At 38.3% G+C, this 66,210-nt stretch overlaps 5 protein-coding genes across 6 annotated transcripts in view; 4 read left to right on the top strand and 1 right to left on the bottom strand.

Annotated features, from left to right (window-relative positions):
• Positions 1-1,364: 1,364 nt before the first annotated feature.
• LOC310715884 (adhesion G protein-coupled receptor E3-like) lies at positions 1,365-16,708 on the top strand. Its single transcript, XM_083522583.1, has 17 exons — positions 1,365-1,826; positions 4,518-4,660; positions 4,756-4,806; positions 5,149-5,442; positions 5,695-5,823; positions 5,957-5,982; positions 6,725-6,802; positions 6,894-7,080; positions 7,166-7,279; positions 8,273-8,451; positions 9,222-9,380; positions 10,730-10,957; positions 11,311-11,540; positions 11,656-11,716; positions 12,545-12,636; positions 12,829-12,991; positions 15,937-16,708. Exons 1-17 carry the CDS (start codon positions 1,795-1,797, stop codon positions 16,039-16,041), a joined length of 2,271 nt encoding a protein of 756 aa, XP_083378709.1. The 5' UTR covers positions 1,365-1,794; the 3' UTR covers positions 16,042-16,708.
• Positions 16,709-17,679: 971 nt separating this feature from the next.
• Positions 17,680-28,008, top strand: LOC310715596 (uncharacterized protein; the record flags this gene model as incomplete). Its single annotated transcript, XM_083522110.1, has 11 exons — positions 17,680-17,808; positions 18,416-18,475; positions 19,279-19,310; positions 19,491-19,773; positions 19,916-20,029; positions 21,328-21,503; positions 21,601-21,753; positions 22,758-22,841; positions 22,938-23,103; positions 23,214-23,333; positions 27,776-28,008. Exons 1-11 carry the CDS (start codon positions 17,790-17,792, stop codon positions 28,006-28,008), a joined length of 1,440 nt encoding a protein of 479 aa, XP_083378236.1. The 5' UTR covers positions 17,680-17,789.
• On the top strand, positions 23,606-34,031 carry LOC310715899 (adhesion G protein-coupled receptor E3-like). Its single transcript, XM_083522612.1, has 17 exons — positions 23,606-23,765; positions 23,862-24,020; positions 25,165-25,242; positions 25,345-25,513; positions 26,502-26,603; positions 26,798-26,958; positions 27,059-27,217; positions 28,800-28,877; positions 29,009-29,185; positions 29,328-29,453; positions 30,258-30,421; positions 30,515-30,673; positions 32,310-32,537; positions 32,625-32,857; positions 32,970-33,030; positions 33,190-33,462; positions 33,666-34,031. Exons 10-17 carry the CDS (start codon positions 29,414-29,416, stop codon positions 33,762-33,764), a joined length of 1,257 nt encoding a protein of 418 aa, XP_083378738.1. The 5' UTR covers positions 23,606-23,765; positions 23,862-24,020; positions 25,165-25,242; positions 25,345-25,513; positions 26,502-26,603; positions 26,798-26,958; positions 27,059-27,217; positions 28,800-28,877; positions 29,009-29,185; positions 29,328-29,413; the 3' UTR covers positions 33,765-34,031.
• An 11,016-nt stretch (positions 34,032-45,047) lies between these two features.
• On the top strand, positions 45,048-62,031 carry LOC310715627 (adhesion G protein-coupled receptor E3-like). Its single transcript, XM_083522147.1, has 17 exons — positions 45,048-45,328; positions 45,402-45,479; positions 45,608-45,776; positions 45,887-46,000; positions 46,256-46,437; positions 48,525-48,683; positions 49,772-49,849; positions 49,940-50,123; positions 50,271-50,387; positions 50,605-50,786; positions 50,867-51,022; positions 51,360-51,560; positions 57,360-57,414; positions 57,541-57,760; positions 59,471-59,537; positions 59,653-59,925; positions 61,163-62,031. The coding sequence occupies exons 1-17, from the start codon at positions 45,206-45,208 to the stop codon at positions 61,259-61,261; spliced, it is 2,457 nt and encodes an 818-aa protein (XP_083378273.1). The 5' UTR covers positions 45,048-45,205; the 3' UTR covers positions 61,262-62,031.
• Positions 62,032-66,086: 4,055 nt separating this feature from the next.
• metrnlb (meteorin like, glial cell differentiation regulator b) overlaps positions 66,087-66,210 on the bottom strand; it is a 12,179-nt gene continuing 12,055 nt past the window's right edge. Inside the window, exon 5 of one of the 2 annotated variants that reach the window (XM_083522623.1) lies at positions 66,087-66,210. This exon is cut by the window's right edge and continues 556 nt beyond it. The gene's annotated coding sequence lies outside the window, so the exon portion shown is untranslated. The other variant, XM_083522624.1, reaches the window with a different exon arrangement.

The following is a 66,210-nucleotide window of genomic DNA, read 5'->3' on the forward strand; positions in this document are numbered from 1 at the left end:
AGAAGAGCCTGGAGAGGTGGAGATATGCGCTGGAGAGAAGGGGAATGAAATTCAGTAGGAGTAAGACAGAGTACATGTGTGTGAATGAGAGGGAGGGCAGTGGAGGGGTGCGGTTGCAGGGAGAAGAGGTGGAGGAGTTCAGGTACCTGGGGTCAACAGTGCAAAGTAATGGAGAGTGTGTTAGGGAAGTAAACAAAAGAGTGCAGGCAGGGTGGAGTGGGTGGAGAAGAGTGACAGGAGTGATTTGTGATAGAAGAGTATCTGCAAGAATGAAAGGGAAAGTTTATAGGACTGTGGTGAGACCTGCGATGTTGTATGGATTAGAGACAGTGGCATTGAGTAAAAGACAGGAGGTGGAGCTGGAGGTAGCAGAGCTGAAGATGTTGAGGTTTTCGTTGGGAGTTACGACGATGGACAAGATTAGAAATGAGTTTATTAGAGGGACAGCACATGTAGGATGTTTTGGTGACAAGGTGAGGAAGGCGAGATTGAGATGGTTTGGACATGTGCAGAGAAGGGACATGAATTATATTGGTAGAAAAATGCTGAAGATGGAGCCACCAGGTAGGAGGAAAAGAGGAAGGCCAAGGAGGAGGTTCATGGATGTGGTGAGGGAAGACATGCAGGTAGTTGGTGTAAAAGAGGCAGATATAGAGGACAGGGTGGTATGGAGACGGATGATCCGCTGTGGCGACCCCTAATGGGAGCAGCCGAAAGAAGAAGAAGAAGAAGTTAAAGACCCCTGTTTATTTGGAATTACGAAGTATTAAGAATAAATGCTCTGACTGCTTTGTTTTAATGAAAGTATTCTTTTGTAAGTCCAATATCTCTTCCATTAAAACCTTCTGGTTAAGTGTTGCTAAAACCCAGCGAAAGAAGGAGCACTTTTCATTCTCACTGACCAACAGTGAAGCCCTCTAGTGGCAAGATGCGGGGCTGCAGCTTCATCACAGAAGGTTTTTTTTTCTGGTATTGTTTTTCTTTTCACAGTACTCTCTGCCCACCAACAGATATATTTTTTAAATAAAAGTGAAAGTGCCCTATTCAGAAGAAACTTTAAGGGTGTTAATGAGGCTGTCTCCCTTTCCCAGGAGGGCCTGAAGTTTGGCTGGTATTGGCTGATAAGGTGAAGCTAACAATAATTTGTTAATATAAACCTTGAAATGCCTTTCCCTTCTTTTTTCACAGGTTGCACTGCTGGCAGTCACTATTGTGCCGAAGATACAAGATAAGACAAGGAAAGCACTTCATAGTGTTCAGAACTTCTCTTTTTTCTTTTTTCACCTTTAAGTGTGACATGTTAAATACACCATCTCCATTAATGCTGTCATGCATGTCCTCAGAAATGCAAAGAGAAAGAGTGATGTACTCATTTAGGAAGGAGGTATAGCAATGCCCTCTGTGGGAATGGAAACAGAGCAGTGTGCTCATGGAAGAGGAGTTGTATTATTGTTGTCCAGCGTTTCCACAACAAACTCCATCCAAGAATTGCATGGCATTTAGATGCTAATTTCAGAAACCTCAGATAATAATCCTACCTCCATGCCCTGTTTATTCCACATGTCATGCTTCCTCTCCAATAGTGCTTTTTGTAAGGCAAAAAAAAAATCACTGCATAGATATTTTTAGGTCTCTCATACTCGCACAATTTCGAAGCAGGAAGTAGATACAAGTGCTGATAAATTATTTACAAAATGTTCATGTAAATAACAACCACAAAAACTTTGATTATTAAACACATTAAACTAAACACAAAATAACCAAGAACGTGAACTTGATGAACAAGACCTGATCATGGACTATAAAGACAATGTGGAGAAAGAATGGTGAGTGTAAATACAATTGCTAATTAGCAGTGAAATTTTCTTTAAAGTGAAAGTTTATTTTCTTTACTCGAACAGAATTTTGTCTTCATATCTTTAAATATAAATTAAATAAGTTTAGTATATATATATATATATATATATATATATATATATATATATATATATATAAAGAATGTAAATGATTTTTTTTTAAATGTTTTTTGTAGTTAAAAGACGTCTGTTTTTGTACCAGACAAATGTTGGTTGAGTCAGACTGCAGTTGGTTTTACAGGTCAGAACAGCAGATTCTCTCACTTCTGTAAAAAAAAAAAAAAAAAAAAAAAAAAAAAAGGATGACCAGTTGCTTAATATCACAATAAATGTTAAATAACTTATTTTAAAAGACTGATTGTATGGCTATATTTACACTGTATCCTTGGGAAATTCAAGCACAACAAATATACAAATTTAATTTGTTATTATATTTGAGTTATAGCTTCATATTGATCAATCAGAAAACTTAAACAAAATTAGGAAATTGAACCAAAAAAGCAACAACTGCATTGGAAAAAAAAAAAACATTGAGCCCTATAAATCTAATTGATATTGTCTGAAAGGAAATATGTGTAACAGAAAATGTGTCTGTGGTTGGGACGTGTGTTTGGTGTTGTTCTGTGCACTGTTTTTTCACATTTTGCACTGAATTAGTTGCAAATGATTCAAAAAAAGGAAATAAAATTTGTACACATGATTTTGCAATATCACACGATTTCCAGTTGAACTTGCTTTTGGAATATGTCCTTATTCAGAGATTTGAACACATTTTGGGACCCTTGAACCAGGGCCTCAACAGTCTGTGCTTCAGGGGCACTGGATCATGGCTCCCACAATATTTATGCATAATTACTGAAATAATTGTTCAATTACAGGCTCCATAGATAGATAGATTTATAAATACTGTAGACTTATGAAATAATTTGTCTCATGTAGATTATCTTGCATTGGTAAACTAATTTGACTATCAAGCTAAACAGAAACTGGGGAGGAGCATTAGTAGCATGGTGTGAAGTCATTGATGCTATTTATTGCCTATTGTCAAACAGACAAACACACTAGAGACCAGAATGAACTTCTGAAAGTATTCAAACTGGACCCTGGAAAGGTCACAGTTTTGTTGAATACATGCTAGTAATGTTTTGTGGAGCTGGGATGTAGCTAGAAGAGGTAGTCCTTGGGTGCCACAGAGAACCAACTGGTAAACAAGAGCAAGAAGTCAGTAGTAGTTCCATCCACAATAATGTTAATGTGTGAGGTATTTTCTTTTAATCAAGGTTGTTGAATCAAACACTTCAGCAAATTGAATAGTTTCAGGAGGTGATCGGTTAAATGTTTAAAGTTAAATCACTTTATTTACATTTACATTATTAAAGCTATGAGTTATATGGAAGATACTGGGACCATGTTCAAGGAGCAAGTATAATACATTCCACGTAATAGTTTATTTTTCTTTCATTCTTGCATTACATTTTCTTCCATTTGCATGGTGGGAGACTTTGGGATATTCCTCAGATATACCCAAGCTAATTTGATCACTTGCTAATTCCCAATAACCTGACAAAAATTACCTAGGTGACCCACTCTGAGAAAAGTGCTATCAAACATTTTACACATCTGTGTGCTTTGACTACCAAAGAGCGAAGTCACATTTTTCTCTCTTTCCTCCCTGTAGCTACAGATTCACCAGAATTTGAACTTGTAATCTCCCTGTGATCATTCTTTTGATGAGTTGAGTGATGAGTTGCACCAATCTGAAGCCCTGTCATGAGTTTTTGCAGAGTTTTTTTGATGAATAGTGGAGTCATGTAGTACTGAGGGTGGTGGTTAAGGTGGTAGCTTAGTGGCTAAAGCACTGGATTAAGGCATTTGGCTTTGAATCCAAAGGTCATGAGTTCAAATCCCTGCCACACCAAGCTGCTACTTAGGGAGCAAGACCCTAAACCCCATAGATGCTCAGTTGTAAGAATGAGATACATGCGTCTCACTCTAGAAATGTAAGTTAGCTCAAGACGACAACAGTTCAGATTAAATAGAAAACAAAATATACTGTTAACGTCAACCTTTTTAAGCACCGCTTTTGTCAGGCTTTTTAAACTGCTCTATTTACTTACGAATACAATGTGTATAAAACAGTAAATGTATATTTTGAATAAAAAGACAATGACTACTTCATAGAGGTAGAGTTGTTAAACTGAAAACACACAGAAAGAGGGAAATAGACTTCAGATCACAACCACAATATTTGACTATGGTCTGACTTTCCTGGCATATTGCTGTTATTCCTGGCTGAAGAGAAGAGCTTTTTGTTTTTCGTTTGTTTGTTTGTTTCCTCAAATGGAAATTTATGGATACAGCATTGCCATAGAAAGCTCATAAATAATTTGGTTACACGTCGTTCTGTCCCCAGGCTCCCAAGGCAAGCTCAGATTCAATTTGATTGTAAAATAGTGAAAATATTTCAAAACTTATTTTCTATTTTGAATGAATACATGATTATAACCTAATTACACAAAGTGATTCGAGATCTTGAACACTGATGAGTTTTTTTTTTCAATTTATAAGTTAATATATTTTTATAATTAATAAATAGTTCTTAAAATTGTCTGTCTGTGATACTAACTATGAGACACTAAGATAGGAGACACCCACACTCAGCTCCTGCTGCTGTCTTATTGGCCCTGGTGCTGATGATGTCATCACTTGTATACAGTTGAACTCACCTGACTTTGTGTACCAGCACAGTCTCACCAAGCTTCAGTACCGAGCAGGAATCAGAAAGATGAGCTCGTTGTGGCTAGGTACGTGTCCACTGCTTATTCTTTCTCTGACTTTAAATCTGTGCATTTTTTCTTTCAGTAATAAACTAAGAATGTTTTTGGTGCTACTTTTACAGGTTTTGCCCTCATTCACCTGATGGTATTTACCAACGTAGAGGCTCAGTACTGTAAGTTTAATAAGACTTTATCCTTCTTTTAATTTGTACTCATTTTTTTCCCCAATTGAATCCACTTAACATTATTTATTTTTCCTCCATTTGCATAAATCGTGAACTAATTTGCTAAACTGACATTTCTTTATTTATCGAATTGTTTTGAATTTATTATTCGTGAAATATTTGTTCCATTCATATCCCTCAGTTGCATGTGTGACTGGTTATGAGTGATCAGTTATGAAGCAAGGAATAAAACTCATTGATTGAATGGATCATTTTTACATGACTGATCTTAATTTGAATCTTAACCAAAGAGAAAAGATCAATAAACAAATGTGTGTATGCCTTTCTCAGCTTCTTGTCCAAGTTATAATACCCTATCTGATCCCTGGAGGAATGTTGGATTTTGCACCATGTCCAATACCAGTAGTGACATTAGCCTGAAAGAGGGCTGGTACCGTTTCACCGGTGTGGGCGGAGACAAGGTCGTCACTTCCTGTGGAAGCACCATAAACACGACTAGTCACAATCTCACTGTTTACAACTTATTCACGTGCAACTCATCCATCAACTACATGGATTATATAAACTGCAGCCAAGGACTCACTGTCTACTACCTTCGGCCCACCAAACAAACTTACGCCACACGTGAGGAAAAAACTCCTTTTGATTATGCTAGCAGTGATTTTTCTTATGTCTAGTTTATTCTCATCGGTTCGTTCTCTGAATTTCTGATCATTCAATGTTACTTATTATTAGGATGCTATACATACCGTTGGTACAACATTGTTCCCAGGCAGTGTACATCTAAACACACTAGTCCAGAAATGATCAGTGTGAAAGTCAGAGAGATCAGTTTGGTTATTTGTTGGGGTTTAACAGTAACCCTCATGTCCACAGGTCATTCAGTGTGCAGCAACTCTTCATGTGGACCAAATGCTCAGTGTGGAACAGTTTTTGGGAGCTGTGTGTGTAATCCTGGATTTGTGTCTAACCCATTAATGATTAATGACTCTTACGGATGCTCAGGTACGAGTTCTGCTATTAAAAACACATCATAAAAGCCATGCCGGGTGACGCGGTACTGTACTGTGGTAGTGTGTAAGACTCAAGACATGACTCATGGGAAAAAACATTTCTAACCTCATTCTTTGTTTTCCAGTTCTCACAGTGCCTTCGGGTTGCCAGGTAAGATGGAATAAAACAGCCCTGGCTTTGTAAAATGACGAAGTGAATTATTAGTATTTCACTTCGCCTCCTTTGGTGGTGGTGAAATCTTAATGTGAATGGATTTAAAAACGTGTTCAATTTGCTATGATGCCCCCAAACAGTCAAGTTCTTATTACCCCATTAGTACACATTTAGCAGCATTTTGATGCATTTATTTAAATTCAAATGTCAATTAGAAAATGTTCACTCACTCGAAAGTGGCTATGCATTTGTACACGTCACTCAACACTGAATGAAGTTATCTGGGTGAAATTCTGGAGTGAAATCATATTACCCTTCGGATACAGCGGCTATTGGTCAACTGCGGCGAAGCTTTTTTCAAATTCAAGTGTTACTCTGCTGAGACTAAATAAAAATGTAGTTATAAAGATAGTACTACATTTGGTTGTTAAGTTCTGAGAAAAAATCAATAGCTAGCTCTTAATTTTGATGTGTGATGGTGGCACTTGCTAAGTAGCTTGTTCCTAAGAGCTAAATGAATAACTAAAGTAAAACGTAGCAAGTCAGTTAAGCTAGAAATAATCAATAATAAATTAGATACATATTAAATGTCATTTCCTCACTTTCTCCAATGTCCCAGATTGAGTGTTATTTATTTCTTTTATTATGTTTTTGAATAAATGATATGATATGCACTTTTTAAATTCACGTGAAACGTGATTGGTTGTTGTTGTTGTTGTTGTTGATGATGATTTTCTAGACAGCTGATTGTGCACAGAGCTTTGTGAGCAATCTCAGCCAACTTTTAGACAACTTGAATCAACCTTTACAACCAAAGGTAAGATATATTTTTGATGTGTTTATTGAATTCCCAGATGCTGGTTGCATGTGAATGTGTCACCCTCAAGTGTCTCTCTTACTGTTGATAGACTGTGGAATTATATTTGAGCACAGTCATGAACGTTACAACGTCCATCGATACAAAAAATTCTACCGACAAAACAGTGCTAATCAATTATGCAAATAATGTACTGACTGTGACTGGGAAACTGGTGTCTTCGCTAGTGGCACCAACAGAGACCGAGAACACCACACGCATTAAGCTTAGTGAAATGGGTATGGAAGGTTTCTAACATTTCGAAGCCTGTACCAAACTTTCTCTATATAATCTATTAATTGTATTATTTGTGGATCTTTCCAGAGGCTGAAGTGTTTACGGTTGGAAAAAATACCAGCTTGATTAAAATCCCTCCGCTCAATGCAAACAGTTCTTCCATGAATATTGATCTCATCGAGATTTCCAAGCAAAACAACGGTACAGTTATAATCTTAAATCTCTAATATGTTACATCAGCATTTATTTTTGTCAACTTTATTCCCAGAGCAAAGGATCTGCTACTTCAGATGTGAGTTTAGAGCATTGAACAAATGGGTAGTATGCGTTTGTCAGTTGAAGCAGTGTTCTGAATGAATGCGCTGCTTATAAACACCTGTAACCATAGTAACATCCAGGTCCATTTCCTTACAAAATCAGATAGCTATTCTACACGTTCTCTCAACGCCATTTTAATGCTGTTATTCAACTATTTTACAGTAACATTCACAAACCTAACCTTGGATTATTATTATTATTATTATTATTATTATTATTATTATTATTATTATTATTATTATTATTATTATTATCATGTTATTGATCAGAAATACCTGCAATACCTGTAAAATATGAGTAGTGGTATAATAATAATAATAATAATAATAATAATAATAATAATAATAATAATAATAATAATAATAGCTGTACTTAATATTAAGCTGATTTGTATTTGACCACGCCAAAATACTCCATAAAACCCAAAACTCAATAAAAGAATGAAGAATAATGATTGTGTGTGTATGTAAGATGCCAAATTCTACACAATTAATGTTTATTTTTATTTTATTTGTAAGTTTTACATTTTGGATTCTAGTCCGAAAGCCTGCATTATGTATACATTTATGACGTTTGGCATGCGCCCCCTATCTAGAGAGACGAAGGAAATTACTCAAGTTCTGTCTGTCTGTCTGTCTGTCTGTCTGTCTGTCTTATATGGCTAAAAAGTATTGGGGCACCTGACCTTTCCAGCCATATATATATATATATATATATATATATATATATATATATATATATATATATATATATATATATATATATATATATATATATATATATATATATATATTTAATTTTATTAAAAATTAATACTGCTTTTTACTATTTTACACAAATTCCAAACTGGTTGATTTTTATTTTATTTTTTGTCAGGTTCAGCATCTGTGGTTTTTATGAGCTACACCAACATGAACAATGTCCTGAAATCGAGTTTCTTCCACACAAACACCAGCACAATTAAAACCTTATTCTCCCCTGTGGTTTCCGCAACACTGCCCAAGAGCTCCAACGTGACCCTCACCACTCCAGTCAACTTCACCTTCAGACACCTAGCAAGTCCTTTTCACTTCATCATCACACACGAGTTCAATCGATTAAATGTTACCAGATTTTATTTATTTTATTTATTTGTTTCTTTCTTTCTTTTTTCTATTTAAGATCTAAACTGTAAGAAACTACACAAATCTGCTGAATGGAGCTCTTTTTTACAGCATCCACAATTAAAATTTAATAAAGAAATTAAAAATGTAATAATGTTTTCAGCTCCGAAAATTCTCTTAAGCTTTCGTTCGTATCGCAGCTGCAGTTCGGCTTTGGACTTTTTTTTTTTTTTTTTTTTTTTTTGGGGGGGGGGGGGTGATTTTGTTTTCTACTGATATTTTTACATTTGCAATAGTTTTTCCTTATGGATAATAACTTGGAAACACCATAAGGACAGTTTTTGTTCCATGTGAAAATTGGTTGGAGGATTTACATGGTATGTGATTGGCTTCATACTAGCATTAGAATACTAGCTGTAGTACACACACAGAAACACACACACATACGCTAGAGGCACCAACAAAAAAATATATAAATATCTATATACACTGTATATGAGGACTTGTATATCTTTAGTGAGAACTTTGGGTTCATGGTTATGTATACTAGTTCCATCCTGTTTATCACTGAGCAGGACACAGTTTCGGTGATGACCCCTGACATGGATCAGTATTTTTATTTTATTTTATTTGTATAATACAGTTAATTACTGTTAATGTTTGGTAAAATCATCTATAAACTCTTGACAGATAAAATGCAACTGTAACTTTTCCTTGTGCAGGAGTTCAAAACTCCAGCAAATCGCTCGTGTGTGTACTGGAATGAAACGGAATGGATTGAAAATGGTTGTATGGCCACGGAGATTAACAGCACATACACAGTGTGCTCCTGTGTTCACCTGTCGACCTTCGCTCTGATCATGCAAACCGACCCAGACAATGTAAGATCATGTTATTTTTTACATAAACAATTGCTGTAAAAGGCAATGGTGTTAGTTGTTAAACAGTTTGAAAACTATTAGTCTTTGGCCTGAGAAAGTTTTGTTCTCTGCTCATGAATAGTATAATATGAAAAAATGTCCAGCCCAGGTTTAGGGGTGGGGTTTAGGGGGTGGGGTTTAGGGGTTAAAAAGGCATAAAGACAGACGCTTTAAAATGCAGTCGTCTTAACCTCCAATTATTCTTATAGCACTTTTAACCTCGTCACAAAGCAGCTTTACAAAAATAGATTGAAAATTTGCTTTTAAAATAAATGAGATCGTCCCTAATGAACAAGGCAGAGGTGACGGCCAATTGTAATTCCAGTGAAAGTCTGTAAGGTTCAAGAGCAGCATTTTGTTCTTTACCTCCTTAAAACATGAATCAGAAATGCAAGAAGATCATTAAACACTGAGGACAACAAATAATGGTTTTAGGAAATCACCCTGATGGATTGTCTTTGTCTTTCTTTTTTATTTATTTTCTGTAAACATGCAACGCTGCTGCACGCACACGCACACACACACACACACACACACACACACACACACACACACACACACACACACACACACACACACACACACACAAACACATACACACACTTGCTCAGAGTGTTTCGTTTTTCCTTCCATCATTCCAGGCTTGATTTTGGCTTTAGATTTTTAACCCTGGTTGTTTTTTTTAACTGTGCAAATCCACTTTATGAAACTGTATGGAAATTTTTTTTTTTTTTTTTACATTAACATAAAGAGAACTGTTGCATGTTTACAGAACAAAATGGGAAAAGAAAAACATAACAGAGAACCGTGGGGGTGATCAGAGTTTCAAAACTGCACAGGTTTTCCTAAAGTCATTATAAGTTGTGTTCATTGATTTTGATCTTCTTGCCTTTCCGAATCATGTTTTAAAAGCGAAGAACAAAATCCTAACAAAAGCCGGTGGTGACTGTGGTGAGGGAAAAACTCCCTGAAATGCATAAGGAAGAAACCTTGAGAGGAACCAGACTCAAGAGGGAACCTCATCCTCATCTGGGTTGCACAAAATGTCCATTTATTACAGATAAACGATGTTGCGGTGCAGTGATGGAGATCAGAAGCAAACTGTAATCCTGAGTCAGTGTAGCAGACTGTTGGCATTAACTACAGTCCAAAGCCAAATCCTCAAAACTCCTCATTGATCTCCAGGCCTCCAATTAAATTGAACACCATCCAGAGGCAGGCTGGCACAGACAGACGAGAGGGGAAAAGTGGCCTTAAGTGGGCTTATAACTGCCAGCTGTATTGTAAACTGATGTGTTTTTGATTTCCAGATTAAAACGAGTGACGATGATGCTCTCTTGCATCTCCTTAACATAGTGGCTGTGTCCGTGGGATTGTTCTTCCTCTTCCTGACTATATTAACTCTCACTTTTTGTCAACGAGGCACCAACACGGTGACCAACACGGCTCTGCTCAACTTGTCATTAAGCTTGTTTCTTGCTCACATCACTTTCCTGCTCACACAGCAGTACCTTCAGGATGTACAGAAAAACAACTTGGTGAGTGCAACTTATTCACACACTATATAAATAAAGGTTTGTGGACACCTGAGCATGAGACTGGGATGAACATCCCCCATTTAGTCCCCATTTGCTGCTATAATACGCTCCACTCTTCTGGGAAGATGTTCCTATCCTATAGAGGCTATGCTTCTCTCAGACAGTTTGACGTAATGTGACTTGTCCTTAGATGATTATGTCATAAGTGGAAGTCTGATCCCTGCGTTTGGCAGTGGAAGCATGGATGTCTTTTCTGCATCCCAGCTTATCTACAGCTCTTCCACAAATATTAAGTATTTGTAAAGTTCTGATACTTTGATTTTAAAATATGTTGTGTGTGTTGTCCCTCTCAGATGTGCTTGGTCCTGGCTGGTATCACACACTTCCTCTTTTTATCAGCGTTTGTGTGGATGTTGATCGAGGCCATATTGCTCTACATCTTTGTGAAAAACCTATCAAAGATCAGCTCAATGCAGACTGAGGCGCTTAACTGGAAATATATGATCGTTATTGGCTACGTCATCCCTTTGGCTGTGGTGGGTGTGACCTCAGGCCTTTTTCCTGGTAGCTACAGTGATGAAAAGTAAGAGTCTGATTGATGTTTTTTTAACTTTCCCGCTGTTCTACTTGCATCTGCTTATTTTCTTATGGCACAGTACGCAAAATATTGTTCATTCTGTTGCGTTATCTTTGTGCAGTTGCTGGCTCACCACAAATTTTGTCTGGACCTTTCTGGGTCCTGTGTCTTGCATTATTGCTGTAAGTCCTACACACAAATACAATTTAACACAATGTAAAAACCGCCTACTAATAACAGTAAAAGGAATTCCTTCCGGATTGGGTTCGGTCAGAAGGTGTCTCTAAAAGAGCAGGTCTAACAGGTTTAAATTAATGTATATGTAATAACAGATCTTTTATGTAGGCTTAAAACAGGTTACAAAAGTCAGAGAGCATAATGGAAGAAGGAAAAAAAAGGATTTTAAGAAGCAAACTGATCACAAACTAATACCAGACACTCTATAAGCTATTAATACTCTATACACCGACCAGGCATATCTTTATGGCCACCGATCAGCAAACATTTTTTTACCACCTGCCTTATATTGTGTTGGTCCTCTTTTGCTGCTAAAACAGTCGTGACCCATTGATCAAACTTTTTCAGCAGTTTTACTTACAGGAGCTAGTCTCTTGGATTTGTCGGATCACCACTGTTCCTTCCTGCGAGGACTTTTGATAGATACTGACCACTGCAGACCAGGAACATCCCACAAGAGCTCCAGTTTTGGAGATGCTCTGACCCGGTCGTCTAGATGTCACAATTTGTCGAACTCGCTCAAATTCTTACGCTCGCCCATTTTTCCTGCTTCTGAAATCAACTTTTAGAACAAAATGTTCACCTGCTGCCTAATAAATAAATCCACTTACAAACAGGTGCCATGATGAAGAGATCATGATGGTGTTATTCACTCAATGGTCATAATGTTATGCCTGGTCGGTGTCTGTGAAATATGTTGCGAATATTACAGAAATTATGATCAAAGTGCCATGATTTTGCTGATTTGGGTAATTTCCATCACTTTTTTACAGATAAACCTGCTGCTTTCCTGTGTGATCCTCATAAACCTCAGGCAATCTTTGGCAAACCTGGATAAAACCGTCACCCAGCTGAAACACACCCGGTAAAACAATAGTCACACACCTTGACTCATTTTATTTTGTTTAACAGGTTTTTATAAATACTAACTTTCTGAATTTCCTTCTCTCTCTCTATCTCTTTTTCACGCTTCATCTCTCTCTCTCTCTCTCTCTCTCTCTCTCTCTCTCTCTCTCTCTCTCTCTCTCTCTCTCTCTCTCTCTCTCTCTCTATGTAGGACCCTTGTGCTTAAAACCCTGCTGCAGTTTGTAATTCTTGGCTGCCCCTGGGTCCTAGGCTTTTTTGCAAATAGCAGCACAATGATAAATATCGTCTTCCTTTTCTTCAATTCACAGCAGGGAACCTTCATTTTCATCGTTCACTGTGTCTTCAACCAAGAGGTGAGAAGCCGCCGATTCAAACAGGAGCATGGCAGAGTACCCCTTCACCTCTAAATCAAATTGACATTCTCTTGTGTAATTCTATGATGTATGATGAACTTTTCTCGTAAATTCTGAATATTAGCTGTCAGTGGCCATGCTAGGTCTGAGGGGAGAAACATGGAAGGCAGGGTGGCCCTGGGTAGTTTGAGGCGCACAGCAACCCAGTTAATGACCTTGGAGATGGAGAAGGGTCCCAGAAATCATAGGGCAAGCCTATGACACACGGCCTTGAAGGAGTGCAGCAGTTTTCTTTACTGAGGGCAGTTTGGCTAGGGGAATAAAATGTACCATTTTGGAGGTCCACCGTGGTAAGAATGACTGTGCATTCAGCAGAGAGAGGGAGTCTGGTAACAAAATCTAGGGCAATATGAGACAAGGGGCATTTAGGCACTGGGAGCAGTCATAGCAACCACACCGGGCAGCCCTTAGGGTTTTTATGTTGCATGCAGGTAGGACAGGTGGCTACAAATTCCCAAGCATCTCTCTGGACAGTGGGCCACCAGAACCGCCGCCGGAGGAGGGACAAAGTACAGGAACCCCGGGATGGCAAAACAGAGATGAGGTGTGACACCACAGGAGGACTTGGGATCACAGCTACTCAGGAACAAAAAGTCTTTTAGCAGGGCAACCCTCAGGAACTGGCTGGTCTACAGTGGCAAGTTTAACAATAGCCTCGAGGTCTATGTCCAGGGCATGCACGGTCATGGAAGGGAGAAGTATAGGTGTGTAGGTGGGATCTCCTTCTTCAACAGGGGAGTGTAACCTGGAAAGAGCATCAGGCTTACAGTTCCTAGATCCCGGGCGGTAGGACAGGGTGAAATTAAACCTGCTAAAAAAAATCCCCAGGCGAGGGTTGAGGTGTTTGGCAGTGCACAGATACTCCAGGTTGCGGTGATCTGTCCAGACCAAGAAAGGGGTCTCAACCCCCTCTAACCAGTGATGCCATTCCTCCAGGGCAAGCTTGAACGCCTGGAGCTCCCACTCTTCAACCCTAGGTCGGAGACATTGACTTCCATGATGACCTGAAGAGAGGGATCGGGGAAAACCAGGACTGGGGCAGAGGTGAAGAGGCCCTTGAGTCTGATGAAAGCTTGCTCTGCCTCGGGAGGCCACAAAAAAGTTGGCGGGCGGAGGTCTGTTGATGGAGAATGGCAGCAACCGAACTGTAACCAAGAATGAACCGCCGGAAAAAGTTGCCGAACCCCATATACCTCTGCAGCTGATTTCTAAAGGGGGATGTGGGCCATTCAATGATGGCTTGAATCCTGGCTGGAACAATTCATGTGCTCCTGCTGCAAGAGTGAACCACAGGAAGGAAGTACTAGGGACATGGAACTCACACTTCTCTGCTTAGACATACAGGCCGTTGTGGAGGAGGAGCTGGAGTACCAAACGAACGTGGCTGACATGCTCATCCAGAGATCTGGAGAACACCAAGATGTAGTCAGATATTAAAAAAAAAAAACGTGCAAATTCAACATATACCATTGTTATCACATATATCACATTGTTAATGAGGGCCTGGAAAACCGCTGCCGTATTAGTGAGTCCAAATGGCATGACTAACTATTCATAGTGAACCGACGGTCTTGATCAGCATGCTGCAGAAGGTCTCAAAGTGCCAAACCAATCTTGCACAGCTGCTGATCGTGGAAAACACAAATCTGCTTCAGGGAGTCTACACTCTCCTTTAATTCCTGTGGGTTCATAATTAGCCAGATTGTTCTGTCAGTGGCCATGAGTGAAAGGTCCCAAATGCAGGACGCAGGCTGAAGTTCAAAAGGCAGTCTTTTTAGAGAAGGCAAGGCAAAAATCCCAATTGTCCCAAACATATGAACCCCCGTTAAAAGGAGCACCAAGAGACCGAGAGCAGGAAAGAAGCAAAAACTAAACCTCAAACCTGGAGACCCAGAGCAGAGCCCAAACACAAAGCTGTCCAAAAACAAAACATCCGAGAGCAGGTAAAAATGAAGCACAAAAAGGACCGTCTGAATCCGGAAAAAACGTGAGTCAGGAAAAAAACGAGCGATAAAAAACCAAAGTAAAATATTCCACAGGGAAAAAGGGCAGGAAAGTCTCAAAACAAACATGAAGCAGAAGAGACAATCTGGCGAGGGACAAAAAGAGCTGGTGTCTATTTATACACAGTGAAGATGGATGCCTCGCCGGTGGCGAGACGGCGCAGCACCGGAAGCGGAAGTGGGATTAACGTTGACTGACACTTAGCTACTGTTTTTATATAGAATATATTTACTAATACGCATGCTACATAGTGAGGTAACTCCAGTGCTGTTGGATTCTGATCGTATGATGGGCATGTAAATAGGGAAAATGAAATTCCTTTTGTTTTTCAATCCATTGTCAGTTTTGCCTTGCAAACATCAGTTACAGCTTGAACTAGCCAATGCTTTGAATTATCACGGTATACGACGATGATTTCATATCTGGCTTTGAGGGCTTACATCATCTTAATGCTCTCTGCTTCACATGGGGCCGTTTTTCTCCTAAATATCCTTAATATATAAGGATCAGCTGGGAACAGATGCTCCACTGTAACGCTGCACCACTTATGCCATGCCTTGTGATTCAGTTTATCCCAGAGCAGTTCAACAGGATTTAGGTGCAGTGACTGGGCAGGCCATTTCATGATAGTCTGATCACATCTTTTTTCCTGGTCTCCATCTTGCACGAGTTCTTCTTGACAAAAATGTAGCATTTGAACTCCACAGAACTTTCTTCCACTCATTCACTGTCCAATTCTTGACGTTTTTTTTGTTGTTGTTGTCGTTGTTGTTGTTGTTGTCTTTTACCAAGTTTGTTGCACAGAAACAAAAGGAACATGCATGTGTTTTACAAACCATAAAAGACACGTTCTAACATGCACTGTTTTGCTTTGGTTTTAGATCAAGGAGCAGTACAAGAAGTGGTGGAATGCACTTTACCATTACTCCAATTACAAGCCCATGGGTGTAGAGCAGACGAACGTTTCACATTCAAAAATAAAGTAATCAAATAAAGAGGAAAAAAAGTAATACAAGTACAATATAATGGCTGACTGTTGCCTACAATCATTCAGTTATTACAGTTACTTACAGTTATTACAGTTACTTACCATTATTAGAGTTACTTACAGTTGGTTGAAACCAGTGATTTTACAGAGAATGTTTTACTGGAGTATAAAAATGTTAACACTAAAGAGTTGATTGAAGCTGAAAAATAACAAAATATGAATTGATGACCTGAAGACATGGTAAAGATGTTGTGCTAATGCTGGGAAGATGCTATGAGGATATTTTGAAGATGTAGTAAAGATGCTGTGATGCTGTGCTACAGCTATGAAGGTGTAGTGAAGATGCTGTAAAGATGCTGTGATGATGTTTTGAAGACACTATGAAGGTGTAGTCAAGATGCTGTAAGGATGTTGTGCTAAAGCTACTAGGATGCTGTAAAGATGATTTGCGGACGTTGCAAAGATGCCGTGAGGATGTTGTGAAGATTTAGTGAAGATGCTGTTATGATGTTGTGAAGATGCTGATATGATGCAGTAAAAAGGTTTTGAAGATGCGGTGAAGATGCTGTAAAGATATGAATGATGCAATGATGCTTTAATTGCATGATGTAGGCTTTTTTGCTGCAGCATCACAGTTTGAAATTATTTTTTTAATATTTTAAAAAGATGACATTTGAAAAAACATTATTTTAAACTTTGTATTATTATTATTATTATTATTATTATTATTATTATTATTATTATTATTATTATTATTAAATATTATACTTTTATATACATAGCCCTTTAGCATTTTTTTCACAACTTGCCATTTCATACATTTCAATATATTTGCTTTTTTGTGTATATATATATATATTGCATTTTAAAATGATCTAATAAAGTGTTAAATATCTAATACTGTAAAATAATGCTTATTGAAATAAAAACACAAAAACCCACTGAATGAATCGTTTTTGCTTCTGCAATCTGTTTTTTGGAGTTGAAGACTCAGATACTGGTTCTCTAGAAACCACGAGGGCTGTGAAAGAAATCAAAAAGTCAATTTATTTAGTTTATTCAAACAAACCTCAAATATAATATCGCTCATGTCCATGTGGTAAAATATTACTGTAAACTGAAATTTTAATTATTTTAACCATTTTCTCTATTGTTTTTTTTTTTTTATCTCTACACTTGCCCTGTAATTCCTCTTCTCTGGAACATCCTTTAGATAAAATCTGCCTTGAACAATGACGCAGGACATTTCACATGCCGAATGCAAACGATCCCGATTTACAGATATGGACGCAAAAATTGTTTAGTATGGACTTGTTCATGTTGCTTTTAATTGTATGTTTTAAATTTTTTTTTTTGAAAAGAATCTACGGTGCGTGCCAACATTCACTCATTAATTACCTTCAACTGTCTGTAGCATAAACCAGCTCATATCAAATGTTTGAAGGCAGAGATCTGTGGCTGTAATCCCCTAAATTATAGTCTATAGGAACATTTTGCATGCAATAGCTGCTCAAGATCATGTGCCTCAGTTTGGATACCAAATGCAAATAATTTCTAGATGTACTGTACAGATATGAAGGCAAAACAATCTTCTCATTTCCATTTGTACAACACTCACTCATTCACTCACTCTCTCATTCTTTCACTTTCTCAGTCACCTTCCCTCGAGCTCACATTCTATCCTGCACTCTCGCAATATTTATATTTACGAAGACAAGTGAAGACTTCACCCGAATACTGAAGAACATGGAACTTCTACTGAAAGGTGCGTATTTTTCTTTCTTTCTTTCTTTCTTTCTTTCTTTCTTTCTTTCTTTCTTTCTTTCTTTCTTTCTTTCTTTCTTGTATCTGTTATAATACACAATTTTTCAATCATACAGTAACAACATTTACAAACAATGCAGAGACTCCCTGCTTTGAAAAAAAGGGAAAAAATGTGGGATGGATGATTTTATGCATTTAAGAATGGATAAATATATATATATATACACACACACAAATATGAAATAAGATTTACCTGCAATTTTACATGTTATGATCTGCATTTTCATTTATTTCAGATCAGTGACAACTTTTCCTCTTAAAATTCAAAATGAAGCCTTAGTTATGTGTAGTAGTTATTATTAATATTATTATTATTGTTATTGATGTTGTTTGGTTCTTTAGTGGATAATATTAAGTTTTAAAAAGTATTTTTATATATGATTTTGTTAGTGCTCCGTGTGGTATACCTGGAAATGACTTTTTACACTTGACATTATAAAGTAACTGTACATTGTAAAAGATATCATAAACATGACTCTTATTACTGATATCAGTAATAAGAGTCAAAAGATATCAGTAATAAGGTTGTTTCCGTGTCTCTCCTCCAGGGGTCACTGTTCTGCTAGTATTAACATTTACTGCATGCGGTCATCGAGTATCATTTCCCTGTAAGTAAACCGGAAAGAACAAAAAATTTGAAAGAGTTAAACTCTATACTACATTGTCACTATGCATGGATGGAAGGAAGCAGAAACACATGGATGGATGGATGGATGGAGGGAGGGAGGGAGGGATGGAGGAATGTATGTATTCATGAATAGATGGATGGATAAATTAATGGGTGAATTAATAGATAAATTGATGGATGCAAGGATGGATGGATGGATGGATGGATGGATGGATGGGCGGATGAAAGGATGACTAGATAGATATAATATGGGATGGGGGATTTTATGCATTTAAGAAAGGATAAATAGATGTATTAATGGATGGATGGATTAATGGATGGATTAATGGATGGATTAATAGATGTATGGAGCAAGGGTGAATGTTTTGATTGGATGGATGGATGGATGGATGGATGGATGGATGGAGTGATGTACATATGCAATTGTAAATTAATGGATGGATGGATGCTGGGATATATGGAGGGATAGGGGGGAGTATGTTTGCAAGGGTGGATGGATGGATGGATGGATGGATGGATGGATGGATGGATGGATGGATGGATGGATGGATGGATGGATGGATGGATGGAGTGATGTACATATGCAATTGTAAATTGATATATGGATGGATGCTGGGATATATGGAGGGATAGGGGGAGTAGGTTTGCAACGGTGGGTGGATGGATGAGTGGATGGATGGATGGATGGATGGATGGATGGATGGATGGATGGATGGATGGATGGATGAATGGATGGAAGGATGGATGGATTAAAAATCTTAAATAATGCATTATTATTTTCAGGTTTCAATTGGACATTGCTTGAACCGTGTAAGGTAGAGTATGTTTAAAACACCTACACCCTTTTAACTATTATGGTCCAATTTTTTGTGCATTTGTTACAGTATAGTATCGTATTTTCTTTTTAAGATTTACTTCAATACTTCAATCAGATTTCACCCTTCAGAAAGCATTAGCATTAAGGCATTCTTACAAACAATTTTTTTTGTCTGTAGGTTGATTTGCAAACACAGAATTTATGTCAGGTCAATCAGAGCATCGCACATCACGATAAAACAAGATTATATGATCAGTTGAGACTTACAGATGCTCTGCAGGATGTGGAAATGAATTTGAGCTCGATAATGGATTATAGCGAATGTGTGACAGATAACACTCCTGACCAGATTATAAGATCCTTCGGAAAATTTTTATTGAATATGAATGAGAAACTGGTGTCTACACTGGTGGTGAAAACACGCAACTACAACAACGTCAGCTTCTCTGTCAACAATTTAGGTACGTTCATTTAATAGTCTAATAATTTATTTCTACAAAAAGACTATTTCTTATGTCATTTAAAAAAGCAGTGAGCAAACTCTGTACTTATTTGAGAAGAAAACTAGAACTAAAGAAAATCATTGGATCTTGATCTTTCCAGAGGTTTACATTTACATGGTTGGATCTAAGACCACCTTGACTGAAATTCCAACACTCATCACAAGCCAGGCCTCTCTGGACATTGATCTCGTTGGGATTGCACAGAACAAACACGGTAGAGTTGTAATTTTTTTCTAGCAAAATTGTGCATCCGTATTTTATTATAAACGATCACAGAGGAGGCCAAGGAGGCATTTCGATTTGCCTGATTTAAGCCAGGGTTTTCCCCCGTTGACAATGTTTCAGTGTCACGCTAGTAACTTAACCTTACCTCATATTATTATTAGGGCTGTCAATCGATTAAAATATTTAGTCGTGATTAATCGCATGATTGTCGTGAGTTAACTCGCAATTAATCACAACTTAATCACACATTTTTATCTGTTCTAAATGTACCTTAAATTAATGGATGCTTCCTGCATTTGTATGTTTATTATTAGTGAAACCAAACTCAACATAGTGCATGAAGACTAAATATTCTTGTAAATGTTTTAAAGTAATTATGGTGGTTTAAATGACGTAAATCATCAGGATGCCAAACGGAACCTTTGCTATGTTTCCCCACGGACGGTTAATGAGGTGAAACCCCGAGAAACTGTACCTCTTTTAACTTCCATACGGATTTCAGATTCAGAAAGTATTGGTTTTGATGTAAACTGGTTTATTTAAAAGTAGACATTTCGAGATTTCTATTTGATGTATTTGTTATGTTTGCGAGGCAAATATTCACTATTCACGGAGATTCAGGTTGTTTTATTTGTGTGTCTGTAAAGAAAGATGAGAGAGAGAGAGAGAGAGAGAGAGAGAGAGAGAGAGACGGCAGAGGGCGCCCCCTGTCTGTTTTCTTTATTTCATAAAATCACAGTGTTTTGTTGTTATTATGAGTGTGTACAATAAAAGTAGAACCTTTACATATTCAAATGATGTATTGCTTTTATCTGTATGATCAAAAGAGAGTAATTTAAATTTGTTTTGGCGTCATGAGGAAAAAATGCCACGAAACGCGTCTGCATGTTTGTTGACCCCAAAAGGTGAATTGTGTAAATCATGATGGATTATGTTGTGTCATATGTTGAAAATATCCACAATTATGTTTTTTTTTGTTTTTTTTTTATAAAACATTCCAGTTTTTGTTGTCGAATCTTTATAATGACATTTCTTTTCCACTGGTTTTACTTTATAATACAAGCAAAACTCAGGGCTATTTTTTTCTGAACTTTTTTATTTTGTTTAATACGTTTAAAGACCACACCTGGGTAACAGGAAATGGCGGTCACTGGAAAATAATAAGTGGACTTTTTATAGACGTGGCTTAAAATAACAACAGGAAATTGAATCTGAAATCTGAAAGTCTAACATCTTACAGTATATGAATTTGTTGTGGAATTTGTCTTATTCTTTATCATGGATCAGCGTCTGTGGTCTTCATGAGCTACACCGACATGATGACCATCTTTAAACCAAGTTTTTTTGACGCAAATATCAACTCAAAGAAAATGCTTATGTCAGCAGTGGTGACATTCTCACTTCCCCAAACCAAAAACACATGGATCCTTGAGCAGATCGACTTCACACTAAAACACACCAAAGTATGTCTTCTTTTCCCCCTATTGTTATTCCAAGGAAAGGAAATAATAGCTTAACTCATTTTCTATAAGTTTCTTTTTCTCCTTCTCCTCTGCCTAGGAGATAGACCCCAGGGCCATTATGTCCTGTATGAACTGGGAGACTGAATACTGGTCGAGCTGTTTTGTCTCAAACACCAACGGAACTCACACTGTGTGCTCTTGTTATTATGGGACTACTTTTGCTGTTATCAGTGAGACGGACCCTTGCATGGTAATACCCTGTGATTAAACTCACTGTATTAGAAATACCTGCAAAGACATCATACATTGATTTGGTCAGCCATTCATGTAGCAGCAGTGAAATGCAAAAGACAATACATATATATATATATATATATATATATATAAATATACACTTTATTTCCAAAAGTATTGGGTCACCTGACCTTTCCTGCTATATTGGTTCTTTTCCAAATTGTTACCACAAAGCTGGAGAAACTATATTGTACAGGACGTCTATAGATGGCACTATAATAAAATATTGCATTCACTTGAACTTGGAAACCCAAACCTGTTCCAGCATGGGGATGCCCCTGTGCACAAAGTGAGCTTCTTGAAGATCTGGTTTGCATGCTTTGGAGAGGAAGATCTTGCCGCTATAGAGCTCTGATCTCATCCCTACTGAAAAGCTTTGGGATGAATGTGAACGCTGACTGCACCCCAGGTCTCCTCACCTACATCAGTACCTGCCTTTCATAACATCCTTGTGACTGATGAACACAAATATCTATAAGCACACTCCAAAATCTAGTGGAACATCTTCCCAGAAGAGTGGAGGGAATTATAAGAACAAATTGGGACTAAATGTGGAATGCGATGCTAAAGAACACATATCATACTTATGACCGGGTGACCCAATACTTTTGGAAATATAGTGTACATATGCATTCACAATCTTAATACATTTTACAAGGGAACTATGTAATCTCAGAATTTTAATCATAGCATGGCTGTAGGTGTCAGTTGGGCCAACAAGATAGCCAACAACATTTTTACAATTCAATGATGAGTATCTGAATGCTGACTGGTGCATGAGAGCAAACCAACAAACTAAAAATAAACAAAACTTTTATACTTTACAGTTTATTGTTTAACTTTTAAAGTACATTTTATTTTATTTTATTTTTTTATAAAAAAAACTTCCAAAAAAAATGAGTTTTTTTGGGGGATAAAGAACTGATTTCAAATCAAATCTATTTTTATAATTTGATCTAGATTGATTTTACAACACAATGTGCAGAGGATTTCATGTTTCGTATGTGGGACTACATAAATTCCAACACACGGTTAACACAGGAGGTAAGACATGATTCTGTTATTATTTACATTTGTATTCAGAGAATTTTCTTATAATTTGAATATGTATTTATGGAAATCTTTCTTGCTCTTGCTTAGACTGTGGAAAATTATTTGAACATCACAATGAATTTTGTTGCATACGGTAGAAGTCAAGATTGGCAAAAATATTATTATGAAGATTTATTACTTTTAAATAATTTACTGGTGTCTAAACTGTGGAATGAAGCAGAGACTTACATCAGCATTTTTCGTGAAGATCTAGGTACGTAACCTACTAACAAATTATAGAACACAACACTTAGTAAAGAAATGATAATTAACAAAAGCACTTAATGCTAGATGTCAGAATATTTTCGATGTATATCTTTCCAGAGGTTCAGGTTTTATTGGTTGGACCTGATGTCACCTTGAGTGAAAACTGCAGCCTCTTTACGAGCCACGCCTCTCTGGATTTCGAAATTACGGGCATTAATGATGATGATGATGATGATGGTATATTTGTTTATTAGCTTAGACAGCAATGTTTGATTTTTGATTTCATTTTAGGTCATATCAGAGCTAAGCAATATTCCAATTTAAAAGGGAATTAAAATACATGAATTGTTCATTTAAAATGATGGCTTCTATAGACATAGCCTTTATCCCTTTCTATTTTAAATGACCTTCCTAGAAAATCGGTACAATAAGTCAACAGTCCAAGATCCACAAGCTTCACAGGTCCTTTCAAAAGCGTAATTTCAACTTCTATTTTAACTTTTAGAATCGATTTCTGTGGCACTCTTGAGCTACACTGATTTGACAGACATCCTAGAACCAAACCTTAACCAACATAAATCACGTAAAACTTTGTCCAGAATGGTGTCAGCAACATCCACCTACAACGATCTTTTCAAAGCAGTCAGTTTCACCCTCGAACATCTCACTGTAAGCTATTTCCCCTTTGGACATTTTTGTTTGCTTCCATTTGGATAAAAAACATTTTTATAATGACTTTTAACTACTCATTTTGTCATTGACTAGAAGGTAGACCATATGGCCATTCTCTCCTGTGCCCACTGGGATTGGTATGGTTGGGATACTGGTCACTGTAACATCACACAGACCCACAGCACTTACACTGTGTGTTCTTGTAACCAGTTGGAAACCGTGACTCTATTCATGCTGACTTTCCCATGTGAGGTAAGTGTGCCTCAGTGCAAAACGTAAAGCCTTCAATTATCAGTCTGGTTGACTGGGATTTAAATATTACAGTTGCGTGAAAGGATAAAAACATGAAAAGTAGTTAGAAGGTAGCATTTTACAAACTATACAAAAAATCAAGTGTAGCGCTTTATTATCACTTAATGCTCAACTTTGCAGTAACTGGTTGAGCATTAATTGCTGAGTCCTACATTTCTCAAAGAACTTTACACTTCTTCTTACACACTTACCTTATTGCCTGATCTCACTACCAGACCACCAGCTCTACTAGTTTTCTATACCCATGCCCCAAAAATCTTTTACAACCCAAAATCTAGTGTAAATCCTTTCCCAGAAGAGTGGGAATAACAGTAGAAAGAAGAATAAATCTGGAATGGGCAGATTCTGGTGTAGTTGTTCAGGTGGCTGCATCTTGTTGTCTATACAGTGCATATTAAGGTAATAGATCTCCAGGGAGAATGTTAGGGCATCATTGTTTGTTTTTTAACGAACATCATTTTGATCAGAAATCAATATGGAAAAGAGTACAAATTTGTTCTAGTGGTTTCCTGTGAGTTGTTAAACCGCATCGTCAAGCATTTGCAGTTAAAAGCAAAACTTGAGAAAGATATCAATGAACACTTCTGCACTTTAGTGCACTGTAACTGTTACCTTTCTGTTTGTGCAAGGAAATATGAGGGCAATTATGGTAATCATGGTCATTTGGATCATGACAAATTCGAATTACGCAGAAACAAGATGGCTGCTGTGTGGATCCCGGATAGGTGATGAAGTCAGGAATGTGTTTTGGAGGTGGGGGTTCAGAGGGGTGCAAGTGTTTTCTATAATTAAATGAATAAGCCATGTTTACACGGCTTTGTGTGGATACGAGGCACCAGAAGATGTCAAGGTGGTAGAATGTGTTTCTAATCACATTAGTTGGTATATAAAATAAAATACCTTTGTGACAGTCAGAGAGGAACCAAGTAAAACTCAAGAACTAATTTGGGGAAGACAAAATGAGAAAAGATTTTTTTACATCAGTTAAACATGACATTGATGTATTCAAGCATGAACCTTTTTTTTTTTGGATGATAATGTCATAATGGTGAACACAATGTAATTTAATTATATTTTAATCTAGGATTTTGTAAGCGCACAATGTGCAATAAAGTTCCTGGATCAAATCTTGGACAACACAAATGAAAACTCACCACAGGAGGTGAGACCTCTGACTGACTTGTCAGCATAAAGTGCTTTTCTTTGGACAATGCAGAATGTCTTTTGTTATGTACTCATGGGAATCTCTCTGGTCTTTGAACAGCTTGTGACTCGTTATTTAAACATATCAGTTAATCTTATTAACAGTATGGAGAATGTTGTTTTGGAACAAGATAAACTGATATGCTTCGGAAATCGTGTATTGAACATCACTCACAGACTGATATCTTTCCTGATGGAGAACACAAATACCATCTCTTTCCCAAATTTAGGTACGAATCCACTTGTTCCAAAAGTTATTTTTGTACAATCTGTTCCTTTATTTAAACGTTTTCTCCTTCTATAGTTCTTTATTTCATTCACGGACGAGGTCAGACAGAAGTCTCCATGGACTATGATGTTTGTGGATGATATTGGTATTTGTGGTGAGAGTAAAGAGAGCAGGTTGAGAAGAGCCTGGAGAGGTGGAGGTACACGCGGGAGAGAAGGGGAATGAAAGTCAGTAGGAGTAAGACAGAGTACATGTGTGTGAATGAGAGGGAGGGCAGTGGAGGGGTGCGGATGCAGGGAGAAGAGGTGGAGAAGGTGGAGGAGTTCAGGTACCTGGGGTCAACAGTGCAAAGTAATGGAGAGTGTGTTAGAGAAGTGAAGAAAAGAGTGCAGGCAGGGTGGAGTGGGTGGAGAAGAGTGATAGCAGTAGTGATTTGTGATAGAAAAGCATCTATGAGCATGAAAGGGAAGGTTTATAGGACTGTGGTGAGACCTGAGATGATGTAGGTTTAGAGACAGTGGCATTGAGTAAAAGACAGGAGATGGAGCTGGAGGTAGCAGAGCTGAAGATGTTGAGATGTTCGTTGGGAGTGACGACGATGGACAGGATTATAAATGAGTTTATTAAAGGGACAGCACATGTAGGACGTTTTGGAGACAAGGTGAGGGAGGTGAGATTGAGATGGTTTGGACATGTGCAGAGGAGGGACATGGGGTATATCAGTAGGAGAATGCTGAGGATGGAGACACCAGGAAGGAGGAAAAGAGGAAGACCAAGGAGGAGGTTTATGGATGTGGTGAGGGAAGACATGCAGGTAGTTGGTTTAAAAGAGGCAGATGTAGAGGACAGGGTGGTATGGAGACGGATGATCCTCTGTGGCGACCCCTAATGAGAGAAGTGGGAAGAAGAAGAAAGTTCTTTATTTAATTTTGATTGATTTTGTCTATAAGTGTAAACCACAGCTGACTCTTTAATTTAAAACTTTCCAGAGTTTCAAAAGCTTGAAGTTAAACCTGATGAAAAAAACATCACATTCACCACAAGTGACGTCTCTCTGGATATGGAACCCACTTCAGAAGGAGGAGAAAGTGGTATATATGTAGAAGGAACATGTTCAATATTGTGTCTGGTTTAAATATTTATTTAGGTTAAAAAAAGTTGTTACAACAAATTTTACATCAAATAACTTTATAAATGTGGCCATGTTCTTATGTATGTCAGTATGAATGTGAGTTCAAAATGCATGTCACATGTTCCTATGATTTTTATTTTTGTTCTGAATCAGAGATTGTGATCTTCGTGAGCTATACAAATATGTCATACATTTTCAAACCTACTTTATTCAAAACAATAATCAACACGAATAAAACTATTATGTCCCCTGTGGTATTCGTCTCACCAATGCAACTTGAAAAAAATCTAAATCTTACCTTCAGGCACACGAGTGTAAGAAATTTACATTTTTATTGAGATTTATGATAATGTTGATGATTATTGTTATATTTTATGATAATTACTTTTTTAATGGTTCTCTCCATTTTACAAGGGGTTAGGACCTGATTTCAGACTTTCCTGTGTGTCCTGGAATGGTTCTCAATGGATTACAGATGGTTGTGTTGTAGTAGTGTCTAACAGCAGTCACACAGTGTGCTCATGTCAATATCTGGGTATATTTTCTCTCATAATGGAGACTGACCCATGCAGGGTAAGACACAAGTATATTGTGTATAGTGTGAACAGTAAGTAAATGTCTTTTCATTCTTTTTATATTAAATTTAAAGTGTGATGTAACATTTAAACAGCTTGGATGACTCAAAAAAAAAAAAAAAGAAAAAGCTTTTTAACTTTCCAGCATTTCATTTAACAACACAAACACACACCCAGCCTGCCCCTGCTCCCTGAAACAAATTTCATCAGAGAACAATATATATCAGGTGTTGGATCCTTACCACTCACCTTCCCTGGCTCTGTTCTCCATTCACAAAGCTGCAGTTGACCATACCAATTCTGCAACATACCCCATACATCTCCCAATACCACAATTTATGCACACAGAAACTCACATCAAGTGGATGTTCTTCCACCACCTACATGCCAGAAAAAAAGAAGAGTCTTACACATTTCTTTCTTGGACCTGGAAAGATGTTGGCCAATCGAAAGGCCATGTGAGCAGTGGTTGAGAAACAGAAGGAGCATGGGGGCAGTGCAGAGTGAGACAAGTGCTGAGAGGCAGGGGAAAGCTTGTCCATTTTTTGCTTTGTAGGCAAGCATCAGTGTTTTAATTCTGACATGGGAAACTACAAGAAGCCAATGGAGGGAGCAAAGCAGTGGAATGCTGTTTGGGAGAACCTAGGAGTTGTTAAAAACATATCTGAATTTTTAAAGGCAGACCTGGTGGAGCAAGGTGCAGTAGTCCAGTCTAGAGATGAAATGGGACTGAACAAGCACCTGAGTCAACTGTGTGAACAGAAACCAACACATTTCCTGCTGTTGTGAAAGAGAAATGAACATGTGTGTTAGAAGTAAAGTAGGAAGTAATGGACAGTTGATTGTCTATGGTTATTTCAAAGAGGTCTCAAGATCTTTACGTATAGATAAATCACCAGGGATGAACACCAGTTCAAAGTGCATGCTGGTGGTCTGATCGATCTATCTAGTGACACCAGATCTAGTAATGGCTTAGTGGTTAAATCTCTGAGTTACTGATCTGAAGTTCAGGGATTTAAGACACCACTAAGTTGTCACTGCTATGGCAATGAGTAGATAAGACAGGGGTGATGTGGTCATATTTTCTGGTTCTGTTTTTAAATACTCTTGCCGCTAAATTCTGGACTAACTGAAGCTTACTTTTGTACTTACTAGAACATCCAGGCAGTAAGCATGAACTAGTTTTTCTGCATTATTGAACTACATCATATTTCTTATTTTAGCAATATTTCTGAAATGTATGTGGGCTACATACTAGTAAAAGTATCCACAGAGGCAACATATATATATATATATATTTAGACAGATGTCCACATGTACATTTGACAATATAGTAATGCATACATTTATGTTCAACATCTGATTATGTCTACTGATTTTTGTAAGCACTGTGATGTAACTCTAAACCATAGATAGCATTGATGCATTTTTTTTTAATTAAGAAAATTTGATTATTAAAACAGATTTTTTTTTTTTTTCATTTTCTGATATTGCATTTTTGCATTGCATTATTTTTCATATTGTGTTATTATTTATTTATTGATTATAATTATTATTCACATAAATGTATTGTTACTTAGGATAATTTAACCAGATCGTGCACAGATAATCTTCTGAAAAAAATTCTGAATATTGAAGATCAAAATTTGTCACTGGAGGTAAGACATATGTGGTGCTGTAAATTCCTAATATTCATTGTGAATGGCTTTATTTTTCTACAGGATGGTCATTTTGTCTAAAATATAAAGTGAAATCAGAGTGTAATGTAATTTCTCTTGCTGTTTGTCAGGATGTAAAATATTATTTGAACATGACAGTTAATCTGATGTCTCATGTGAAAAGCAACATTACTGACCTAAAAAATTGGATGTCCTTTGGAAATGCTGTATTGGATGTAAATGAGCAACTGGTGTCTACACTGGTGAATGGAGAAAAAACTATTTAAGCTTCACCCTGCAAAATTTAGGTATTGAGCTGCTTATACATATTATTACACCAGCACCTGCTTTGTAACATTCCAAATTCAGTTTGTTACGTTTATTTTATTGTTTTACTTTTACTCTTTCTTTTCTTTCTTTCTAACTGACCTTCCCTTTATATTTTATTAGAGGTTCTTATATATGTGGTGGATGAATCTAATCTGTCAGATGAAGAATCTAACACCAATTTCGAACTTAAAACAACGGATGCCTCCATGGATATCGATCTCATTAGCATCTTAAAGACTAATAAAGGTATAGTAGTAATATTTTTCCAATTGTTCTGTCAGGATGTTAAAACACTCTCAAGTACATGGTAATGCAGGATAGCGGTCATGGGTATAAACTAGTATAAGTTCAGGTGATCTACAAGCAAGATGAAGAGCGCTAGACTGTGGTGAAACTTTGATGCACGGAAAAAATAAATAAATCTTCATTAACCCAAGCAGACAAATCCAAAATCGATAGACAAAACCAGGTAAAAAATTGTATGGTGTGCGGAAAATAACATGTCACCCAGGGGAAGTGGTAGCTTAGTGGATAAGATGTTTGACTTGTGCTTGAAAGGTTGTGAGCTCAAATCCCAGCACTTGTCCAATGCTTGAGCAAGTTCCTAAAACCCTCAACTGCTCAGATGTATAAAATGACCAAAAAAAAAAAAAAGAAAAAAGTAAACCGCTCTGGATAAGGGCATCTGCCAAACGATGTTGTCGTGTCCATGTCCAATCGTAAATAATAAGGGTTGGTAGGTCAATGGAATGAGTCAGAAAAATAATTCTTTCGCAGAGAGTTTTCAATAGCAAATGTGTCTGTGGCAGCCATGTTTGTAAGATGTGGTGTTTGCCAGGAAGTGGACTTTTTTCTTAGCCGTGTGACTTATAATTATAACTACATTCTTTTGAAACTCCCCCATTAAACACATGACTATGATAGTGTGGACCACTATTTAATGGTTAAAAATAACAATGGCAAATTGTGTCATTGTTGCTGTAATGGAATAAATTTAAGTGTAATGTAGCTTATAACTGCACCAGTGTTTTAACTTTATTAAAACTTCAGAATCAGCTGCAGTGGCCTTCATGAGTTACGCTGACATGGAAGACTTCCTGAAACCTAATGACCAAATGAAAGCCTTGATGTCCAATATGGTGTCAGTAACACTCCCTAAAACCCAGAACAAGTGGCTCATCCAACCAATCAACATCACCTTTAAACACATCCAGGTAAGTTAAATGACTCCTGCAGCATTGGCAGGTTCCATTATCCCTATTCCCATCACTACCATCTAACCTAATAACATCTTCTCCGCTGGTTAGGGGTTTAACTCTGAAGATACACTTTCCTGTGTGTACTGGAATGAAGCAGAATGGGATCAACTTGGCTGTTGTGTTTCACAAACAAATACCACTCACACCAAGTGTTCCTGTGATCAACTGTCAGTGTTTGCTCTAATCAAAAACATTGTTCCATGTAAGGTAAGAGACCCAGATGTATGTAGAGTTGTGTGTAGGTCATCTATTATACCTATATTCCCAATCGCAAAAATGTGCATAGTATATAAGGCATACATGCGATAAATACTAGACAACAACCAGAAAATGTGACAATACATAATGTGAAGTAACCGCACCACCTGACGTTTGCTATATGTTATGTGTATCATGTCAAATGTTACCTAATGGGGTTTAAATGTAAGTGTGTGCACTCTACAATTTTGCATGATAATACATCTTGGAGTATCTGAGCTTTCCGTCAAACTGCTCCCACAAAATCTGAACCATGCATTTGTCTAGATTGTCTTTCGGCTTGCAATAATAAGGATTTCCTTTCACCTGCACTAGGAGGCCCAAACGTTTTCCCAGTGACAATGAAGTATCCTGCTTAAATTCACAAATGGCTAAATGTACACAAATCTCCAACCATTCTCAAAATATATGGCGTAAAGCTTCCCCACATGAATAGGGGCGAAATGGGGAATACATCACTAAATGCTGGACAGATGTTCACATAATGTTTGACATGCTATATCCTTTCTACAGTCTTCTACAGTCAGTTGACCATTAGGTGGGGGACATTATGTGTTCAGGTCGCCGGTTTATCTGTCTGCCCTTCTGTCTGTGAAATATTCAGTATGATGATATTTCAAGAGGGAGTGGTAGAATGTATAAATAATTCATATATTGCAACCAGTACCTTACATTTACAGCATTTGGCAGACGCCCCCTATCCAGAGCGCCTAACAGTTATATCATTCATACCAATGAGCAGCTATGGGGGTAAGGGCCCTGCTCAAGGGCCGAGGGGTGGCAGCTTGGGATTTGAATTTACAACCTTTGCTTTAACCTCTGAGTCACCAGTAGTTGAACAGATTAGAAATTGATCCAAAAAGGGTCAAAGTCATAGTTAGGTCCGGTGTCTAAAATAGGTTTTCTGATTTTTTTTAAATTTTATTTTTAAACTGCTTCCTTCCTGTTGAAATGAAATTCTGTTGCCATTAATTTTGCGCAAAGCAGCACTTTGTTTTTGTCACGGCAGTAATAAGAGTAACTCAATCATGCTTTATTTAAGGTTTATGTAAGAGTTAACAACCATAATGCAGGTATAATCCAGAATGCAGGTATAATCCGTAAGGCGAGTAGAATCATAAAACACTGAATAAGGAGCATGAACCAGCGGGGAATGCTGGCGGTCAGGAATCCGGTAGGTCACTAAGGTAACCAAGGAGGTCCGACTGCCAGTGAGGTGGAACTGGGACCTTTTAAAGGGGAAAGATAACAAGGAACAGGTGCTGCCATTTAGAGCAGTGAGAGGCAGCGTGAAAGCCTTCGAGGGAGGCCTGGCAGGTGGATCCCTGACAGTTTTACAGATTACTAGTTGTATGATCATTCTTGGGAATCAGTTTGTACTTTTGCAGCCATATCAGTTACTCCCAGCGTTGCCTTGAGTGCTCTCATGATCCCTGCCCAAGAAAAAACTCCTTACTAAAAAAGAATAAATTAACAAATAATATTTAGATCCAATTATTATTATATAATTCATAAGCATTAGTCAAACTATCCACCTGCTTATTTAAACATCTTTGTTTGTTCCTCTTGTTGTTTTCTAATTTAGACACTATTTGGAGCCACAGTGTCCATGCACTGCGAAACCGTCCTGTACATGCCCATTGCTCAGGGGGTGGGAATCTTCTTCCTGACTTTGTGTCTGCTGACATTTGCGTTTTGTTGTCAAAACTCAAATGAGACCAACGCAGCGCTGATAAACCTGTGTTTAAACCTCCTGCTGTTTGACCTCCTTGACCAGCCCAATTATTTTTTCCAGCTTCATCTACAAACCCCGGTGAACGCTGTTAGCATTTCTGTACACCGTTTGCCGAGTCAATAAATAGTTCAGTAGTTCCTAATTTTTTCCCCCTTTTCCTTTCAGCAAGCCTGTGCAATTATGAAGAGTCTCCGCAGGTTCTTCTTTATCTCTACTTTTGTGTGGATGTTAATTGAGACTGTTGTGATCTTCCTGTTCTTGAAAAATATATCACAGATCAGATCAAACCTGGAACAGGGGCTTAGGTGGAACAGGGTGAATATGGTTGGATACCTCATTCCTGTGGTAGTAGTGATTGTGTGTACTGCAACCAGTGCTCAAAATAATGTTAATGGAAAGTAAGTGTGGTTGGAGATGGTTGGTTTAACACATTGTAACTGATCAGAATCCAACATTTTTTTTTATATTTTTATACTTTATGTTTTTAGCATGATTTTGTTCCGTTTGTAGATGCTGGGAAACTAAAGATGAAGAGAAGAAATTTGACTATCTTATACTTTTCATTGTTGCGGTGAGTAATATAGATTTTGTCGAAGCGAAACACCGACTCCAACAACAAACTTATGTATGACACATGGCTTTCAGTGGTGAGGTAGCACTCATATATTATATCAGATCAAGTGTATCTAACGGAGATGTTTAATAGATTAGATATTATTGTTGTGTGCAGTCAAACGTGCTTCTCTACATTATCATCATTATCATGATGGTCTTCACCCTGAAGCAGTTGCGAAACATGAACCTTCAGAGGCCCAACAGTGACAATACAAATCTGGTCATGCGTGTGATGTTTAAAAGCCTGGCCCAGTTTATCATCCTCGGCTGCTACTGGATTCTCCGCTATATCCCCACTGACAATGTGGGATTGTATAACCTCTTCTTGTTCCTCAACACCCAGCAGGGCACCTTCATCTTCATCGTCCACTGTCTCCTTAACCAAGAGGTCAGCACCCAACCAATAACCACTTACTGGTCTCAATTATTGACTACTGTCTTCTAACCATCTTACCTGATAATGATATCGATTATTAATATTGAAAGTTTTATAAAAACGTTATTAATACTGGATCATTTGTTTTAGACGAGATGTACAGACTTTCTGCAGAAATGTATTGACCTATTCTGTGCCGTATGATCCTCTTCCAGGTCAGGCAGAAGTACAGGAAGATTTGGGATGGTATTTGCTGCTATAAAAACCCTGGCGAGGCTTCAGAGGCTGCGGAGACTCAGGAGACTCAGCACTGAATTCAGAAGAACAGCATTTCTGAAAGCAAAAATCCAAGTCCTGTGACTTGTGATGTAAACTGTTCTGTTAATACCCTAATAATGATTTATTTCCTATGAAAGTGTGTTTTCTATTCCACTTATACCGAAGCAGCTGACCAATGGTAACTTGGCAGACCAAAAGCCACTGGGAGCATCCATGTTTAGTCTGAAGGCATATTTAAGATAGTCTGTTGCTATCACCTTACTCTCCTATTCCTATTAATCATCTAATATCATTTGCAGGCTTTGTACAAAACATATTACATCAAGAAATCTGAGAATCTTTTTTTATTTTATTATTATTTTTTTTTTTTATTGAACTAAGAATGCTGTGAATTCTGTGATGATTGAAAAAAAAATGGTTGTCAAGACATCTCAGAAGCTCTCAAGAACCTTTCAAGGAACCAAGAGAATATAGAACTAACACTTGCATAAGCAGTTCAAAGGTTATGCACAACCTACATATTATATATATTTTGCACTTTTGGGGGAATTTATGCAAAACCTCTTAGAGTCATTTGGATGAATTTATATGTGATATTTCATACAGTTTGCATAAAAATGTTTAAAAATTGTCCTCCAAGATGTTTCAAGTTAACGTGAAAAATTTAATCTGAATGTTGATTTTGTGTTAGTAAATTAAAATAACTATATAATAATAAATAAACTAATAAAACTAGTTTATTAATTTATTCATTTTCTCCCGCTTATCCGTAATTCGGGTCACGGGGGCAGCAGACTAAGCAGGCCCCCGCCTTCGACTGCTGCCCAATCCTAACAGCACCGTCCCTTACGGTCCCTCCTGCAGGTGGTGAGCCCACGGGAAGGCGGCCCCACATCACTCCGACGTCACGGACCTTGATATTTCCCTCGTAAGGGACCCCCGGAGCATAGAGGGTTAAGGGCCTTGCTCAAGGGCCCAAGAGTGGCAGCTTGGCGATACCGGGGCTTGAACCCCAGACCTAGTTTATTAATAATAAAATAAACTATTAACACTTCCATTTTTAAAGGTATTTTTACTTTACAGCATTCTTTTTCACAACTTTTGCTCATTTGCTCATATATATATATATATATATATATATATATATATATATATATATATATATATATATATATATATATATATATATATATATATATATATATATGTATATATGCAGAGGTGGAATAATAAAGTACAAATATGTTGTTACTGTACTTAAGTAGATTTCAGTATCAGTTTTGTACTTCACTTTTAACTTTCACTGATTACATTTTAACACAAATATCTGTATTTTCTACATTTTCACCCCAGACTCGTTACTTTATTTTTAATCTATTTGGTGACATGATCAATACTTTTCACTGCGCCGTTTTCAGCTCATCAACTTGTTTTCTGTCATTGTGTCGCTTTTTCAATCCACTGGTGTATCATTTCCTGTCTCTCTCACACCACAGATGTAGACTAGTTTCTGAAGCTCACAATGAGCAGGCAGAAGGCAGTAAGAAGTCTGGGGTTAATGTGGATTAGACAGAGGGAGTCAGTGATGTAAACATGACTGAGAACAGACACATTCCTGATCAGCTGATCATCATCATCTTTTCTCTGCTTGTGTTCTATGCGTTATTAATGCAGCGTGCATTTCTGTTTGATCGTTTTTATTAAAACTATAAATCAATAAATATAAAAGAAGCAAAATTAAAACCTTCAGTGCAACACACGTTTATTTACGAAGTCCTTTATTTACTATTAAAATAAATAAACTCCTAAATAAAATCTTTTTTATTCAGTAAACATTTGTTTTACTGATGCACCAAGTCTGGAATCAGCATCGAAATCCAACATGATGTGCACAATTTAACCTCTAGGGGTCGACAAACACGACGGCGTGTTTTGTGTCATTTTTTCTTCATGATGCAAAAATGAACTTAAATTACTGTGTTGACGGTTCAGATAAAAGCAAAACATAATCTGTAAATATGTAAAGTATCTAATTTTTTTGTATTCACTCATAACAACAAAATGCTGTATTTTTGTCTAATAAAGAAAACAGAAGAGCTACAGTTTGTCCATTATCACCTCAATAAACGTCCGTGTGGAAACATAGCAAAAGTTCCGTTAGGTGTCCTGATGCTTTACGTAATTTAAAACACCACAATTACTTTAAATTGTTTACAAAAATATACATAATATAATAAACATAATTTGCATAAAGCATTAACATTTCCCCATGTCCATGTTGATTAGAGTCTTCTTCTTCTTCTTCTTCTTTCGGCTGCTCCCATTAGGGGTCGCCACAGCGGATCATCCGTCTCCATACCACCCTGTCCTCTATATCTGCCTCTTTCACACCAACTACCTGCATGTCTTCCCTCACCACATCCATGAACCTCCTCCTTGGCCTTCCTCTTTTCCTCCTACCTGGTGGCTCCATCTTCAGCATTTTTCTACCAATATAATTCATGTCCCTTCTCTGCACATGTCCAAACCATCTCAATCTCGCCTCCCTCACCTTGTCACCAAAACATCCTACATGTGCTGTCCCTCTAATAAACTCATTTCTAATCTTGTCCATCCTCGTCACTCCCAACGAAAACCTCAACATCTTCAGCTCTGCTACCTCCAGCTCCACCTCCTGTCTTTTACTCAATGCCACTGTCTCTAATCCATACAACATCGCAGGTCTCACCACAGTCCTATAAACTTTCCCTTTCATTCTTGCAGATACTCTTCTATCACAAATCACTCCTGTCACTCTTCTCCACCCACTCCACCCTGCCTGCACTCTTTTCTTTACTTCCCTAACACACTCTCCATTACTTTGCACTGTTGACCCCAGGTACCTGAACTCCTCCACCTTCTCCACCTCTTCTCCCTGCAACCGCATCACTCCACTGCCCTCCCTCTCATTCACACACATGTACTCTGTCTTACTCCTACTGACTTTCATTCCCCTTCTCTCCAGCGCATATCTCCACCTCTCCAGGCTCTTCTCAACCTGCTCTCTACTCTCACCACAAATCACAATATCATCTGCAAACATCATAGTCCAGGGAGACTCCTGTCTGACCTCGTCCGTCAACCTGTCCATCACCACTGCAAACAGGAAAGGGCTCAGGGCCGATCCTTGATGCAGTCCAACCTTCACCCTGAACCAGTCTGTCGTACCTACTGCACACTTTACTGCCGTCACACTGTCCTCATACATGTCCTGCACCACCCTCACATACTTCTCTGACACACCTGACTTCCTCATACAATACCACAACTCCTCTCTCGGCACCCTGTTGTACGCTTTCTCTAAATCCACAAATACACAATGCAGCTCCTTCTGTCCTTCTCTATACTTCTCCATCAACATCCTCAAAGCAAATAAGGCATCTGTGGTGCTCTTCCTCGGCATGAAACCATACTGTTGCTCACAGATGGTCACCTCTTCTCTCAGCCTGGCTTCCACTACTCTTTCCCATAACTTCATGGTGTGACTGATTAGAGTATAGAAAACAAAGTATTAATATATGGTACATTTAGAACAGACAGAACGGTACGATTTAGTTGCAATTAAGGATTTGGGGCGAGTTTGAGTCAAATTGTGACGTCTAGACGACTGGGTCAGAGCATCTCCAAAACTGCAGCTCTTGTGGGATTTTCCTGGTCTGCAGTGGTCAGTGTCTATTAAAAGTGCTCCAAGGAAGGAACAGTGATGAACCGGCGACAGGGTGGTGGGCGGCCGAGGTTCATTGATGCACGTGAGGAGCGAAGGCTGGTCCGTTTGGTCCAGAAGAAGTTCATGCTGTTGATGACAATTGCTAGAATATTTCAATAATGTTGGAAAAAAACAAAAACCCAAGACCTGCTGAATCTCACAATCCTGGTGCATTTAAATATGAAACATCATGAAATTTGAAGGCACCTATTATAATTCTTTGGCAAGTATGAATGTAAAACTATAAACAAGAGCACGATTGGGGTCCAGGGATGATTGAAATACTTTAATGATGACTGATTTTAAAGGGAGTTAACAGGTTTAAAAAAAGCATAAATTGCATGAGCATTTATAACTGCAGTTCCAGCGGAAATTCGCACACACGTGGTTTTTAGGGGTTTTTATCAGACAGCACTGGGTTCCATTTTTTTTCTACTCTGTATCCTGCTGCTGCGGTAAATATGATGAAAAAATGCAATGTCATGTTTGTTTTACACTAACAATGAAGCACACACATTCTAGATGCCGAATGCAAACGAGTGTCGTTTCAAGTGTATATATGGAAAGGCAGATTTTAATATCCAGTTCCAGTTAAACAGCCGCGCTCGTGTTCACTCTCTTCATTTTTCGTGGACTAACAAAGACACTTCACCTCAAACAAAGAGAAATATGGTTCTGCTAATAAACAGTGAGTATGTTGCTATTAGATGTAAAGGAGAGGTGATGGGATTGTGTTGGAGGGTCCATGCACCGATAACATGAAGGTTTTTTATATATATATATATATATATATATATATATATATATATATATATATATATATATATATATATATATATAAATTATGTTTAAAAGTCGGTTCTTATTTCATCAGTGGGTTTTATATATTTGGTTAATATTTTATGTTCGTGGTGATTTGAATACAGTTAAAATGCAGAACCAATTTTTTATTAGTTTAGAAGTTCCTACTTTATCCATTCTCACATTTTGTCATGCTATTCTACTGATGCCTCTTGTTCTTCTGGCTGGTTTTCTATGGCAGTCTGTAGAAAGTTTTCCCAAATTTGGCTACAAATGCTCTAGCAACACATTTAGGATTCATTATTTAAAATTAATATTTTGAGAGAATTTGGAGAATTCCTCAAATGGGAACTCGTCATCTGGATTCATTCATTTTGGGGTATCAACTTTTTACTGATGGGCACTTGAGTGCAGACCTATAGGTGGCACTGTTATTTGCTGATACATTCTGTAGCTCTAATTGGAGCTGGTTTCTGTGTTTACTACAACATCCAGACACTAAAGCATTAAAATTGTGTATTGACGTTAAATGTTTTTGCTTAGAAATAACGTTTCTATAATGTTTTAGCAATAAACATATAGGTTGTTTGCTTTCTTATGCCCCGCTATTACTTTTCTCTCTTTTATTTTTCTTTTGTTTTGTTTTTTTATATTATTTAATGTTTAATATTTAATATTGCTGGTTTGCCTTGAAACTTCCATCTTCTATCAGGGTAGAAGGATATGTTGATGCAGCCACACTAGGAGATTCTGTAAAGTTTGGGGAGTTTATTTTCATTGTGTTTCTCATTTTTTCCCCAAGATGTCGCCATTTTGTCGCTATGTCACGGATTAGTTGCTTGAGTTTGCTTTCCTGAGTCTCTTATCCTGTCTTGAATTCCCTGTGTCAATCACTGGTTCTAAATTTGTTTGTTTTTGCTTTTGCTGTGTTTTTTCTTCTACACCTGTGCATTTGGATCATCTTCCTATCGTATTAAATATGTGGATGGTATATGTAGAAGTAATCTTCTTCTTCTTCTTTCGGCTGCTCCCATTAGGGGTCGCCACAGCGGATCATCCGTCTCCATACCACCCTGTCCTCTATATCTGCCTCTTTTACACCAACTACCTGCATGTCTTCCCTCACCACATCCATGAACCTCCTCCTTGGCCTTCCTCTTTTCCTCCTACCTGGTGGCTCCATCTTCAGCATTTTTCTACCAATATAATTCGTCCCTTCTCTGCACATGTCCAAACCATCTTAATCTCGCCTCCCTCACCTTGTCACCAAAACATCCTACATGGGCTGTCCCTCTAATAAACTCATTTCTAATCTTGTCCATCCTCGTCACTCCCAACGAAAACCTCAACATCTTCAGCTCTGCTACCTCCAGCTCCACCTCCTGTCTTTTACTCAATGCCACTGTCTCTAATCCATACAACATCGCAGGTCTCACCACAGTCCTATAAACTTTCCCTTTCATTCTTGCAGATACTCTTCTATCACAAATCACTCCTGTCACTCTTCTCCACCCACTCCACCCTGCCTGCACTCTTTTCTTTACTTCCCTAACACACTCTCCATTACTTTGCACTGTTGACCCCAGGTACCTGAACTCCTCCACCTTCTCCACCTCTTCTCCCTGCAACCGCATCACTCCACTGCCCTCCCTCTCATTCACACACATGTACTCTGTCTTACTCCTACTGACTTTCATTCCCCTTCTCTCCAGCGCATATCTCCACCTCTCCAGGCTCTTCTCAACCTGCTCTCTACTCTCACCACAAATCACAATATCATCTGCAAACATCATAGTCCAGGGAGACTCCTGTCTGACCTCGTCCGTCAACCTGTCCATCACCACTGCAAACAGGAAAGGGCTCAGGGCCGATCCTTGATGCAGTCCAACCTTCACCCTGAACCAGTCTGTCGTACCTACTGCACACTTTACTGCCGTCACATTGTCCTCATACATGTCCTGCACCACCCTCACATACTTCTCTGACACACCTGACTTCCTCATACAATACCACAACTCCTCTCTCGGCACCCTGTCGTACGCTTTCTCTAAATCCACAAATACACAATGCAGCTCCTTCTGTCCTTCTCTATACTTTTCCATCAACATCCTCAAAGCAAATAAGGCATCTGTGGTGCTCTTCCTCGGCATGAAACCATACTGTTGCTCACAGATGGTCACCTGTTCTCTCAGCCTGGCTTCCACTACTCTTTCCCATAACTTCATGGTGTGACTGATCAACTTAATTCCCCTGTAGTTACTGCAGGTCTGCACATCTCCCTTATGCTTAAAGATCGGTACCAGCACACTCCTTTTCCATTCCTCAGGCATCCACTCCCCTTCCAGAATCCTGTTAAACAATCTGGTTAAAAACTCCACTGCCATCTCTCCTAAACATCTCCACGCTTCTACCGGTATGTCATCTGGTCCAACCGACTTTCCATTCTTCATCCTCTTAATCGCTGCTCTCACTTCCTCCTTACTAATCCTATCTACATCCTGCTTCACCAACTCCACATCCTCCAACCTTCTCTCTCTCTGATTTTCCTCATTCATCAGCTGCTCAAAATACTCCCTCCATCTTCTCAACACACTCTCCTCACTAGTCAACACATTTCCCTCTCCATCCTTTATTGCTCTAACTTGCAGTACATCCTTCCCAGCTCGGTCCCTCTGCTTGGCCAATCGGTATAAATCCTTTTCTCCTTCCTTAGTGTCCAACCTCTTATACAGTTCCTCATATGCCTTTTCCTTGGCTTTCGCCACATCCCTTTTAACCTGCTGCCGCATCTCCTTGTACTCCTGCCTACTTTTCTCATCACTCTGTCGATCCCACTTCTGTTTTGCCAACCTCTTTCACCTAATGCTCTCCTGCACTTCCTCATTCCACCACCACGTCTCCTTGTCTTGCTTTCTATTTCCAGATGTCACACCAAGTACTTTTCTAGCTGCCTCCCTCATCACTCCTGCAGTAGTTGCCCAATCATCCGGCACCTCTTCACCACCACCAAGCCCCTGTCTGACCTCTTCCCTGAACCTCACACTACACTCTTCCTCCTTCAGTTTCCACCATCTTATTCTTCTTTTAAACCTTACTTTCCTCCTCTTCTTCTTCGCCTCCAAAACCATCCTACAGACCACCATCCGATGCTGTCTAGCTTCACTGTCCCCCGCCAACACCTTACAGTCTCCAATCTCCTTCAGGTTGCATCTCCTACACAGAAGATAATCCACCTGTGTGCACCTTCCTCCACTCTTATACGTCACCCTATGATCCTCCTTCTTCTTAAAATACGTGTTCACTACTGCCATTTCCATCCTTTTAGCTAAATCTACCACCATCTGCCCTTCCACATTCCTCTCCTTAAAACCATACCTACCCATCACCTCCTCATCACCTCTGTTCCCTTCACCTACATGCCCATTAAAGTCTGCCCCAATCACCAATCGTTCTTTCCTAGGTACACCATCTACCACTTCATCTAATTCACTCCAGAATCTTTCTTTTTCCTCCATCTCACAGCCAACTTGTGGAGCATAGGCACTGATGACATTTATCATCATCCCTTCAACTTCCACCTTCACGATCATCACCCTATCAGAAACTCTCTTCACCTCCACTACACTCTTACTGTACTCTTCCTTCAGAATCACCCCTACACCATTTCTCTTCCCATCCACACCATGATAAAACAGTTTCAAATCAAATCAAATCAAATCAAATTTTATTCATCACATACACATACATACAGGGTACGACATGTAGTGAAATGTTTTGTACGATGGTCCGGCATGAGGGAATAGGATGGGGGAAAGAAAAGGAGGCAGATAAATAACTATAAGGTATGAGAAAAACTATTTAAAATAAAATAAAATAAATAAATAAAATAAAGTAAAAGAATATAGGTATAAAGATATATAGATATATAGATATATATATATAAAAGTTTAAACCCACCTCCAATGTTCCTGGCCTTACTCCCTTTCCACTTGGTCTCCTGAACACACAACACATCTACCTTTCTCCTCTCCATCATATCAGCTATCTCTCTTCCTTTACCCGTCATAGTACCAAAATTTAAAGTACCAACCCGAACCTCTACTCTCCTACACTGCTCCTTTTCCTGCCGTCCCTGTAGACGCCTTCCTCCTCTCCTTCTCCTCCTTCGGCCAACAGTAGCCCAATTTCCATCGGTACCCTGTCGGCTAACGATACCTGTGGCGGTCGTTGTTAACCCGGGCCTCGACCGATCCGGTATGAAATTCTCATTTGTGATCCGCATATTTGATTTGGCACATGTTTTACGCTGGATGCCCTTCCTAACGCAACCCTCCCCATTTACCCGGGCTTGGGACCGGCACTAAGAGTACACTGGCTTGTGCCCCCCTAATGGCTGGGTTGTATATGTAGAAGTAATGACATACTGAATATATATAATTATTCATTTTCCTTTTCTCTCCTCCAGATGTCGCTGTTTTGCTAATAGCAGCAGTTACAGCATGTGCTACTTCACCTTCTGGTAAGTACACTACAGTTAACTCACAAACAGAACTGGTGATTTTGACCAAAAGTTTGTGTACCCTTTCTTGTGCAAATTAGTGTATATGTGTTTACACTGCATCTACAATTTATTGGTTTACCAGAATTATGAAGCTAAACAATGTTTCAGCATGATGATGCCCCAGTGCACAAAGCGATCGCCATAAAGACATGATTGTTGATCAAGTTTAGGTAGAAGAAAATAAGTGTTCTGCACAGAAACACTGACCCAGATTCCACTGCATGCCACATATTTCAGTAGTAAGCTTTTCCAGAATAAATCTAAATCTAAAAGACTAAATGTTTAGTTTACGATAAACTACTAACTGGAACTGGATCTGGAATTAAATGGTTTAATGTATACGCTCATAACGGGTTTTACTTGCTGTAGCTTATTCGCCCGGTTACTGTTGTGTGTCTGTACCAAAATAACCTGTAAAACAAATCATGCCTGTCAGATCAGTCTGTAACTCAGACTCTATTTCCGAGAAACACTGTGACTTTCAAACATGGCCGCCGCACTCCATTTTCTCAATGTTACAGCTTTCACGATATCCAAGCTGCTGATTAAAGCACACAGATTTATTTTACAGGTCTTGATGATATTCTCTCTGATCAACAAGGCATTTCTGCCCACTAAACTGTGGATTTTTTTCTGTTTGTTAGTTTTTATGTGGCATTTGTGCTAATGATGGTTGCAGTGTAGGACTCCAGATGATTGACATTAATTTGAGGATTCTTGGGTTCTTGTGTCCCAATAATTGAATTATTGATACTTGATTTTTAGATTGTTTTAAGGAAAGCTGACAAGATCAAAATTCTGAACAGTTGAAAAATAAGAATAATCTTTTATTGTTTGCTTTTTTGATAGATTTGTCATTTCCCGATGATTGTCAGGTACTGTATACAGCATATACTGTATAATCTGTGTGTATATTTGTGTGTGTGTGTGTATATATACAGTGGAACCTCGACACTCGTGACCTCCATAGTTGGCGACTTTTCATTTGGAACCGGATTCAGTGTAACTCGTGAAAAATCTGATAGTTCACGAGAAGCCGCGAGTAACATTTCTAAACGGATTTTGTACCAATAAATAACCTAAAAAAGTTTGAAAAACAAATAGTTTTATTGTATTCTTCATTTAAAGTAGTAAATAAAACATTTCTGACAAGTAATTCACAATTTGTGTTGAGTTTACACTACAGTACATGTACAATTCCCCTTGAAAAAGGAACCATTAAAAGGTCAAAACCTTGCATTTTTTTTTCTTTTAGGTTGATTTAATCACATGTGTAACAAATTACCTCCAGGAATTAAACAATAACTGCACAACAAAATCATTAACTGTAGCGGTGAGCCATAGTTTGTGTTTTTGTGATATTTATATATAAATACATTTAAAACTGTACTCATCCCTCTTTTCTGTGCCTGTTGTGAAGGATTTAAAAAGTCAACTCAACACAGTAATGAACTTTACGAGTCTTATGGTGTACAATGTCACTGACCAAGATCTAACATCCTTGAGAAAGGCTGTGCTGGATGTAAATAAGCTGCTGCTGTCCAAACTAGAAATCAACAATGTTGACCAAAGGTTTTCTGTGCAAAATCTAGGTATGTGAGTAAAATTGCATATTTATTTTATATTCAGCAGTTGTGGGGAGGTTATGAACCTGAAAAGAGGTGCGGTTGGTAATGAACACAACTCTTGTCTTTTCAGAGGTACTTCTGATCAAACGCAGAGTCAGCTCGGGCCCCTATATCCTTGACAATGCATCTGTGATGATCGATTTCAGACAGCCTTCAATGATGGCTAATGGTACAGTGTTTTTCTTCTCTAATGGTGTAGCCAAGTAATTTCAGTGATGCACAAACAAAACACACCTCTTCTTCAATAGTATTTCTTTATTTTTATTATTTTCAACATTGTACTTTAGTACTTAAAACATTCAAATTATGAAAGAACATGTAAGGAATTATTTGTGTGTGTGTGTGTGTGTGTGTGTGTGTGTGTGTGTGTGTGTGTGTGTGTGTGTAAAATGCTAAAGTAAGAAAATTTTACAGAGAATTTTACAAAACAAATCTTTTCTTCAATTTATCTGCAGTGACCTTCATGAGCTACACCAACATCTCCAGCCTTTTCAGCATCGTTAATCCCTCAACGGAAACCACTATAATGTCCCTGTGGTTTCAACACGCTTTAGACCCTTCAAACCAGACCTCACCAACTTCACGCTCACACACATTACAGTTACTATCAAGAATAATGAATTAATATTTTTTAATAAACATCAAACATGCCTTTAAAAACCACTTGTGTATTAATTAGATTGTCGTTTCCCCTTCCTTTCCTTTTGCTAGCCGTTGGACCCTAATGCCTTTCTGTCCTGTATGGACTGGGAGACAAATTCATGGGACACGTGTTCCCTCACACAGACCAATAGCATTAAGTCCACGTGCTCGTGTAAAAACCTGACTACGTTTGCGCTCATCAGTCAAACTGACCCATGCAGTGTAAGATACAGCTAATTCCTACTTTTCAATCTAATTCTATTTAGTAGTTAAAATAACTGATGTTTTCCTGCAGTTAAATATGACAGTACAGTGTGCAATGGATTTTCTGGACCAGACTCAGCATAACATTGCTCAAGATTTACCGCAGGAGGTGAGAAGATTTTGCTGCTGTTAAATCCAAATTTCAGACTATGCTTTAACTGATAAACATATATAACTGATAATTATATATAAATATATAATATAAAACTCATGGGAATCTATCTGTGTATCGGCTAGACTGTGGAAGGATATTTGAACACGATTATGAATTTAACACATTTTATAAACCAGTCAAGGCAAAACGCTTATGGAAATCTATTGATGAATGTAACTGAGAAACTGGCCTCAAGATTGGTGACTAAAACAGCTACCTACAATTCCACCAGCATCTCTCTCCAAACTTTAGGTCTGAAAAAACTTTTAAATTCTATACCACTACACCTATATGGTCATGTTTGTCTCTTTCTACACTCCATTCCATTCCTATTTTAAGTTCTGGTTTGATTTTCTCTAAAGATCTTAGGATTTTAACAGTTAATCCGAAGGTTAACTTAAGCAGAACCCCTACACTTGTAACGAGCAGTGCCGCTATGGATATAGATCTCATTGGAATTTCAAAGAATAACAAAGGTATAGTAATAAGCTTTATTTATAAAATTGAAATTTGTGTCTGGGTAAAATACCCATTTCCCACCCTTCCCTATAAGGTGCCATCAGTGATACCTCAAATCCCTGTGGCCTCCTGGTTCTGTTAATAATTACATGAAGCTGTAGATCACCTCTGTTCAACAAAGTACAAAAAGGGGCCTACAATTGTAACAGTTCCACATACTGCACCATAAAATATTCAAATTTGATATTAACATCAAACTTCTTGTATTACAGAATTGGCTGCTGTGGCCTTCATGAGCTACACCAACATGTCAGACATCCTACAATCTGAATTTAAAGCATATACCGACGTTAATAAAGTTGTGATGTCAGTGGTGGTGTCTGCAACACTTCCCAAGACTGCAAACACAAATCTCACCAAACTCATCTACAACTTCACCCTGAAACACCTCACAGTCAGTTCTTTAAAATGTTAAATGAATGAGTGCAAATTCTCATTTAATACAACAATTTTCATTACAAATCATGTTTTTTTTTTCTTTAATAACTATGTGCTCTCTTGTTATTGTGGTCTCCTTATGAAGCATTTTGGGGTTATTTCCACTTAAACCTGGATTTGCTCTTTCTTCCACACTGGGATGCCATTTTTAATGCAGCTAAACAGAGCTTTTCTCCTGAGTGGATCAAATTGAAAAGGCCATAAAATGTGTTTTAGTCATTTGGCCTGTGCCTCAAAATAAAATATTTTATATTCTTGGCGACTGATTATTCGCCTGTCCCTTTAAAACAAGATTTGTGCTTTTCCTCAGCATAACTGGATCAATTCAAACAGATGGATAGAACATAAGCAGTTGACAGAAACAACAAAGGAGATTATAGTTTTACATATTCACACTGTTTTTAAAGGGATGCAAAAAGCACTTTGGGACCTTTTAGTCTGAAAGCAAGTTTTGGAAGGTGTAGATGTAATAAATAAATTTTGTCTAAGATCAAATCCAGAAGAGATTTGACATGCAGGAATTTGATCGTTTGTACAAAATAAAAAACACAGTCAGTATAGGAATACGGCAATCTGAGGAAGAAAACTTGAGAGGAACCCATCTTCATTTGGATGACACTGAAAATTGATTTATTGTAGTGTTATCATGGTTGAGTTTATCAACTATTCACTGGTGGAAACTCTGGCAAATAAAGACCTAGTTCAGTGTAGAACAGTTAAAATTAATTATAATTCTCTAAATAAACCATTCTTTGCAGCAATGAGTGTTTTTCTAATTTTGGAGAACTTCTATCAGAATTCGGGCAGCAGGATGGATCAGGAAGTCCAGATAGCAGGAGAGGACAGGATCACTGGTGCCTCAGACGCAAGTGTAGCTTGACAGAGAGATAAAAGATAAAATGAAAGGAGGAAGGTTGGTGACATGGAACGAGAATCATTAATTATTATATGTAATTATGATCATTTGATGGTTAAGGGTACTGTACATTGTGACCAGATTGCAAACAGAAACTGAAAGGGAGAGCCAGAAGGTAACACTGACATGTGGTAACTCATGGAATATAAACCAGCCATCCATTCCACAGTCAATAAACTTGAGTGAATGTGCTATGTTGAAGCCTAAATCCTGACTAATATATTTTATGGATGTCATTCCTATGTAGCTATGAGCATAACTGCTGTGCTACAACCTTTTCTAGTATCTTTAAAATGGAATGTTGATTCTTGGTGTTTAGCAGCTTGCTTTAGTTATATGGAGTCAGACAGTGAACTATCATAGTCGATAAATTCGGGAGATAATTGACAAAGTTCTGTGAACTTCTGTGAAAAATGGTGAGATGAAAATATATTGACAAGCATATTTTAAAGGACATGAGCTAATGGCCTAAAATAACTTTCACAGAATGTGGAATGTATCTATATTTTCTATATGTAATACAAATTGTAGTATAAGATTGCATCTTTCCTGCTTGTCTGCTCCCTGGCCTTGGCTCTGGATTGTCATCAGTTGACAAGTACTGTTATGATGCTACTGTATGTGCTGCAAGAAAAGGAAAGTAGCACCTTCCAGAGTGAGATGGATACAATTCCAAGTGCTTCACTGAGAAGAGCAAACCCAGATGAGGATGAGGTTCCCTCTTGAATCTGGTTCCTTTCAAGGTTTCTTTCTCATGCTATCTCAGGGAGTTTTTACTTGCCACAGGCTCACTGATTATGGACAAACTTACGAATATAAGGAACAAACAAATACTTTCCTAATTACCACTTTATCTCTGTAATACTGCTTTGAGACAATGTCCTTTTTTAAAAACTCTATACAAATAAAAATGAATTAAATTCAAACATGTTCGACACATGAAATATGTGGTATGGTGGCTCAGGTAGCTATGTAGGTTACAAGGGTTTAATCCTGAGCTGCTTACAGGCTATGGGAGTGTTTCCTGTAGCACCCTGTGTCTGTAGACATTATAAAGTGCTGGTAAAGTTGAATAAATGATGTTTTTTTTTTTATTGTTTATTATTTCTTAATTGTCTGTTGGCTAGGCGTTATCACCTGAAAACATTCTCTCCTGTATGTACTGGAAGAAAAATGCCTGGTATACAGATTACTGTAACATTACAGAGACCAACAGCAGTCACACTGTGTGCTCGTGTAATCATCTGGGAACTGTCATGCTCATCATGCAGACTGATCCCTGCAAAGTAAGAGATCTCTCTATCTACTGCAGATACACATGACCCAGTCATGCGATTGATTAAGACACTCAATATTTAAAAAAAATAAAATAAGTGAGACATAATGAGTCAAATAATGAAATCAAAGATTTCACTAGATAAGAAGCATGTAGAAGCATAGAGCTTTCTATTTCTGCTCTTAGCTCCAAATTTTTACCATAAATCTGAAAGCACACAATTGTATTGAATGTCTATGGATGTGCTAGCATTACGTTTTCACTTCACTAGCTGGGACAGGTTTGGGTCTGCTAGTGAAATGAAAATGTAATAATCCATCGACATTTAATGCTGACTGCACACCAGACCTCCTTATCCTACATCAGTATCTGACTACACTAATGCCTTTGTCGCTGGATGAGCAAAAATTCTTAAAAGCTTACACCAAAATCTAGTGGAACATATTTCCAAAACAGTGAAGGTTATTGTATTGTATAACAGAAAATGGGGACTGAAAGTTGGAATGGGCAGATGAATATTATGGTCTACAATTGTTTGTCCATATAGTGTAGCTCCCTGTAGTACTGGGTGTCTTTAAATCATACATTTGTCATGCTGAATATGAACCTCACAATGTCATGGTGAGGACTTTAATTAGTGGTATGTGGTTGCTCAAAGCCTAAATTAGCGATATGTTTGCAATATTAGCACCAGTGTATTGTACACATATTGTATTTAGATTTGAAACACCAAAATGTTTTGCTTCACCACTTACTGGCAAGAAAACTGCCAAGATCCCAAGTGTTCCCAAATACTTTACAGTGGTGGAACTCTAATAATTCCTGCTTGTAGACAAAAACCAATCTAGTCAAATAGTATTCAAGTTTATTGTATTTTCTAATCTTCTTGAACCTCTCCTGATGGAACAAGAACAAAAACATAACATGCTGCTTTAGGAATTGATATCATTACATTCACAATCACATGCTGTGGAATGAATAGAAGATGCAGGGGGAAACGTCAACATATTTTTCAGTGTTTTTTTTCTTCTTCTTTTTAATCATACGACTTTCACATTGTAGTAACATTATTCACTCAACAAAATCATTTTTGTCTAGGATTATTTATCAGGACCATGCTCAAAGAACTTCCTGTTTCAGATCCTTAAGTACTTACCCCAAGAATTACCCCAGGAGGTGAGATATCATAGGATATGGTCGTGTTTTTTTATACACAAATTTCGAATTGTGTGTGTACTCACAGATATCTTTTTGGCTGTTGTGTAGATTGTGAAGAACTATTTGAAAATCATAATAAGTCTCACAGCTCGTGTGACTGTCAATGTTATTGACCAAAATTATCTGATATCCTACGGAGATAATGTCCTGAATGTAGTTGAAAAACTGGTGTCTACACTGGTGAGAAAAGACAGTCCTGATACCAAAATAAGTCTGTCTCTCCAAAATTGTGGTATGAAAGCTATTTTTTTTTTTTTTTACCATAAATTCTAGTTTGTGGTGCATTTCTTTCTTTAGTGTATTTTTTATATCTTCAAACTAAAATTAAATTCTTGACTAAAAAGTGCTAAGCATGAACTCATTTTTATATTTTTTCCAGAGGTTCAAGTATTCATGATACATGGACCGAATGTCTCCTTGAGTGACATTCCTGAACTTGGTACTACAAACATTTTAATTGATATCGATCTTGTTGAAATTGCAGAGAACAACAATGGTAAAGTAGTAATCATTTACTCATTGTAATATTGTGAAAATTTCAGACTGTGAAACTTTTAGAAACTCAGAGTCCATGTTTTTAATCGACTTTTCCATGATAGACAGGAAACAGCATTTGCAAGACCAGGGATTAAATCTTACCTGGTTTAAACATAATCATTTGTTTTTTAGCTTCATTTTCTTTTTATTCATATCAAATTAATTTGATACACCAGGATCAGCTGCTGTGGCTTTCGTAAGGTACACCAACATGACAAGCCTCCTGAAACCATCCGTCCTTAAGACAACTACGAGCCCAAATAAAACCATGCTGTCCGATGTGTTGTCAGTCTCGCTTTTAAAAAATGCCAACCAAAACCTCACCAAACCAATCAACATCACCTTTAAACACATTCGCGTAAGTTTATCGTCTTGAACACTTGAACACAGTTCATTTTCAATCACATGTTTAATGTTCTCATTTCCTGTACTGGCCAGGAGTTCAACCCTGAAGGCATCCTCTACTGTGTGTATTGGAATAAAAACTCTTGGATAGATAATTGTAGCATCATATGGACGAACAGTACTCACACTGTGTGCTCATGTGCTCATCTGTCTACTTTTGCTCTTATCATGCGGACTGAACCATGCAGGGTAAGAAAAAATGTTCTCAGATAAACGGAGGCTACATAATATTAACTTTATATGAGTAAAGAGAATGCCAGGAAAGGAATCAGGATGAAATATACTAATAATTCAGATGGGATAGATGTAGATTTTGGAGTTTGACAAAACTATTTAATTCGTCTCATTTATCCATTCGAGCGGTTAATGGCCGCAGTGTGATGGTGCTAAAATCTAAACTCATGTCCTTTAGATCAAAAGTCCAGCATCAGTGACGATAGCAAATTGTAACCGGAGATTTTTATTGAAAAAGTGTTTCTTTTCCCAAACTTCTAACTAAGTACTTGCTTCATTGTTTCTTTTTCAGAGTGACCATCTCATGAACATGAGCATCGCAGGGGCTACAGCAGCAGGACTTGTATTTCTGAGCTTGTCTTTATTGACATTCATCTTTTATTCTAGAAACCCAGTGACAGACGCAGCTCTGATCAACCTTTGCATAAACCTTCTGGTGTTTTACATTCTCAGCCTGATCAAAAGTTTTTCCCTGCCTTATATACACCCCCTGGTAAGTTTAATCACACACTTCTTCTTTAAACCATTAATCCACCCATTCTGATATTAAGCAAAAAGACAACTATTAAGCAAAAAGACAGTGGTTTATTGAACATTTTTAGAATATGTATATATAATATATTTTTAGAGTCCCCATTGTCAGCACTTTATAACAGGCAACATTCTTTCATATATATATATATATATATATATATATATATATATATATATATATATATATAATTTTAAAAATGATTAAACTCTATAGGACCCACGATGGAGCTCTGAGGTACACCACTATATATATTGTATAGTTTATATTAGATAAACTTCAACCATGGTTGAAAAACCACAAAGGAGGAGTTTCTATTGTCCTGTTTTTTCTCAGTGCAGTGAAAGGTCATGAGCAGTTTGTACTCTTTTGTTTTCTGAGCGAGTGAGCTTCCTGTGACGTAGCTTCCTGTGTTTGACTTGTTTGCCGCGAGTTACGTGTTTGTATCTCTCGGCGTCTTTCAAACAAACTTTGCTATCTATCTATCCGTTTTTCCTCTTTTAATAATCCTTAATTGTTTTTGTCTTCCTGACTTGTGCCTGTAGTTAGTTAACTCGACTATAACTAGTGTTGTTTATATTTATTTTCTCTCACTCACATCTCTGTATAATAAATCTGTTCGTGACGATAAGCACTATGCCGGTTGTTTGTCTGCATTCGAGCACAGGTGAGGACTCGTTCGAGTTGCAAACGGTGGCGTTGGAGATGGAGGCATTGGAGAAACAGATTTGCGAGCTGCATGTAAAGCATGACCGGCTGCGAGAGCGGAAAGCGGCGCTGGAAACATCCCGGGCGGACGCGCACTCATCCCAGGTAAACTCCCAGGTTGAACCTAACGCTCCCAGCACATCAACTCCGCGTGCTTCTATGCCCAGGCCCAGCGCACCTACAACTCCGGCACCGGTGCAACATGGACCCTGGATGCGACCGCGGCGGAAGAGACAAGCCAAGCCCCGATCGAGGACGTCTCCACCTCCACCACCGGCCTTCGAGATCTCGACCGAGAACCGCTTCGTCCCCCTCCGTGAGACGGAACGCGACACTGTTATTCTCGGAGATTCCATCGTCCGGCATGTCCGCGCTACCCGAGCTAAAGGTAAGGTGCACACTCGCTGTTTTCCTGGTGCTCGTGTTCTGGATGTCGCTGCGCAGGTACCCGCGATCCTGAACGAGAACTTCGGAGCGGTTGTTCTCCATGCCGGATCAAACGACACCAGGCTGCGGCAAACGGAGATCTTAAAGAGGGACTTCAGGATCCTGGTGGAGACGGTACGCAGCACATCACCCACAACGAGGATCATTGTGTCAGGACCTCTTCCCACTTACCAGCGAGGGGCTGAGAAGTTTAGTAGACTTTTAGCTCTAAATGAATGGTTACAGTCATGGTGTCGAGAACATAAACTTCTCTTTGTTAATAACTGGAACTGTTTCTGGGAGCGTCCTAGGTTCTTCCGCCCTGATGGCCTGCACCCCAGCAGAGTTGGAGCAGCAGTGCTATCAGATAACATCTCTAGGATACTACACACCATCTGACTGGTAAGACATCAAGAAATCTTCAACTATAAGAACACGCATACTACAGACCAAATAGTTACAAGTTCACACACAGCTCAGTTTGTAGAAACCGTATCTATTCCTCGTGTAGTAAAACCAAGAATTACATACACAAGATCCAGAAATAATCTTATTGCAGTTAAAACTGAAAAATGCCAGATAAACAAACACAACAAAGTTCTAAAGTTCGGTCTTTTAAACATTAGATCACTTGCACCCAAAGCACTGATTGTAAATGAGATGATCACAGATAATAATCTCGATGCACTCTGTCTCACTGAGACCTGGATTAAACCAGGTGATTATATGGGTCTAAACGAGTCGACACCGTCAGGATATGTTTATAAGCATGAGCCCCGTCAGACTGGTCGTGGGGGGGGTGTAGGAACCATTTATAGTGCTTCTCTTAATGTTAGTCAGAGATTAGGATTCAGCTTTAAATCATTTGAAGTGCTCGTTCTTAAAATTGCACTTTCAGAGATGCATAGAAAACTCGCTCTGGTCACCGTGTACAGACCCCCAGGACCCTACGCTGATTTTCTTCATGAGTTTGCTTGTTTTCTCTCAGACCTCCTGATCAGCTTTGATAAAGTGCTGCTTGTAGGAGATTTTAATATTCATGTAGATGATGAAAACGATGCCCTAGGATTATCATTTGTCGATTTACTAAACTCTTTTGGAGTTAAACAAAACGTCACCAGACCAACCCACCGTTTTAACCACACACTAGACTTAATAATATCCCACGGAGCAGACGTCACTGATATAGATATTTTACCTCAGAATGATGACATCACAGACCATTATCTCCTACTGTACACACTACCGGTAGAGCAGATTAACCGTGTTTCACCACGGTATCGACTTGGTAGGACTATTATTCCAACCACTAAGGACAGATTCATAAATAACCTGCCTGATTTATCTCAGTTTCACATTAAACCCATAACTGCTGATCATCTTGATGAGATGGCGAACAACATAGACCTTATCCTCACTAGCACTTTAGACACTGTTGCCCCCATCCGGTTAAAAAAGGTTTGAGAACAAGCACCTGCACCTTGGTATAATAGTCATACGCATGCCCTAAAGAGAACAAGACGTAATCTGGAGAGAAAATGGAGGAAAACTAAATTGGAGGTATTTAGAATTGCGTATAAAGACAGTATGCTTAGCTACAGACAGGCGCTAAAAGCTGCTAGAGCTAAACACCTGAGCAAACTCATAGAAAATAACAAAAACAATCCCAGGTTCCTTTTCAGTACAGTCGCTAAATTAACAACAAATCAGGGATCTGAAAAATGTGTTCCATCACAGTTTAGTAGTGAAGACTTTATGAATTTCTTCACTGAAAAAATAGATAACATTAGAAAAACAATTGTGGCAGTTCAACCTCTGACAGCATCTCCCGACACAATCGTACTTACAACCCCACAACTACACTGTTTTACATGTATAGGACAGGAAGAGCTGTATGATGCTATTATGAAAGCTAAATCAACAACATGTCAGTTAGATCCAATTCCCACTAAACTACTGAAGGAAGTGTTATATACAGCTGGTGAGCCTCTTTTAAATATTATTAACTCCTCACTATCGTTAGGTCATGTCCCTAAATCCCTCAAGTTAGCAGTTATTAAGCCCCTCATTAAAAAACCTAATCTGGATCCAAACACGCTATCGAATTACAGACCAATTTCAAATCTCCCATTTATGTCTAAGATTTTAGAAAAGATTGTCGCTGCCCAGTTATGTAACCACTTGCAGGAGAACAATATCTTTGAAGAGTTTCAGTCAGGTTTTAGGCCCCATCATAGCACAGAAACTGCTCTAGTTAAAATCACTAATGACCTGCTTTTAGCTTCAGACCAAGGCTACATCTCCCTATTAGTTTTACTAGATCTTAGTGCTGCGTTCGACACTATAGATCATGATCTTCTCCTCGATCGCTTACAGAATTACATCGGTATTCAGGGACAGGCATTAAGCTGGTTTAAATCCTACCTGTCCAATCGTTACCATTTCGTAGATTTAAATGGAGAGCTATCCAGGATAATGCTAGTAAATTATGGCGTGCCACAAGGGTCAGTTCTGGGACCCCTGCTTTTTACAATATACATGCTTCCATTAGGAAATATTATTAGAAGGCATGGAATTAGCTTCCATTGTTATGCTGATGATACCCAGCTATATATTTCATCCAAACCAGGCGATACAGCTCAATTAGCTCGCATAACTGAGTGTGTTGAAGAAATAAGAGATTGGATGACCCATAACTTTCTGCTATTAAATCCTGATAAAACGGAGATTTTGCTCATCGGCCCAAAAAATAGTACACAGAAGCTCCAGCATCTCAGCCTGCATTTAGACGGTTGTTCTGTAACTACTAGTTCAACGGTAAAAGACCTGGGAGTTATTTTAGACAGCAACTTATCTTTTAAAAATCACATCAATCAAGTTACAAAAACAGCCTTCTTTCACCTTAGAAATATTTCTAAGCTAAGAAATATGTTATCTATATCTGATGCAGAGAAGCTCGTCCATGCGTTTATGACCTCTAGAATAGACTACTGTAATGCATTACTAGGTGGATGTCCTGCATCATTAATAAACAAGCTTCAGTTAGTTCAGAATGCCGCAGCAAGAGTTCTTACTAGGTCAAGAAAATACGATCATATAACCCCAATCTTATCGTCCCTACATTGGCTTCCTATTAAGTTTCGAATAGACTACAAACTACTGCTACTCACTTATAAAGCACTAAATGGTTTGGCTCCCATGTATCTATCCAGTCTCTTAACACGCTACAATCCGTCACGCTCCCTGAGATCTCAAAACTCTGGGCTTCTAGTAGTTCCTAGAATAGCAAAGTCCACTAAAGGCGGTAGAGCATTTTCACATTTAGCTCCTAAACTCTGGAATAGTCTTCCTGACAGTGTTCGGGGTTCAGATACACTCTCCCAGTTTAAGTGTAGATTAAAAACATATCTTTTTAGCAAAGCCTACACATAACACACATCACGCACATCACATCACAACCTTGTGCTCCAGAACATCTGATCACATGCACATTATCAACTTGTGCTGTTAATATCATGAACAGCAGCTACGCTAATTCCTCTCCACTGCTTCTCTTTCTCTCCCCATCCCGAGGCTTCCTGAGGTTTGGCCAGCTCCAGTCACGTCCCACCTCGTGAAGATTATGGACCTATGGATGATCATGGAGAAGTAGATGCCGAGTGTTTAAAGGCCCTGGCATGGAGAAGCTGATGCTGGATCTATGATGATCACAAATTGTTCTGTATTGTTGAAAGATTTATGACCAAACTTTTGATGTCACCCATATGAGGATGGGTTCCCCTTTGAGTCTGGTTCCTCTCAAGGTTTCTTCCTCATATCATCTAAGGGAGTTTTTCCTTGCCACTGTCGCCACGGCTGCTCATCAGGGACAAACGCACACCATTCACCTTCACTGTTGTTTTCTGTAAAGCTGCTTTGAGACAATGTCTGTTGTGAAAAGCGCTATACAAATAAACTTGACTTGACTTGACTTGACTTGACTTTATCAGTGAACAAATACGCTTCATATCTACAAGGAATTTTCTCGTTACACATTTCACACTTATTGACTAAATAGTCACAGGTATAGAAGGACATTATTTACAATCACACAATTTGCTGTCTATATGAGGCTTGGTTGCCTTTGAAAGTTGTTTAATCTCAAGGAAGTTTCTTCCTCATACAAAATGGTTTAAAAAAAAGGTTTTGAGACTAATGGTGTAACTGGTGCTATTCTGACCCCGTGCATTACCACGTCTGTAATTTCATCATGGACAGCAAGTTAGAACAAAGAACAAACGTGAAACTGTGCAAATCTGCCACAAAGACATTTGACATGACATATCTTTGACAAACAGCAATGCTGCATGCATATTTCAGGAGCGGAAGAACATCTCCGGAAGATGACTGGAAGACCTTCGAGCTTAACCCCCGAAAATCTTTAAACGTTGTGCTTGAGGATTGTCAGAAAACAATCCAAATGAAGAACTGCAGGTAGTTGGTGTGACAGAGGCAGATATAGAGGACAGGGTGTATGGAGATGGATGATCTGCTGTGGCGACCCCTAATGGGAGCAGCCAAAAGAAGAAGAATGTTTGATTCTAGCAAGATAATGAAATTTCTGTGGCAAATTTCCATGGTTCTAAGAGGAATAACACACTTGGAGCTAAGCTAAAAAAAAATCTAATTCAGGGTGGCAGGAGTAACTTAATTTACCTACACCATGTTGTCATTGATTATCTCCAATAATAATCCAGAGAATTTCATACATGCCAAAGAATGTTTCTTCTTCTCTCTTTTTTTCTCTCTTTTTAGCATCTATGAACAGCATTGGTCAGTATCCAGTGGTTTTTCCTAATGTCTGTTTTTGTGTGGATGTTCATCGAAGCCGTGCTGCTTTACATCTTTGTAAGGAACCTATCAGAGATCAAATCGAACATGGGGGAGGTGCTTAGCTGGAAATGGTTAATTGCAATTGGATACCTTGTTCCTCTGGGAGTGCTGGGCATGTCTGCTATCCCCTTTCCTAAGGGTTACATTGATGAAGAGTAAGTATGACTCCAGCTCTGACTGTAGAGCATCTGCAAATGAGAGGTTATTACATTAAATGGCCAAAAGTATGTGTACCCCAGACCACCATATTCATATACATATGATTATTTTCCACAATGCTACCAAAGATATGAAATCACACAAGTATATTGTTCAATTTCTCTTGAATTAAGAGAAACATGAAACCAACATGACAGTGCTCCTGAGAACTAACTCCATGGTGTCAGTGTTTAGGTTTTAAGAACTTGAGTGTCCTTCACAGAGCTCAGACCTTTTTAACCCCTATAAACACCCTATAAAAGAGTATAGACTCTTTGACATTCTGACACGAGGGTCTGATCTAATTATTACACTTCTAGATAAATACACACACTTATGAAAACTAAGACCCACAGCTAAACACCAAGATCTAGTGAAAAACCTTCCAAGATGAGTGTCAACTGGTAAAACTCCAAAGGGGAACTCCATGTTAATGGTATTGGAATGAGATTCTTGAGATTCAGAAGGTGCATGTGGTCCAATGTCCACCTACTTTGATGCTGTTTTTCAAATGTACTGAAGATCCAAGCACTGTGAAACCCCACCTATCCACCAGGGGTTTGTGGCAGAATGGGGAACATAAAGTTCCATCCATCCATCTTCTCCCGCTTATCCGATGCCGGGTCGCGGGGGCAGCAGTCTAAGCAAAGATGCCCAGACTTCCCTCTCCCTAGACACTTCTTCCAGCTCTTCCGGGGGGACACCAAGGCGTTCCCAGGCCAGCCGGGAGACATAGTCTCTCCAGCGTGTCCTAGGTCTTCCCCGGGGTCTCCTCCCAGTGGGACGCGCCCGGAACACCTTCCCAGGAAGGCGTCCAGGAGGCATCCGGAACAGATGCCCGAGCCACCTCAGCTGACCCCTCTCGATGTGGAGGAGCAGCGGATCTACTCTGAGCTCCTCCCGAGTGACTGAGCTTCTCACCCTATCTCTAAGGGATCGCCCAGCCACCCTGCGGAGAAAGCACATTTCGGCCGCCTGTATCCGGGATCTTGTCCTTTCGGTCATGACCCAGAGCTCATGACCATAGGTGAGAGTAGGAACGTAGATAGACCGGTAAATCGAGAGTTTCGCCTTGCGGCTCAGCTCCTTCTTCACCACGACAGACCGGTACATCGACCGCATTACTGCAGAAGCTGCACCGATCCGTCTGTCAATCTCCCGTTCCACCCTTCCCTCACTCGTGAACAAAACCCCAAGATACTTAAACTCCTCCACTTGCGGCAGGAACTCCCCACCAACCTGAAGTGGGCAAGCCACCCTTTTCCGACTGAGGACCATGGCCTCGGATTTGGAGGTGCTGATTCTCATCCCAGCCGCTTCACACTCGGCTGCAAACCGTCCCAGTGCATAGTGTGATCCCCCAACATAAAGTTGCTGAGCCTAAAAAGGAAATCTCAGGCATTTGCATTCATAACCCATAATTAGTGAAATTTGTTAAACTAGAATTGCTGTGTATTTCAAAGACACTTTCATCTACGTTCCACTTCTGCCACTGAGTTTACTGGTTTCAATTTTCCTCTTCTTTCTTATTATATATATTTTTTTCATTTATTTATTTTTTATTTTTTTAAAAAGTTATGCTTTGTAGTTTTGGTGCAAAAGTATTTCCATATTTCCTCAAATATTTTTATTATATAAACATGTATTATTTGTTTTCCTCCATATAGATGCTCTTTAAATACTGATGAAACCTTGATCTTTATTTTTGCAAGTCCTGTTGTTTTCACTGTTACAGTAAGTACCTTAATAACCACATAGAGATTAAACCCTTCACAGTTCCTAAGAGCTTTAATTATAAATCAATTTAAATATAGCAGAAGTATATTTTATCTTCACAGTCTTTTTACAGTTAAACCTTGTCCCCTACCTCATCATCATCGTTGTCGTTGCCGTCAATCGCCAACCCCTGATGAATGAAGTCTTTCAAATGAGAAACAGCTCCGATAAGAGTCTCTTGAAGTGTATGATGGTTAGAAGCCTGACTCAGTTTGTCGTTCTCATTTGCTACTGGATTTTTCTGTATATCCCGAGCAAGAACGGAATATTATATCATGCCTTCCTGTTCCTCAACTCCCAGCAGGGGACGGTCATCTTCTTCACCCACTGTCTCCTCAACAAACAGGTCAGAACCACATGCATGCTTCATTCCATGTTTTTTAGGTGTTTCATCTACAATATAACTGGAGAGGTTCCCTGGTGGTCTAGTGGTTAGGATTCGGCGCTCTCACCACTGCGGCCCAGGTTCGATCCCCGGTCAGGGAACCAACCCCAGCCATTAGGGTTGCACAAGCCTTAGTGCTGGTCCCAAGCCCGGATAAAAGGGGAGGGTTGCATTAGGAAGGGCATCCAGCGTAAAAACATGTGCCAAATCAAACATGCGGATGGTCCGCTGTGGCGACCCCTAACGGGAGAAGCCGAAAGAAACTTTTAGTTTATCTACAATATAACTAGAGATAAAAAGTGATGACATTAAAAAGTTGGTCTGTTGTGAGGGGGGATGTTAAACGTTAAGGATAGCATGGCTTTTTTTTAACATTCGATGATCTGAAACATTTAGACATTTTGTTCATATTATAAAACTGTTTACGATTTTGAAATTGAAATATTCAAAAATTTGCTAGTTTTAAAAGTGTTGATGATGCTAAAAAAATTTATGCATTGCTGAAATTTCTGGGCATAAAACTAAAAAAGTTTGGTGGCCACCAAGTAGCTGTTTTAAAGCAAAATATATAAAAGGTGTGTGTTGTTGGATGTTAGTGCACTATGTGGAGGTGAATAACGGTGTCAAGTTAATTTGAGTAATGGAATGATGTAAGGTCTCACACCTACCCCATGGATTATCACCTTCCACCATGGATCCTTCTCAGGATTAACTAGCTATTCTACTCATAACGAAGCTGTTAACTCCTTGTGCCATTTTGCGCTGATATAAATTAGAATGAGATCATATTGATTTTGGCAAATTTAAATTCAGGGGCAGATTCGCATATGAATTCAACATTACATCTGCATTTAACATTATATAATTTATTCAAACATTTTTATTTGTTACGTAATATTCAATTCCTTGTCTTTCAAGGTGTTTGAAAGACACATGCATGTTCCTTCAGTTTATTTCGCAACAAACTTGGTAATGTATTCGTCTGAAGATTTTCCTTTGACCAAACAAATCTATAAATGTCCGGATTTTAGATTTACGCCATTGCAGTCTGCTAACATCTTCTCTCCTGTTCAAATTTACAGAGAACCATAAAGCTGTTATGAAAAGTTTCCCAAAAGAAGCGATCGTTCGTCTTATTAAATGCGGTGTTCCATATTGTTGGAAATCTAAACTTTAACCTTACATTATCTGTTTCCAGATCAGACAGAAGTACAAAAAGCTTTTGTGTGCTTCCAACAATCCAGGAGAAGCCTCCAGAAGTGTCCGGGGACAACCTGAAGATTCCCAAGACAACTAATAAGAGTTTACACTGATGTACACATGTTAGTGTCCTACTGTATTTACACTTTTACAATTTTGTTCTACATTTTTTTATTACAATCTTCTAATCACTTAAATGTTTGCATGTTTATTGTTGTGTTCTTGTGCATGCATTTATTATTTCTAACCATGAATAAATGTAATACAATTATACAATAAAAAATAATAGAATAAATTTAGCATTATCTTAGTATGTGAAAGTACTGTGGGTTTGTGAGAGCTTTAAGGGAATTTGTCGGATAGTTATGGGAGTTTGTAAAAGCACTGGGAGTTTGACAGCATGTTATGGGAGTTTGGGAGAGTTATGGGAGTTTGTGAGCATGTTATGGGAGTTTGTGAGTATGTTATGGGAGTTTGTGAGCATGTTATGGGAGTTTGGGAGAGTAATGGGAGTTTGGGAGAGTAATGGGAGTTTGGGATCATGTTATGGGAGTTTGGGAGAGTTATGGGAGTTTGTGAGCATGTTATTAAAGTTTGGGAGAGTTATGGGAGTTTGGGAGAGTTATGGAAGTTTGGGATCATGTTATGGGAGTTTGGGAGCATGTTATGGGAGTTTGTGAGTATGTTATTGGAGTTTGGGAGAGTTATGGGAGTTGGGGAGCATGTTATGGGAGTTTGGAAAAGCATTGTGGGAGTTGGTGAGAGTGTGTTAGAATGTGAAAGCATTATTGGAGTTTGTTAGAATGTAAAAGGAGTTTGTAAGTAGCATAAAACACTTTACAATAAAATAACTCTTCGGTGATAGCACTGAATTAGTAATTTTATTCAGAAGGTCTAGAATGTCATCTTCTTCTTCTTCTTCTTCTTCTTCTTCTTCTTCTTCTTCTTCTTCTTCTTCTTTTGGCTTCTTCCATTAGGGGTCACCACAGTGGATGATTTGTTTCCATTAAATTCTCTTTCGTGAGCCGCATGTTTGATTTGGCACGTTTTTAGGCTGGATGCCCTTCATAACGCAACCCTCCCCATTTAATCATGCTTGGGACCGGCACTAAGAGTGACCTGACTTGTGCAACCCTAATGGCTGGGTTGGTCTAGAATGTCTTAAATGTCCAAAAAAAAACCTTTACATCACACAAAAATGAGTTGTCTATTGTCCACAAACTATCAATGATAACCGGCCAATCTAATGTAGCTTCCTTGGGCTAAAACAGTTTTATAAATCAGAGTTTAGGATTGAAAGAATAAACGAAATGGTGAAGATGCACCCTGAGTTTGTTAGCACTTCAGTGGTGCAGCAGTTAGAGTTCTGAATCCTGCAGGTGGCGTTGTTGGGTCAAGGCCCAGGTTGAATAATTTAAAGGTAATCACTCTCACTATTGCTGATGAATTTAATTATTGTTTGTTAACAGATTCATAAGTATTTACCTCCTACCTTGAATATTTGAAGAAAAACAATGTATTTAATTTAAGCCAAATGACAATCTCTGTTTGAAAGTCGGAAGCACTCAGTCAGTTTACATACAAGTCACTTTTAATAGCTACACTTAGGAATTCCTGTTGCTTAGAAACTCTATCAATAAACCTCTAGCATTAGGCAATGAAACAAAACAATCTCCTCTTCAGACACTTGGCTGATTCATCAGTTTGCACATGATTTGGCCTTGAAAGTTAAATGCTGAAAAGTAAAGAATTACATTTGCTCAAGTTACTGTAATTGAGTAACGTTTGTTTGTGTACTTTTACTTTTAAAGTAGTTTTAATACTTTTACTTCTACTTAAGTAGGTTTTGTTTGAAGTATTGTACTTAACTACATTTAAAATTATATCTGTTCCTGTGTTCAAAACAAATAAATGAATACAGTTACTTTTTCGAGTAGATTTTTATGACGGTAACTTTAATTGCACTTAAATGAAATTTGATTGAAGTAACAGTACTTTTTAAGTAGAATATGGTTTTTCCGGGTTGCACCTGAGCTGGATAGTTTGAGACGGTCGCCCGTCATTATACAGTATGAGAGCGGCCTCTAGAGGCGAATCACTGATGCCACATTCTGTTTGTTCTGACTCATGAGATGTCATTCATGTTAGTTCATAGTGCATTAAGTAAAGTTTACAGATCAAATGAAAATTTATTTAATTAAAACATTTATTAGTAAATGTTGAATTAAACAAGCAAATAATGAACAATACTAAAACAATTATTAACCTAATTTAATACAAATGGAATCTTACTTTCAAGTGTTACCATTTCACATAAAGCCAGTCATAGTTAAAATGGCCATCTTTAGATGTCTTCACAATTTCCAAATCATTAAAATAACATTTATTTTTAATTCAATTCAATTCATTTTTATTTGTATAGCGCTTTTAACAATGAACATTGTCTCAAAGCAGCTTTACACAGATAATGTGGTGATTAAAAGTAAATATGTTCTTTGTAAGTAAGATTGTCCCTGATGAGCAACTGTGGCAAGGAAAAACTCCCCAAATGGCATAAGGAAGAAACCTTGAGAGGAACCAGACTCAAGAGGGAACCCATCCTCATCTGGGTTGCACCGAATGTCTATTTGAAGCAGATATACAATGTTGCGGGGTGCAGTGATGATGATCAGAAGCAAACGTATCCTGAGTCAGTGTAGCAAATTTTTTTTTTTGTTATAAGGTTTAGTACTATTTTACATGACATGCTAAAGAAGAACACCATAACAGGAGGCACCTGGACAGGTTTTGAAACACAATTAAAAGCCTAAGAAAGGCCCACTAACTCACTAAGACACCTGTGGTGAGAGGTTTAATTCCCTTTTTCCGAAGTTAGCATTTTTTGCTGAAGCAGGATACAGTAGAAAAGGGTGACGTCACATTCCAGTTTAAAGTCTGAACCCACACTGAGAGAGATACAAATTGAGGTTTATACTTAAGACATTAAGACATTTAACCCTCTGAGTCATTAGATGATATGATGGCTTATTTTAGGGTGTTTATAGGTTGATTAACCTTCAGAGAACCACTGGTTTAAGTAACTAAGCCAGTATTTTATTAGGTGTTTTGTCTTTTGTTTTTACAGAGAAATTACTTATGAATCATCAGATTGGACAAGACTTGGAAGGAGTAGCAATATTTACATTAAGCTGTAAGCATTTTAGCATGTTGTTGCAACTTTTGACCAGTAGGTGGCAAGGAAAAATTGTTTGGGGTTGTTTTGGAGCAGGGAAAGTTGCAGACTTATTCCGGAATGTGAAAGGAATCCTGAACCAACACGGCTGGATGCTGAGAGTGTGTAAGGCTGTTGTGCTAGGGGTGAATTTTACAATGAAAATAAAGTGGAACATCTGGACAGTTATAGATTACTTTGGACAAAATAAATCTTCATACTGTTACATTACAGAGTTTGTTGCATAGAAAAGGGACATGCATGTGTCTCTAAAAAAACACAAAAGTCGAAGTAAAAGCTTTTGTTTTACAGGACTTTCATCAGCAACTATAACATATTGTTGAAAAACACAAACACACACACACACCACACATACACACACAAACATATGCAAAACACTCACATGCCACTGTTTCCATTTGTCAGGGATCATTAGTGCGTGGATAAAAACAAAACAGCTTTTGAGGTCAATGTGTGGGAATTTTAATTGTGTTCTCACACACACAAACACACACACAAACACACACACACACACACCACAAAGTACACATTTAACTTTTAAAAACATTACACAATATGTAAATGTTTAAATATGCATCAATATTCTATAGTTTAAAAACCCCATGCACTTTCTGTATAGGTGCCAAAACATTTGCCCTGGCAAGAGAGAACAGTACCGTTAACATAAACAGAAGAATTTCTCAATTTTAGATTTTGAAAGTGTTTTTTTATTCAAACTGCCTGAGAGGAAAAACCTGGACACACACACACCAATATGCACAAACAATTAAGAAGTTGAGACTCAGTCAGAAGAATCGACTGAACTATACAGAAAGCTTTCTAACAAAAGCAGCAGCAAAAGTATTCTCACTGTACAACAGGACTAACATTATCATCATCGTCATTATCATCATCGTCACACACCCTTAAACATTGCTGATTTCTCTTATTTAAGTGTATGATGGTTAAAACTGAGGATGTATTGTTATGACAGTTCGGGTAAACACTTGTGTAAGGGGTCTCAGAAAAATACACACAAACATATACACACACTTTTCATTTGGGCACTGTGACACAAGTCCATGTCATGTCCTAGTTTTTCTGGGGGTTGTCGTGGCTAATGATCAGCACTATAGATATATAGTGGTGTACCTCAGGGCTCTATTGTGGGTCCTATAGAGTTAAATAATTTTTAAAATGTAGGCTTTTTATTTGTCACATGTACATTACAACACGGTGAAATTCTTTCTTGCATATCTCAGCGATGTTAGGAAGCTGGGGTCAGCCATGCTACAGCACCCCTAGAGCACAGAGGGTTAAGGGTGCTTGCTCCAAGGCCAAAGTGTCAGCTGGGGCCTGAACCCCTGACCTTCCAATTAGTAACCCAAAGAACTTTGCTAAAGGCCAGAAATGTAAATGTTCAACAGACACCCTTATACATAGTGGCATACAACCGAGCAGTTAAGAGTTAAGGGCCTTGCTCAAGGGCCCAGCATAGGCAGCTTGATGGTGCTGAGATTAAAGTATTACCTTGTGTCCCACAGTTGAAAAATACATGGTAATACGTGGTGATCTCTGTAGCGACACACTGGGGCCAGAAAATATATTACTAAAATACTGTCACGATCATTGATTCCGAACTGCATAAAATTCCAATGAACAAATGGTGCTCATGTTTGTGTGTGTGTGTGTGTGTGTGTGTGTGTGTGTGTGTGTGTGTGTGTGTGTGTGTGTGTGTGTGTGTGTGTGTGTGTGTGGTGTTCATCTACCCCATGAGGTGAAGTATTGATCATGACACTGGCAGGGGGTCATGACTGAAATATTTGTGAAAATAA

Source organism: Silurus aristotelis (genome assembly GCF_946808225.1).
Source record: "Silurus aristotelis genome assembly, chromosome: 20".
In the NCBI taxonomy this organism is placed as follows: Eukaryota; Metazoa; Chordata; class Actinopteri; order Siluriformes; family Siluridae; genus Silurus; species Silurus aristotelis.

Bases quoted from the DNA above. Each gene is read 5' to 3' on its own strand.
- LOC310715884 (XM_083522583.1), top strand. From the start codon at position 1,795: ATGGACTATAAAGACAATGTGGAGAAAGAATG. The intron at 7,081-7,165 runs GTATGGAAGGTT...GGATCTTTCCAG, and splicing joins CATTAAGCTTAGTGAAATGG to AGGCTGAAGTGTTTACGGTT. The intron at 7,280-8,272 runs GTACAGTTATAA...ATTTTTTGTCAG, and splicing joins GATTTCCAAGCAAAACAACG to GTTCAGCATCTGTGGTTTTT.
- LOC310715627 (XM_083522147.1), top strand. From the start codon at position 45,206: ATGGACTGGGAGACAAATTCATGGGACACGTGTTCCCTCACACAGACC. The intron at 50,388-50,604 runs GTAAAGTAGTAA...TTGATACACCAG, and splicing joins AATTGCAGAGAACAACAATG to GATCAGCTGCTGTGGCTTTC. The intron at 57,761-59,470 runs GTAAGTATGACT...TCCTCCATATAG, and splicing joins AAGGGTTACATTGATGAAGA to ATGCTCTTTAAATACTGATG.
- LOC310715899 (XM_083522612.1), top strand. From the start codon at position 29,414: ATGGATATCGATCTCATTAGCATCTTAAAGACTAATAAAG. The intron at 32,858-32,969 runs GTAAGTGTGGTT...TTCCGTTTGTAG, and splicing joins CAAAATAATGTTAATGGAAA to ATGCTGGGAAACTAAAGATG. The intron at 33,031-33,189 runs GTGAGTAATATA...TGTTGTGTGCAG, and splicing joins TTATACTTTTCATTGTTGCG to TCAAACGTGCTTCTCTACAT.